General features: G+C 38.6%; 6 protein-coding genes and 1 pseudogene across 11 annotated transcripts; 5 read left to right on the top strand and 2 right to left on the bottom strand.

Annotated features, from left to right (window-relative positions):
* Positions 1–4,351, top strand: part of LOC128534108 (glial fibrillary acidic protein-like) — a 36,483-nt pseudogene extending 32,132 nt beyond the window's left edge.
* Positions 4,352–4,542: 191 nt separating this feature from the next.
* LOC128534015 (phosphoacetylglucosamine mutase-like) lies at positions 4,543–15,158 on the bottom strand. The gene is made up of 13 exons (XM_053508270.1): positions 15,089–15,158; positions 13,048–13,256; positions 12,736–12,920; positions 11,715–11,782; positions 11,368–11,501; positions 11,084–11,279; positions 6,874–7,031; positions 6,649–6,732; positions 6,431–6,529; positions 6,225–6,344; positions 5,990–6,112; positions 4,803–4,976; positions 4,543–4,720 (listed from the first exon to the last, which is right to left on the bottom strand). Exons 2-13 carry the CDS (start codon positions 13,252–13,254, stop codon positions 4,631–4,633), a joined length of 1,638 nt encoding a protein of 545 aa, XP_053364245.1. The 5' UTR covers positions 13,255–13,256; positions 15,089–15,158; the 3' UTR covers positions 4,543–4,630.
* A 5,289-nt stretch (positions 15,159–20,447) lies between these two features.
* On the top strand, positions 20,448–34,842 carry LOC128534282 (cystine/glutamate transporter-like). Its single transcript, XM_053508655.1, has 12 exons — positions 20,448–20,679; positions 25,213–25,339; positions 25,808–25,923; positions 26,291–26,416; positions 26,509–26,608; positions 29,230–29,274; positions 29,362–29,485; positions 29,598–29,701; positions 29,803–29,899; positions 32,173–32,322; positions 32,412–32,589; positions 34,650–34,842. The coding sequence occupies exons 1-12, from the start codon at positions 20,472–20,474 to the stop codon at positions 34,712–34,714; spliced, it is 1,440 nt and encodes a 479-aa protein (XP_053364630.1). The 5' UTR covers positions 20,448–20,471; the 3' UTR covers positions 34,715–34,842.
* A 3,793-nt stretch (positions 34,843–38,635) lies between these two features.
* foxm1 (forkhead box M1) lies at positions 38,636–45,866 on the bottom strand. 2 transcript variants are annotated; one of them, XM_053508197.1, is made up of 9 exons: positions 45,753–45,866; positions 44,151–44,573; positions 43,624–43,766; positions 42,406–42,600; positions 42,143–42,271; positions 41,966–42,025; positions 41,703–41,754; positions 41,009–41,193; positions 38,636–40,930 (listed from the first exon to the last, which is right to left on the bottom strand). In XM_053508197.1, the coding sequence occupies exons 2-9, from the start codon at positions 44,557–44,559 to the stop codon at positions 40,250–40,252; spliced, it is 1,854 nt and encodes a 617-aa protein (XP_053364172.1). In that variant the 5' UTR covers positions 44,560–44,573; positions 45,753–45,866; the 3' UTR covers positions 38,636–40,249. The 2 variants fall into 2 exon arrangements, with proteins under 2 accessions (XP_053364172.1, XP_053364171.1); XM_053508196.1 differs by lacking the exon at positions 45,753–45,866 and adding an exon at positions 45,270–45,308.
* A 93-nt stretch (positions 45,867–45,959) lies between these two features.
* Positions 45,960–49,497, top strand: rhno1 (RAD9-HUS1-RAD1 interacting nuclear orphan 1). The gene is made up of 3 exons (XM_053508731.1): positions 45,960–46,031; positions 46,128–46,337; positions 47,922–49,497. Exons 2-3 carry the CDS (start codon positions 46,161–46,163, stop codon positions 48,630–48,632), a joined length of 888 nt encoding a protein of 295 aa, XP_053364706.1. The 5' UTR covers positions 45,960–46,031; positions 46,128–46,160; the 3' UTR covers positions 48,633–49,497.
* Positions 49,498–49,645: 148 nt separating this feature from the next.
* pex26 (peroxisomal biogenesis factor 26) lies at positions 49,646–57,395 on the top strand. Its single transcript, XM_053509105.1, has 5 exons — positions 49,646–49,894; positions 52,406–52,552; positions 53,034–53,362; positions 55,046–55,192; positions 56,556–57,395. Exons 1-5 carry the CDS (start codon positions 49,695–49,697, stop codon positions 56,651–56,653), a joined length of 921 nt encoding a protein of 306 aa, XP_053365080.1. The 5' UTR covers positions 49,646–49,694; the 3' UTR covers positions 56,654–57,395.
* Positions 57,396–57,948: 553 nt separating this feature from the next.
* On the top strand, positions 57,949–67,625 carry usp18 (ubiquitin specific peptidase 18). 5 transcript variants are annotated; one of them, XM_053508913.1, is made up of 11 exons: positions 57,949–58,063; positions 59,602–59,678; positions 60,155–60,257; positions 61,961–62,097; positions 62,223–62,302; positions 62,539–62,673; positions 64,492–64,587; positions 65,463–65,615; positions 65,723–65,851; positions 66,593–66,642; positions 67,208–67,625. In XM_053508913.1, the coding sequence occupies exons 2-11, from the start codon at positions 59,624–59,626 to the stop codon at positions 67,257–67,259; spliced, it is 990 nt and encodes a 329-aa protein (XP_053364888.1). In that variant the 5' UTR covers positions 57,949–58,063; positions 59,602–59,623; the 3' UTR covers positions 67,260–67,625. The 5 variants fall into 5 exon arrangements, with proteins under 5 accessions (XP_053364888.1, XP_053364890.1, XP_053364889.1 ...); XM_053508915.1 differs by lacking the exon at positions 60,155–60,257; XM_053508914.1 differs by lacking the exon at positions 65,463–65,615.
* Positions 67,626–70,343: the final 2,718 nt, after the last annotated feature.

The raw sequence follows: 70,343 nt of genomic DNA, 5'->3' as shown, positions 1-70,343 counted from the left end.
TGTAAATGTTACCTCTAGGTAAAATAATCCGCCACAACATTAAATAAGTTCCAAAACATCCAGAACTCTGCTGCTAGGGTCCTCACTTATTCAAAGAAATTCTCACACATCACTCCTGAACACATCTGTGATCTTTCTTCATTAAAGGATTTCAAAACCCACCTTAAAACATATCTTTTCTCTTCTTGCTTTTTGGATCTTTGAACATTTAACTGAAAATTTGCTATGGATTTCATGTTTATCTGTATACTGCTTTTGTTGTCTTTAGCTATGTATAAATAGTTTTGTAATTGTAAAGCGACCTTGAGTTTCTAGGAAGGCACTATATAAAATAAACTTTATTGTTATTATTATTATTATTATTATCAACTAAATTAATATATTGCTATATATGTATTTTTTTTATCTGACACCAAAACTTGAGTGGTTGATTAGTTTACTAATGATATAAGTGCTTTGCTCTCTAATCTAATGTAATCTAATCTAATCTAGTTTAATCCAAACTACCATACTTGGGTCTGCTCTAGTCCAGATGACTTCACTCTCAGGCTACTCTACCCTAAATGACTCTACACTCAGAATCCCTTTTTTCTCTCTTATCTTCTTCTTCCTATGTCCCTTCCTTGTTACTCCATTTCAGCAGCGTGAGCATGAGCCCCCTGTGTGCTGGTATGGGTCTCTGAGGTGACCTGGATCTGGAAGCCACTTCCACTGCCAACCAGTACTACCTAACCACACGCACACGCGAGAGACAGGAGATGGTCACCCTCAATGACAGCCTGGCTATGTGTCTGCCAATTGATTTATTTCTTCAGTGGGGTAACCTGGGGTACTTGAACACTCAATCCAGGACAAAATATTCCCTTAAAGGTTTTGAGTAGCATATTCTCACTTGTTCAGGAAATCAATAAACTGATGGCTCAGATTTATCAAACGGTGGCTAAAGTCGACATGGCCTTCTCTCTTCCTGACCACGCATCCGCCCTCAAAGAGCTCCAGTCGCAGTACGCCAGCATCGCCGCATCGAAACTGCAGGTAGGCAACATTTACTACAAACGTTCCTACAAAATTACAGTTTGATAGGTCATTATATCAACATGAATGTGGCGTAAACGTGGTGTGTCTTTTTGCCTTGTGGAAGTGTAAACCTAAAAGGTTACACTTTCAATGTTAACCTCATTCACTCTCATTCACAAGACAACTCTTGTGTCTGTTTTATGCTGATGATTGGTATAAGTCTAAATTCCAGGACTTGGAACACGGCGTCCAGCCGGCACGTAGAATTTGTACAGGGCCAGGGGTAGCTGAGGGCCAGGGGTAGCTCAGTGGTTAAGGCAAGATCCCAGGTTCAAACCCCACAACCACCAAGTTGCTACTGTGGGGCCCTTGAGCAAGGCCCTTAACCCTCAACTGCTAAGATGTGTAATGAGATAAAAATGTAAGTCGCTCTGAATAAGAGCGTCTGCCAAATGCCTAAATGTAAATGTACAGGGAAGAAGTCACAAGCTACAAGAAGGACGTTAATACATTACTAAGTTCGTACTACATTTCCACCCTTTGTAGTAGTACAGTTGCATTTAAATCACAATCTGTGTATGTGTGTGTGTCCATAGATTCAGAATAAGCAACGAGAGCTGGATGTTCTTAACACCAGGTATAAGGTTTACTTTAATCTAGTGACTTTAGTCACGAATCTGTTAGCTCAGATTCGTGACAACCTAGAGAAATACAAGAAAGCAGAATAGGAATTACAGGAACGAATAAAGCACACCACCCCACTTCTCCGCTTTCTGCATGGGCTTCCTGTAGCTGCCCGCATCAAATTCAAAACGCTAATGCTTGTCTACAAAGCTAAAAATGGCCCAGCACCCACTTACCTCTTACGCACTGCACCACGTTCCCTCCGATCCTCCAGCACTGCTCGCCTCATCCCACCATCTCTCAGGGATTGAGGGCGGCATTCATCCAGGCTCTTTTCTGTTCTGGCACCTAGGTGGTGGAATGAACTTCCTCTAGAAGTCCATACAGCAGAGACTTTGACTATCTTTAAACAATGACTCAAGACGCATCTGTTTCTCCAGTACTTGGACTAAGTCATTGTGATGGGTTTTGTAGGCCCACATTGAGGCACTGACGCTGGAAATAAAGACAGTGAAAGAGAAGATCACTCTGCTGCTGAAGGAATATCAGGATCTCCTCAACATGAAGCTGGCTCTCGAGATTGAGATCACCACCTACAGGTAGTGTGAGGCTGTAGAAGGATTTCTTTATATTTGAATATTTAAATCATCTTATATTGCTTTATACGTTGTGCTGTATTTATCCATACTGAAGTCTCCAGATATAATGAAAAAATATTTAATAAGCTTTTTAATAAAATTAAGGCAGCACAATGGCTTAGTAGTTAGCACTGTCACCTTGCACCTCCAGGGACGAGGGTTCGATTCCCACCTCAGGTCTATATGCATGGAGTTTGCATGTTCTCCCAGTGCTTGGTAGGTTCCCTACCACAGTCAAAAGACATAGAGATTAGGCTCATTAGCATTCTCAAATTGGCCATACTGTGTAAATGAGCAACCTATCCAGGGTGTACCCTGCCAGTTGCCCCAAGTCTCTTGTGATAGGCTCCACACCCAAACCCTCCCCCCCACCCCCTGTGACCTTGAATACAGGATAAAGCGGTACAGATGATGAGTAAGTGAGTACAATAAATATAAATGCATTAGCTTAGTCCAAAGGACAACCTTCAAAATTAGTGCCAACATGTGCAGTTCCTTCGAATGACCACTAGCTGGCTCCAAAAGTGAGTCAATCTCCACAGAGCTAATTGTTAAAATGCCCATATTTACCACAGAAATGAACATGTTTAGGAATGTGGTAGGAAAGAATGATGGGTCTTATTAATGTTTATGTAACTCAATATTTAAAAAATATATATAAAACCATAAAATAATATGTAATAATGAGCATGATCGATTTGAGTGACAGTTGAATTGCAGGTGTCAAACTGCGAGCTTTCTGCTATGCACCACTTTAGCTAACCAGCTAACTGCAATCATTGTAGTTTAACTTTACCACAAGAAATGTCAGAGGTGACATGGGACAATGTACTGTATAGGGTATAAATGAAAGTGTTAATCTGAAGCAAATCTAGCTAGCTGAGTAACTGAGGTAAATAGGTGTGTTAGGCTCTGTTCATCCTGACCATTTGCCATTGTTAGGGATTAGGCAGGATCAGCTTCGGTCAAGATGTTGACAATCAGAGCTCTCACATTTGACCTTCAAAACCACTCTTTAAAAAAACCTTATAGTTTCTGGCCTGGTGTTTATTATTCTTATTATTATTATTATTAAGTTTTATCTAATGCTAGCAATCCTTTATTGCCCCCCATATTTACAAAGCTCTCGCCCCAGGAGTGTCTCTATAAAATGATTGATGGGAGGCACATCCAAACAACCTTTCTAGACCGGAAGTTAACTGGTTTTCTCATCTGTGGAATATTTTTATCCCGAGACCATGGCTTAAGACACTTTCTATCATAACTACATATTTTGAATATTATTCAAACACAAATCTGTAAAAATTTTTTTTTTTGCCTCTTCAGGAAGCTGATCGAAGGCGAGGACATCCGATTATCAACAATGGTGCCGGGCATGTCTCTGATGGGCATCAGTGTCTCCGGGAGTTTTAGCACCTCGGTTGCGAAGGTGGGTGGAGCCTTGGCTAAACTGGTCGCTGGAGCAAGCGAGGTAGCCTCGAAGCTGCCTTTCTCTTCTAATGGGCACGAGACAGCCACAGAAGAGGTCTCTCATGAGCAGCATAAGTGGTGAATTTGTCTTTCCTATGAACCAGGCTTATTGTAAATAATCAAATCTATACTGTACATCTTTACTTGATAACGATTATCTAACATGGCATTATATTACTGCAGTAGTATTTCTTGACGCTGTTTACCTTTGTTTAGAACAGTTAAGACAGGCGAGGACATCTTTCAGAGAGAGACGCGGGGGCGCACCATCACCATCCCTGGAGCAGCAGATGAAACAGAGGAGTAGTCTAATATCACACTAAGAAATCTCTCTCTCTCTACAACAGATCATTTCTTCCCCCCTTTAATAGTTATCCAAAGATCATCCTGAATTATTATCCAATCTTTTTTTCTGTATCCTTCTATCTTGTTTGTTGATTTGTAAACAAAGGAGAAAAGAGACGTAATACTCATATCCCATTAAAAAATAAATAAAATCGTATGGTACTCATCTGCTACAACTAAACGTATGCTAATGCACTGTATTCTAGCTTTTAAACTCTGGTTATGTTTAACCACATGCATGAAATAATAAACATGACTGCAAAGCATAATTTTTTGATAAGCAGAAAGTTATTTTTCTCTAATTATAAAGATAAGAAATACTTACTGACTAGAAAGAATGACTTGGAAGATCAATAAGAGGATGTTATGATCACTTGCTTTTATTGCAGTTTTTTTTTTTCAAAAAATAACATTTCTTGTACAATTGTACCAAAAAACAACAAAAAAAATCACTATATTTATTTCATATAAAAATCATATAAAGGCAAGTGCAACCAAGAAGTGCAGCTTGTGCATCACACGGTGTTCTCTCTGCCTCACTTTAAAGGCTTTGGCTCGTCTCCGACTCCTCCGGCAAGTCGATACACAGCCAGGCTTACTTGATGTGCCAAGGCGTCTACACTCTCCTGCACACAGTAACACACATCCACGTTACTAAAACAGTGAAGATGACAAAAACTGTGAGAGAGATTGGGAGCGTGTATGTACCTGCGTGTCAGCTTCAGCATACACTCGAACAACGTCCTCGGTGCCAGAGGGTCGCACAAAGGCCCTGGCCTGTTTGTACTTCTTGACCAGAGCGTCTATAGAGTCTTGTAATCCTGCAGGTGTTACCGCACGACGCTCTGCGTCCGTGGTGTCTATCACACGCCTGTCTGCTACCTGAAGTGTAAAAAAACAAGGGCTGAAAATCTGGATGAACTACTATATTACAGTAGGAACTACCTACAAAAGGTCAGCAGATTAAGAAATAAAATTGTTTTCAAATGGCTCTATACAGTATACAGTACAATGCTGTGCATAAGTATTTACCCCGTTAAACCGCAGGAAATTTGGAAACAGCAACTAATCCAATTCAAATCATTAATTCATTTATCTCCTACACCTTTATCCTGTATAGGGTCGCGGGGGGTGGGGAGAGGTACAGGAGCCTATTTCATAAGACTTTGTGTACAAGGCAGGGTATTACCCTGGACAAGGTGCCAATCCATCTCAGGGCACACACACTGACACGCTCATTCACACACTACGGGCAATTTGGGAATGCTAATTAGCCTAATCTGCATGTCTTTGGACTGTGTGAGTACCTGGAGGAAACCCCTGAAGCACAGGGAGAACACACAAATGCCATGCACACAGACTCGAGGTGGGAATTGAATCCGGAACCTGGAGGTGGAAGTGCTAACCACCTAGCCACCGTGTTGCCTTCATGTATGCTTTTAACAATGATTATTGTTGCAAGGCAGCTTGACAAAATAAAAAAAATATGAAAATAAATAAAATAAGTACAGACTTTATGAGTTTGTCCCTGATTAAGAAAGCTAAAGATGACAGTGGCAAGAAAAAAACTTATTGTGATGACAATAAGACAAAAAACCTTGAGAGAAATCAAACACATTTTAGTGATGTCAGTTAGGATAACCATAAATCAGTCCCTGGCATATTTGTGTGCCATGAGGTTAAAAGTGCAATACAACAGGAAAGGTGTTTAATAAATTAGTTTGTATTAATTAACGTAAATCACACTACAGAAATCAATTTGACCCTGGTGGTATGTGGCCACAGTGCTACCCTGCCACCACACTTGAACCTTGTCCTGTGTGCAAGTTGTTTGCCTATTAACAAAGACCAAAGAGCTACAGTATCAAAGCAAGTCTGGGATAAAGCGTAAAGACCTTGACTTTGAGCTGGCGGTTGGGCAGATCTGTGTAAATGACATCCCAATCCTGAACGCTTATCCCTCGGATAGCCAAGACTGCCTCGATTAGCAGCATATCTGAAATGGCGTCACCTGTAGCCTACAGCAGAAATGTGCAAAGTATATTAATATATATACGAAGATACAGTGATTGGAGTACTGATCCTGAGGCTGTAATAAAATAATGAAACAGTCTGTGTTGGTGGTCGAACCTGGTTGATGAGGTTAACGGTGCTCTCCAGGAGTTTTGCCGCGTGTCTCTTCTCATCACTCGTGTCTGGGTCTTTGGCTAGCTTCCGGATCTGCTCTTCTGCTTTTTTACTGAAAAGAACCTTAAATACACCAAGAAAAAAAAACTAACTGGATCATTACTCCTAAAACAGTCATATTGTGAATGTTATACAAAGATGACGCTTACAGTTCCATGACCGTTGGCTTCGAAGTAAACTCCAATGTCAAATTCCTGAGCTGCGTGATGGAGATGCTTTACTCCTGTCTTTGTACAGCACACTGTAACCTAAAAAACCAAGAGTGAAGATAAAGTAAGTGCAGTCACTGTTATATCAGAGGACAATCTTATACTGTACTCATACTAATAATATTATCTTTATGTTTGGGAATAGCAGGTCAAAACACCTTCATGACGTGTTCTAGGTACTGTGTAGAGCTTCCGTTGGCATACGCCGTTTGGACCACAGCGACCTGCAGATTTAGCCCGGCCTATACAAAAACACACCCATAAAATTAACCCTAGTGGTAGAAACAAGCATTCTGCATGTCATAGTGCCAGTTTAAATTTCTTGCTGCCAACAGAACTGCTTAAAGAAAGAGAGAGAGTATATGAAAGTGTATGTTATCTACCCGTGTCAAAAGCTCCTTGAGGTAGGTGCTGATCAGAGTAGCTATTTTATCTCCGTCCAAAAGATGGAAATGGCCAGCAGAGTCAGTGTAATAGTAAACAATACGATCTGCATCACCGTCAAAAGAGCAGCAGCGCTGACCCGGGTCCATATGCATACCTACAGAGAGTGTAAAAGGTAAAAGAGAGAAACATTCATGCATTGTGCAGTGTATTGTTATGTAATATAGGTATGATGTACAATCCCGATTCCAAAAAAGTTGGAACACGGTACAAATTGTGAATTAAAACAAAATGCAATGATGTGAAAGTTTCAAATTTCGATATTTTTTTAGAATACAACATAGATGACATATCAAATGTTTAAACTGAGAAACTGCCAATCTGAGAGGCTCTTTTTATACCCAATCATGTTGCCAATTGACCTAATAAATTGCAAATTGTTCCTCCAGCTGATTTATATAGGCACATTTAACCTTTCTCTAATACCTGTCCTAACTTTTTTGGAAAGCGTAGCTCTCATGAAATCCAAAATGAGCCAATACTTGGCATGACATTTCAAAATGTCTCACTTTCAACATTTGATATGTTCGTCTATTCTGAATAAAATATTGAAAGTTAAAACTTCTGCTTCATTGCATTCTGTTTTTTTTCCTCACAATTTGTACAGCGTCCCAACTTTTTTGGAATCGGGTTGGTAGTATAGTATTGTGTGGAATAGTATGGTGCATTACAGTATAGTGTGATGATGTGTAGAACAGTATGTAGTAGTGTAGAACGATACAGTGTACGCCGTATACGCCGATCAGCCATAGCATTAACACCACCACCAAGTGAACTGAACAACACTGATCACCGACTATAGACCAGCAAACTAGTGACAGGATTATGGATCACACAGGCCTGCAGAAACCAAAGATCAGCTCCTGCTGATCCCACAGAATATCCAGCAGCACAAATTGCTAAAAAAAAAAGTGCCAGAACCACCCCGATGGCACTAGGGGAACCCAAAGCAAAAGTGTAATGTTATAGCTGATTGATGTAGTGTAGTATACAGTACAGTGGGATATAGTACTTTGGGATAATGTAGTGTGGTGTAGTACAGCATAGTGTACTAAAATACAGCAGCGTGCAGTATGTACTACCACAGTAGAGTACAATGCACTGTAGTATAGTATGACCAGTTGTACTGTAGTACAAAAAAGTACTTTAGTATTGTATAACAGTATGTGATGAAGTGTAGTATAGTGCAGTGTAATGTGTTATAGAGTAGTGTAGTACCTTATACTTCGGGATAGTGTAGGCTAATGTAATATGCTATAGTGTAGTAAAGTAGAATAGTACAATGTAGTATAGAAAGTACAATGTCCTGTAATATAGTACAACACATTGTACTGTAATATAGTGTAATGTAATTTAGCATTGTGTATACAAAGTACTTTAGTATAACAGTATGTGGTGAAGTGTAGAATAGTGCAGTGTATTTATTGTAGTCATTTTTGTAGACAAAGCGTTAATTGCTGTAGATTTTAATATTCATTTTGAGAAGCCAGAAGACCCTCTGAGAATAACATTTATGTCCATACTGGACTCGCTAGGAGTAAATCAGTGTGTTGTAGGACCACTCATAAAGCAGGTCACACTTTAGATTTTATGGTATTTTACGGATTAGGAATAAAAACGCACAGCGCCACGCTACCGCATTAAACATACATTCACATCAACTACCACAAAGAGATTTATCAGTAATCTCCCAGAGTTACCAACTTTGATTGGATCGCCGTCTGCATGCCGTCATAGGACCGCATGCAGCTAGAAGGAAGATTTTAGATCACACTGTAACTTTAAATGGCCTTTCTGTTCCATCAAGTGCAACAGTAAAAGACCTTGGTGTGATTAAAGATTCTAGTCTTTCATTTGAAGCTCATGTAGACAATGTCACCAGGATAGCATTCTTCATGAAGACAATATCATCAGGATAGCATTCTTAACCTCAGAAATATTGCCAAGTTAAGGAACATATTGTCACTAAACGATGCAAAAAAAAATAGTTCATGCTTTTATCACTGCTAGGTTGGACTATTGCAACGCCTTACTGTCTGGTTGTTCAACTAGGTGCATAAAAAAGCTTCAGATAGTTCAGAATGCAGCAGTGAGAGTCCTCACTAGAACCAAAAGATACGAGCACATCGCCCCTATCTTATCTTCACTTTATTGGCTACCTGTGAAATTCCGCATTGATTTTAAAATATTACTTTTGACATTTAAAGCATTAAATGGTCTCATGCCGCAGCATCTGAGTGAACTGCTAGTGTCTTACGATCCGCCACGCCTACTTCGATCAAAGGATGCAGGCTGCTTGTTAGTACCACAAATTATAAAAACTTCAGCTGGGGGCAGAGCTTTTTCTTACAAAGCCCTAAAGTTATGGAATCGATTTCCAAATAGTGTTCGGGACTCGGGAACAGTCTCAGTGTTTAAGTCTAGGCTGAAAACCTATTTATTTAGCCAAGCATTTTTGTAAATAGATTTGCCTTAGGTAAAGGAGCAGATCTGGGGGACTCATGGACGTAGAGTATTATGGTGAACTGGTATGTTTAGATGCCGTCTTCCTTACTCTCATTGATCACTCAGGTTTGTTGACAGTGAGGTGTTTGGTTGCTTTTTATCTCAGGGAGCCCTCATGTCTGTGTTTCCTTCTGACTCTCCCTTTTAGTTACTCTGTTATAGTTAGTCCTGAGAGAGGCCCTGGTTGCACTCTACACTAAATATACATTATCTGACTGTCACCATACCCAACTGTTATCTCTTCTCTTCTGCTCTCCACTCTCCAGTTCTCTCTTCCCCTCTCTCTGTCGAGCTACACATGTCGTTCCTGAGCTGCCAGTGATCCGGACTCCATCTGCCCTCTGGACCTGTCTAACTCATCCTGGTGCACTGCTTCGGCCTAGAGATCACACTACAATGAAGACGGTTCTGGCCTCGACTGATGTTAACAGCTGTTTCTCTGAGGACTTGACTTGGCTGCAGTCGCTCGATAGTTCAGGACTGGAATCTACCTGAGCCTCCAATAACTACCTGGACTGCATATTAACATTAATTAACATCAACTGTCATACTAAACTGCATGCCATCTAACACACAATATGAATGCAGATTAATTCCTGCTTTCTGTTTCACCCGAATGAGGATGGGTTCCCTGTGGAGTCCGGTTCCTCTCAAGGTTTCTTTCTATTGCCATCTCAGGGAGTTTTTCCTTGCCACTGTCACTCTCAGCTTGCTCATCGGGGATGATCAGACCATTTTAATTCATACACATTCACATTCCATACAAACTTAAATAATTTTTTTGATTGTGTAAAGCTGCTTTGTGACAATGACAATTGTTAAAAGCGCTATACAAATAAAAGTGCATTAAAAGAAAAAATTGTGTTGTACGGTGTAATGTGTTATAGAATAGTGTAGTATATTATACTTTGGGATAGTTTAGTGTAGCGTGGTGTACAGCATAGTATAGTATACTATAAAGTGTAATACAGTGGCTCAGAAAAGTACAATGTACCGTAGTATAGTATAACAGTGTACTGTAGTATACTATGGTGTGGTATAGTGTTTTGTATTTAGCACTGTGTAGGATTTGTCACATTTAAAAAAATTTTTACATTAGTGCAGTGTGGTATAGTTTAGTACAGTATCACAGTATGTAGTGTAGTATGGAATAGTGCAGTGTAGTGCAGTATTATATATTGTATTGTATACTATAATACAGTGTAGTGTTGTATATTATATTGCATTATTCTACACTCCACAAGGCTATACATCACTAGACTATACTATACTAACTACACTGTGCTAGGCGTAATTTTACTAACTAGGCGTAAAATTCTAGTGTATTTTATTTATTGTTCATGTCTCTTAGGCCTTAGAGATGTTTAATGCACATAGATACACACATTAATTCTCATGCATCTTTAATAGAGAAGCAAAAAGCATGTAATTATGCAGAGACACATTTGACCTGGGTGTTGTGTGCCACGCTGCAAATTACTGTACAATTTACAGTAGTTTGTCAGTATGCCATTGATAGTGATACTATTTACTATAGTGCCTATAATCACATTTTAATAACTGCATCTCAGTTAAGGTGATTTCTAAATAGCTCGGGCAATTTCCTGAGATGGTGTTGAAGCATTCCTGAACACTGCTACGTACCTTGCGGAGCTTTCTGCTGCACTTTCACATAGTCGGCTCCGCACTGATGGTTAAGTCTGCCGCTGCTCCCGTCGTTAAAGAGCTCCACCTGCAGCTCAGACTTAAGAAATGCATCCATTTCTCTCATCTTCAATGCGCCGATTCCATTGGCACCGTCCACCAGCAGCCTCTTCTGGTCATCGGTGCGTTTCGCGGCCTGGGAGACGAGTGCAGGCATAAGATGGTACTCTGTGTGCTGGTAAAGTAGGCATTGAGTATATGCCAAATCTGAAAACAAGCCTTACATTCTTAGTGAGCTCGATGAAAGCCTTGGAGAGTTTCTCATAATATCCTTGTGTTGTAGCGGTGCCATAGCCACCGTTGGTGTTGCGACATAGGACCATATAATGAAGCTGAGGTGTGGTCACCAAGCCAAAGTCTTTAAAACACACACACACACACACACACACACACACACACAGACAGACAGACAGACAAACAGGCACATACACACAAACAGGCAAACACACACAGGAAGAAAGTTATACATGTTATCTGAAAAATCAAAGTCCCATCAAATTAAAAGGAGTACTTAAACTTGTTTTTAGGATCAGAGAAGTTTGTTTTTAAAATGTATTTCAGATAAACAGACCTTGACTATGACCTTCTAAACTTGAAACCCCATCCAGCACAGCCCGTGACAGGATCTCGCTGCTCGGCCTGGGTGACAGAGTGTACATACAGTCAGTTTGCGCACACACAGTGGAACCTTGGATTACGAGCATAATTCGTTCCGGAAGTAGGCTCGCATTTCAAAACACTCATAAACCAAATTTAATTTTCCCATAATGGGAAATAATGGAAACTCAAATTATTTATTCCAAGGCCCAAAAAAATAAAAACATAAAAATAATTAACACAAAATATAAAGTAAAAATAAATCCCCACAGATAAATATTTCCATTTGTGGGCGCAGGCGCTATGTGTGTGTACGTGTGTGTGTGCATCTAAAAAAAGGTTTCCCCTCCCCCTTCTCATCTTATACAGTTACCCTTCCTCCACTCTTTTCACAAACGCGCGCACACACAATGGAAACTGTTTCATCTGAAAAATAAACAAAAAATCTCTCTAATGACACTTGATTGAGCGACACACTAACAAAGTCACTGCTGTAAAGTAAAAATAAAACAAATTAACCTGCACTTTACCTTTGAAGAAAATCGCAACAGAGCAGTGTTTCTGTGTAGAGCAGAGAGAAAGAGTGTGTGTGTGTATCTGTGAAGGCAAAAGTAGGAGGAGCCTGTGTGTGTGTGTGTGTGTGTGTGTGAGCTGAGCCTTGAGCAGAGAGAGAAAATAGATTTTTAACCTCTCTAATGAGACTTGCTTTTGCTTTACATGCACGTCGTACACACGCATACAGACACAAATGAAAATATGTTTTACACGCACACACACATGGTCACAGCAGGGGAGGCGATTATCCACAATTCCGCAGCGCAAGAGAGAGAAAAAACGTTGGCTCAGTTGTGATCACGTGATGCTCGGCGTCAAAACAAGAAGCGCATGTGTGCTACATGATACTCTGTATTCGTAAAACTCGCAATCTGAGGTTTCACTGTATTACATTTGCACTTAATATCTCCTTAGTAGATTCTGTTTCTGTGCTATGATACCTGGTGTCTCTGCCAATGAGTACACTCGGTGCCTGACTCATGTCGATGGATTCTTTCTTGATGATCTCCTTCAAGACGGTGCATAAAGCATCCTGTTCTGCATTGGCCAGCTGAGTGGCATAGCCTTCCCAAGCTGGAGTCACCATCTCTCCCATCGGGTCAATCAGCTTCACGCCATTGTCCTCCTGAGAGAAAGAAATGGATGGAGAAAGAAAAACAGAAACATACGTGTACAGTCATCGACACATCTACACAACCCTCACATTTTCATTAAAAATGTCAAAAATTTGTAATACAGTAACACCACCTCACCTCCGGATTGTGGGAGGCAGTGACCATGACACCAATAGCGGCCTTGGTTTTTTTGGACCTCAGCGTGGCCAGCAGGCCCATACGGAACATCACGTGGTCCAGAATATTCGCAGTGGTACGAAAACCTGCTGTACCATACTGTAAAGTAAGCCCCTTTGGTTTGGGATGGAGTGCAGATTTCTGGGAGACTTCTTCAAACCGGGTCATGGCTACAGAAATCAGAAAGTATAAAATGTTTAACCATTTTTGTTTTAAAAGCATAACCAGGCTTAGGAGGGACAAACAAACTTGCCGAGGCAGCAATTAAACCCTCAATCCTAGAGGTGCGAGGCCTCAGTGCCAACCACTATGATATCGTGGCACCTGGATTTAGTGGAAGGGAACTTTACACCAACCCTTAATAAAATACATCTTCATGGCATTCCCTTTGTAGTAAATCCTTACACTACAAAGTAAGGATTTACTACAAAGGGAATGCCATGACATCATTTACAAAGGCCATCATACCAAGACATCATTTACAATTATGTGGTTCTAATTTTTGGGAAGAACCAAATGTGTGTGATGCTCTTTTGGCCCTATGGCATATGTTATTTATTTATTTATATTGTCTGTGACACTCGTTGTTTGAAAGCAGGGCACATGGGCAGAGACAAGCAAGTACTTAAAAAATTAGGTTAATGCACTGCAGAGATGAGTTTTACAGAAAGGAGGAAGATGAGTTTTTAAAAAGCTGCTTAACCTGTAAGTCTGCATCACGCCTTTAAGAGGAAAACCATTTAAAAGGTTGTATACCTGCCCTCATTACACACCTCTAACGACAATTATACACAGAATATTAGTCTGCCCTTTAATGTTTTTTCGAGAGAAGTGGCTTCATTGCTGCCCTTCTTGAAATGTAGCAAGGTAAGCGCTACAATCAGTCCTGCGTCATGCCAACAGTAAAGGTGTGCCACGTTGCTTGTCATGTGTGGGGTTTCTTGTCAGCCATGTGGGTGGACTCACTCACAATTTTGCCTAAGAAAACAGCCAGGAATTCTCCAAGAGCAACTTCTCCCAACCATTCAAGAACAGTTTGGTGACGAATGACACCTTTTTTCAGTATAATGGAGCACCTTGACATAAGGCAAAGGTGATAACTACTGTAAGTGGCTCGAGGAACAAAAGATGGAAATTTGGGGTTTATGGCCAGGAAACTCCCCAGTCCATAATCCCATTGAGAACTTGTAATCAATTCTCAAGAGGCGGGTGGAAAAACAAAATCCCACAAATTCTGAATACAAGCATTGATTATGCAAGAACTGGCTGCCATCAGTCAGGATGTGGCCCAGAAGTTGATTGACAGAGTTGCCGAGGTCTTGAAAAAAAAGGATCGGCATTGCAAATATCGACTCTTTGCATGATCTTATGTAACAATGTAATTGGCAATAAAGTACTTTGACACTTAGAAAATGCTTGTAATTATACTTCAGTATACCACAGTAACTGACAAAAAGATCTAAAAACACTGAAGCAACAGAAGATTAACATTAACATTAACATTTGTGTCGTTCTCAAAACTTTTGGCCATTGCTCTACTGAATATTAGACAATGTTAAAATAATATATACAACAGGTACACAAGCATGGATTTTAACATTAATGTTCAGACATGTTCAAGGGGTATTTATTGCTGTATAATCCTATTTCTTCTTAATTTATTAGTATCAAAAACAATGTGATTTTATTTTATTATTTTTTTTACAAGCATCAAATCTGTCGTGTTCAACTCAGCTTACAGGAAGGAATCTTAGTTAATTTAGTTAACAATAGACTTCTTATTGACTTGCAAGTTATCATATTTCAGTGCAAAATCTGAATGATAGATAAAAACAGACCAGGAACAGTACAACCTTCCTTCAATCACTGCAGTTCCAATGAAAACTTGCACCTATTATAATACCACCATGTACACATATACAATTACAAATATATCCACAATTAAAAAATTTCGCGTCCTGAAATAGTATTTTTTTAAATGTTTTTATGCTTTAATACTCACCTGGTCATATGTTGTGACTTCAAGTCCTGAATGAAAGTCTCACTTCCGGGTTGGTGATGTGGCCGTGTGACGCATGCGCAGTGCTGAATCACCGCCCTACTCCCTTCACTAGTTCACTATGTAGGGTGTAACGGAATGACTCTTTCACCCTTTCTATAGTGCAGAATGTGTGTTTTGGGGATTCAGCAAGACTGAAAGAGGAGTATTCATAAAGATCAGAGTCCAGAGCGGGGACTCTTATTACCGCGCATGCGCAAAGAAAAAGTAACGCAACGTACAAATGCAAATCGTTTATTTTCTTTACATTTCTTTGTACCATTCATATTTATATGTTTTTCTAAGACTAAAAGTTTTATTAGTGTACTAAGTTTAAAGTCTGGTGTAAAGGTTAATCAATATTCACACCTTCATTCATGAAAAACACAAGTCCCGATTTGACTTGAACGGCAGTTTTATTATTAAAGTGCTTTTATCTTTTATTTATTTATTTATTTTTTTAGTTAATAAAATATATAGTTAGTTACTAAAAGAACATTAGCTGTGGTGATTTGGGAAGCACAAGATGTCTTAAACACCTAAATCTGACTTAGGGCTGAGGGTATAACTCTGGGTTCAACACTAATGAGTTGAGACCACAAGATCTGTCCGGATATATGAATACACACTGCCTAGCCAAAAAAGTCACCACTTGGATTTAACTAAGTGAATACGAATGGGTATTAAAATGTTTCAAAAATCACATGCCACAGATGAAAGATTCAATGAACTTTATTAATCCCATAGGGAAATTGCTTATACTCGGTTACAGTTGCTTACGGTCATTTACAGGAGAAAAGGAAAAGATTAATAATTTATTTATTTATTTTTTAATCTGGTTGCTTTCGCTGTACATCCTCCCTTAGACGTCTTAAAACCTGCCAGTAGACTTCACTATAGACGCTTTGGCCCCTGGGGACGAATTCTCGATGCACAATGCCACGAATGTCAAAAAAGATGATGAGCATGCACTTGGTCAAGCTGCGCCCCTGCCTCGCCATTTTTTCGAGTGGAAAGATTATGGGCTCTTCCGCTGTAAAGACTGTTGCTTCGTCTCAGGGTCGTACCCATACACCCAGGTTTCGTGACATGAAATGATGGGACTACGCCTAAATTTAGGGCAAATATTTTTTTGGAAGTTCCTCTTTGCTTATGCACACATATATCTATTCATGTATTTATTCTTGTTGCATATCACTAGTGAAAAACCAATGAAAGCAGCATAACTGTCCAGTTCTACTCATTAACTAACATTGTTTTAGTTAGACAAACATTGTGTGCTGACTAAAACCTCCAACAGCGAATGATAACGATAGTAGCTACCAAAAAAATGGCCAAAAATATGTGGACACCTAACCATCACACCCATATATGGTTCTTCCTCATTGATGGAAGACCTGGTTTACCTTTTTTGTTAGTGGAAGAACTTGAGTGTCCTGCACAGAGCCTTAACCTCAACCCCACTGAACACTTCTGAGATGAACTGAAACACCGGTTGCATCTAATTCTGAGCTATTTTCTTTACTTAAAAAAATTTAGCTAAAGTTTAACTGGCACCATGAGTGTCACCAACCTGTTCTTAAAGTGCGCCATAAAACTAAATGATTTCAGTGTTTTTGCTGAACACACAAGCATCTCAGACAATAAACAGCACCCCGTCCACATGATTTATATCTCTCTATCTGTTACACACTGATATTTAAGAGCCATTTTTGTTATGCTTAGCTGATTTGGGTTGTTAAAGATTCACGTTCAGCTGTTCAAACAGAGGAGCTAAACAAGCATTAGGAGGTGTCCTTAAGCATATTACTGAAAAGTTTAATGTGAAATGGGTAAAACCCTTTCCCAGCAATCACAAGGATTTGCATTCAAGCATAGTCATATTTATGGTCTCATAATGCATAATTATGGCAATTTGAATGTAACTGTGCATTGAATATAATTAGCTATTTTTCTTATAGTGAAAAAAAATTGGGTTTGAAGTGTAGCAAACAGAACAGATATTACAGTTTTTAATCATGCCAAAAACAGCATTACACACTACACTATAAAAAAAAAAAAAAAAAAAGGGTTTCTCTAAATTTGCTCTTTTGCCTAAATTATTCGGCGACATGAAAAATGTTCCTGTGAATGTATTGTCTAATTTTTTTCTGGACAAACACAGGCTTTTATGGACAAACACAAGCTTTGCAGCTGCTCCAGCAGGACACAAGGTTTGGGGGCTTTATGCTGTTGTCTTGTCTCATGCTGTGCTCACATTTCAACCAAGTTCATACAGAGAGAAAAAGAGAGGGGGAGAGAGAGAGAGAGAGAGAGAGAGCAGATTGTCTTTTTACCTCTGTTTGTTTTAACTTCTAAAGGCTCTTTGTTGCTTCGGATTTGGACATTCTCTTCTTGTAAAAGTAGGACTTACAAAAGACCAAATTAAAAAGTTGACGAAAACATATTAGTGCCTGTGACACGAATGACAGGTTTTAAAAACTCAACAACTAAAAATCTGTTGTTGGTCTTTCGGTCGCTCATCAAGGGGTTGCCACAGCAGACCATTTGATCCACACACAACTTGGCACAGGTTTTATGCCAGATGGCCTTCCTGACACAATCCTCTCATTTTATCCAGGCTTGGGACTAAATGGCATTGGGCATTAACTGGAAATTGAACTTATATCAGGCATGAAACCATTCACTGACCCAACAATACCCTCACAGGTGGGGGTTGTGTATTATATTCTGTCGTTTTTAATGTAGGAGGAGAGGAGCATTTTAGAGAGACTTTACTTTCCATAATCAATGTAAGATGATTGCTTTATCACTTCTTATGATATAATAATCGCTCACTCATCATCTATACGCTTTATCCTGTAATATACCCTGGATGGCCAATTAGCCTAATCTGCACGTCTTTGGACTGTATGAGGAAACCAGAGCACCCAGAGGAAACCCACCAAGCACAAGTAGAACATGCAAACTCCATGCGCACAGACGCCAAGGCAGGAATCGTACCTGGACCTGGAGATGGGAGGCCACAGTGCAACCACTATGTCACTGTCCTGCTCACAATAATAATAATAATAATAATAATAATAATTATATACATGTATGTTATTTTTTAAAGTAAATTGCATAGAAATCCAAAACTGATTTACAGATATTTATGTCACAAAATAAATCCACATACAATTATTATAAGCCTTTTCCCATGAAACTGATTTATTTATTTATTTATTTTTTTTGTAAGAGGCTTAAAGACATGGTATTTCTTATGCTTCCAGTTTTGCCAGATGTCATCAGCCTGAGGTGGCAGGATTTGCAATTTCGTTATAAACCTGGGAAAGGTAGTCATGTTATTACTCAACACACATTTCATTTTAAATTCAAATAAGGTAAAATACAAATATATGACTGTGCTGAACGAGCCACAGCAACGTGGCTAAAGTTGTGTGTTAAGGCAACTTGTGTAGACCATCTTTCTCTAAATGGTGTGGTGTTTGCATGTTCTCAGCATGAAAACCTGAGTTTTTTAAGGTACTCCGGTTTCCATACACAGACATGCAGATTAGGCTACTTGGCTTTTTTTTTTTTTATTAAAAAAAAAAAGATGCATATCCCATCATCAAATTTCAGCATTCTGAGATCAGTCAAAATTTTAAGATAACAGACCCATGTGTTAGAATTTTGAGACAATTCATCTGAATTTGGAGATAATCAGGTAAATAAATAAGTGCAAATATCTACATTCAATTTCAGAATTTTTAAATAAGTCAGAATTTGAATTCGCTAAGTAAAGAATTTACATACACCAATCAGCCATAAAATTAGAATGCAAAACAGATGGCACCGACTTGTTGAGGTGTAACTCCATAAGACCTCTGGGGGGAGGGGGCTGGGTGCTATGATGTCTGGCACCAGGAAGTTGGCAGCGGATCCTTTGGGTGCTGTGGGTTTTGGGGATTGGATCTGCATCCAATGGATGCTCAATCAAATTGGGATCTGGGGGGTTTGGAGGGAAGGTTGGTGTCCTTGGGCTCTTTGCCCACTGGGCCCCGTGTGCCACAGGCTATGGTGCACTGGGTTTTCTGGTGCCTTTCTAGTGTCCAGCATTGACTTTTTCATTGATTTGTGCTACGTTGTTTTTTCTAGGAGATTAGACTGGATAGCCTGGCCTTTGGTCCCAACGGGCATAAATGGATCCATGGTGCTCATGGGCCAGATAACTGATAATCAACATTAATGTGTTAATGTTCTGTGGTGTTAATGTTATGGCTGATTGGAGTCAGAATTTTAAGAGAGTATTTAAAAATATTTACAAAAGGCAGAATTTTAAAATAAGAACTGAAACATTTTTGAAGCTAAAATCTGAATAAGTAAAACTTGAGATAAAAAATTTAAGCCAACAAAAAAAAATAAGGTAAAAAAGCAAATAAGTGACAATTTGGAGTCAACCACCAAAATAAGTTCAAGGTTTAGAGAGACTTTGAGATCAGTTTAAATTCTGAGATAATAAATATAATTTTATATAAAAAAAAAACAGAACTCTAAGAAAGTAAATATTTTTACATAAGTCATAATAGTATATTAAGTAATTTTAAAAACAAATTAGGTAATAAGTGACAATTTTAAATCAAACACTGAATTAAGTCCTAGATTTCCGAGAGACTTTGAGATTAGTCTGACCTAATAATAAATAAAATGAATAATAAATACAATTTTGAGATAAATTAGAATTTAAAGTAAGTAATATATATTTTTTTTGAGATTCAAAAGTAAAACATTTTAAACGTATTGAAACTAATAATGAAACAAGTGAATTTTTTTAGGTTTATAGGTCATATTTTATATGTATATATATATATATATATATATATAATTCAATAATTTCTGTTTTATTTAATACACCTGTATAAAAAATAGTATAATAAAAAAACAGTGATTCTGAGGTTTTAAAAGTCATGTACCGTACACTAGGAATACGAATTACTGTGACACTTCACACTCCCTCTGGCTTTAGAAACAAAAGTGCCTTGTTTTACTCCATTAATTAACAGCAAAGCAGAGACACAAAGATTACCAGATGAAAAACAACTGTGCACATAGAAAAAATCTTTTCAAATTGTGCCAAAAACAGGATTAAAAATGTTGGTAAAATCACTAAAATCACTCAAATAAATAAATATTTGTGTGCACACAGAACCCCTACCCCTATTCCCAGCCCTCCTTTTATCCCCCAATCACAAGTTCACCTCCAGTGTGAGGAATGCTGTTGGCATGTTACTCTGCCCTCCCCCACGAGTATTTTATTCTCTCTTTGACGAGCACAATTTTAGTAGTGTGGGAAACTGAAGCAGAGATGGCGAACCAAAAAGCTGAGGATGAAATAAAGGAAGATGGGGTTCACCTGAGACGCAGAATTAGTCTGGTGTCCGCGGTCTCCTTTATCATGGGCACCATGGTGGGCAGTGGGATCTTCATCGCACCCAAAGGAGTGCACATGAATACGGGCAGTGTGGGACTCTCTCTGATCGTCTGGCTGCTCTGTGGACTCCTTTCTACATTGGGTATGCTTTAAAATCTTGAACCAGTTTGGTGTTTGGTAGTACATTACTGTATATATAAATGTACAACATGAAGAGCTAGATGTTTCAAATTATTAAATAATTAGGTGTATCACCATTTTTGTTCCTTACATTCTCACTGATCTAGTTTCTTATCTATCTATCTATCTATCTATCTATCTATCTATCTATCTATCTATCATCTAATTATGAGAAACTATGATAGTTATAATTGTTTTATTGAAACATTATTGAAACTTTATGCATGTTTAAGATTATGCACACATTTTTACTCTGATTAATGCCTATAAAGTCCACTTTGTTCAAACTACATTAACATATATGCATATTGTAAAAAAAAAATATATAAAGAAATACATATATTTAATTTAGCATTTATTACATATATTGAATTTAGCATATTATAAAGTATCTTGTTAATTATTAAAATTGCATACATTAAGATATACATTTAAATATATTTCTCAATATATGAAATATGAATTAACAATATAAATATATGGATATGGATGTACAATTCCTCATGTATTTTTTTATATATTGTTATATATTCATATATTATTAATATATACAGTATAATACAATATATTATTCTGTATATTGTGAATATATTTTTGAATTTCTGTTAATTATTAGTTAGTATCAGTTAGTGTTTCAACGAGAAATATTACTTTTATAAAATCTTTTCAATTTACCAGTAGATCAGAACAATAAATAATTGAATATATTGACAGTTAATATATAGAGATATGCGTAAAGGTACCTAGTAGCACCCCCTTTGGCTTGTATCACACCTTGTAACGGTCATTCAGTTCTTGTTTGAGGCATTTTTCGTCCATTCTTCCTTATAACAGTTTTCCAGTTCTATGAGATTCCTGGGCCATCCTGCATGCACTGCTCTTTTGAGGTCTATCCACAGCTTTTAGGTCAGAAGACTGTAAGGGTCATGGCAAACCCTTTAGCTTGTGCTTCATGAGGTAGAGAGGTGGATTTTGAGGATTTTTTTTTTGTTGGAATTTAATTGAATCCATTTTTCCGTCTACCCGTGAAATGTTCCTCATGCCCCTGGCTGCAATACAGCACAAAAACATGATCTATTCAGCTCCATGCTTAACAGTTTGACTCATTTTCTCAGTTCTGTGCCCTTTGTTCTCCAAACATAGGCTGACCAAAATCTTGTCGCCTATCCAAGTTGTAGGAACAACAAATAATAACTTGACTTCTAGTTGATCATTTGAAATCAGATGTGGCTTATATGAAAGGCAAAGGCCTCTAGATTATGCCTATTTTTATGCCGTAATTTTTAATTATTTAATTCGGACAGAAAGGTCAGACTTTGCTTAGACAAATGTCTTGTCACATTTTTAAAGGATTCAACCAATCACAGATTAAAGCGTCACCTTTGAAAAATACTGTAATTAAGAGCCTGAAGACCAAGTCTCCTGCTGAGGTGGCAAACATCTAATTAATGTACATTAATGTATCTAAACGTCAAGTGGAGAGGATAAAAAAATATTTGAAGAAACTGGTGGAGTTCATGATAGGCGCAGGTCAGGCAGACCCAGTCATTAACTGTTCAAGAGGACTGTTTGTTGGTTCGACAGTCCAGGGCAAGCCTTTTTTCAACTGCAGCAGAGCTACATAACAACTGGTCACCAAATTCAAATTAAAATTTTATTTGTCAGTCATACACAGTACGATATGCAGTGAAATGCTTAGAAGACTGCCCGTGACCTTAAAATAAAAGACTATTACTAGAAATAAATATGAAAAATAAAATAGAAAGTGAATGTTACTAAGAAAAAATAAAATATCTGCACAAATATATAATATATGAATAATATAAGAAAAAAAAAACCTGTGAGGAGTTTAAGGTGTGAGGTGCTGGCACTACGTCCTCGGAGCCGGGCTGAGAAGCAGGCACCACGTCCTCGGAGTCGGGCTGAGGAGCGGGCACGACGTCCTCAAGGCCAGGCAGCGGAGGTAGCACAATGTTCTCACTGTCGAGTGGAGGAGGAGATAGAGGAAACGCGTCGTCAACCTCTTGCTGTAGCTCGAGTGCAGGTCAGGGAGCTCGGTGCGGATGATGCGCTCAGCTGATCACACCACCCTCTGTAGAGCTCGTCTGTCCTGCATGATGCTGTTTCCGAACCAGGTCGTGATGTTTTCCATCAGGATGCTCTCTATGGAGTAATTCCTGAGCACCCTGGAGGGCAGTCTGAAGTCTCTCAAGCGTCTGAGGTGGAAGAGACGCTGTGGGCCTTTTTCATCATGATGTTGATGTGACAGGTTCATGACAGGTCCTGTGTGATGTGGACACTGAGGTATCTGTCCACACTCTCTACTGGGCTCTTGTTGATGACGGGGGTCTGGTGGTTCCCCTCCTGCTTTGTACTAAAGTTCAGTATCAACTCCTTTGTCTTTCTGACATTAAGAAGGAAATTGTTCCTCTGGCACCAGTTCTCCAGATTTCCAATCTCCTCCAGGTAGGCCGTCTCATCATTGTCAGTAATCAGGCCCACCACGACAGTGTCGTCAGCAAACGTGCTAATGGTGGTGGAGTTGGTAGAGGCTAAACAGTCGTGCGTATACAGCAGGGGGATCAGAACACAACCATGGGGGGCTCCAGTGCTGAAAGAGAGTCATCTGTAGAGCGGTTTGAACGGTAAGGAAACTGTAGTGGATCCAGTGTGTCAGGTAGTGAGGAGATGATGAAGGCTCTGACCAGCCATTCAAAGCACTTCATCACTACTGAGGTGAGGGCTACAGGGAAATTTTATAACTGAGGGAAGCAGGATAGGGTTTGTGCACCAGTTCTTAAGCCACTTCTGATTCAAAATGATCAACTAGATGTCAAGTTAATATTTGTTGTTTAAACTAAACTTGGATAGACAACAAGACTTTTGTCCGGGTGCATACCTTTGCTTATTGCAGACAAAAAGTTCTATTTAACCACAGGATTTGCATCAGGAAATGCATCAGGCTTGTGTAAATGTTCTTTTGCAAAATTCAGATGCCGAATTTTGTGAAGAGGACGCAGGAGAGGTTTCCTTCTCAGGACTCTTGGATGAATTCCAAAGTAGGAAGGCCAATGAAGTCTTCCTATAGGGGTTCTGACTAGCTTTTCTAGCAATCCTATGAGCAGTTATCTGATATTTTTCATGGTCTTCCAGTCCTTATCTTGACCTTCACTGTTCTTCTTAAGTGCCATTTCTTAATTACAATTTAAACTGAGGAAAATCGGTACCTGAAAGACCTCCTGCTCTGCTTTGTGGGCGTCAATGATTTTCATTTCCAGAGAGCTAGGCAACTGCTTAGAGGAACCTATGGTTTCTGATTGATGGGACAAGGTTAGAGGAGTCCGGACATTCAGAAAGCTTTGAAATTTACATCACCTGGCCTTTCCTCACAATGACTGAACAAGTCATAACAGGCTAAGGTCTAATTCAGGTCTAATACCTTGGTCAAAGTTTTCTGAGAGCTCAAGTCTCTTTTGGTTCCCATTCGTTTGCAGAGTGGTCCTTTTCCTTTTTAACTCTAAAATTGTAGGAAACCAAAAACACAACATTGATATTGCTTAAAATATTGCAAAAGATTGTTTTATGTTTAATAAAATCATTTCATCTTCCACTTGCTCAACTGTTCACTTTAACAGGAATTTTGACCAGAGGTGCCCAAACTTTCGCATGCCACTGTATATACCGTACAGTGAGGTCAATAAGTATTTGATCACCCTGTGATTCTGCAAGTTCTCTTAAAAAAAAATGAAAAATCCGGAAATCACATTGTATGATTTTTTAGCAATTTATTTGTGAATTACTGCGTCTAATAAGTATTTGATTCCTTGCTTATCAGCCAGATTTCTGACCCTCAAAGACCTGTTATTTTGCATTTAAATAGTCCAGCTACGCTCTGCTTATGATTCTAAATTAGTAGCACCTGTTTGAGGTCGTTAGCTGTCATAAAGACGGCTGTCCCCGGCAAGGTCGCCACAGTGGACTATCCGATCCACGCACAAGCTTGGCACTGGTTTTACACTCAGTGCCCTTCCTGACGTAACCCTCCCGTTTTATTAGGGCTTGGACTTATTATATATATATATATATATATATATTTTTTTTTTTTTTATGCTGGGGTTTTTTTCAGGTACTTCGGTTTCCTCCCAAAGTCCAAAGACATTGTGATTGGGCTAATTGGTGTTTCCAAATAGCTTGTAATATGTGTGCTTGTGTGCCCTGAGATGAATTGGTACCCCATCCATGGTGTCGCCCACCACGTATTCAGGCTCCCTGCAACCCTGTATAGAATATACGGTATAAAGAATGAGTGAGTAAATGAATTACAGCAAAGACTTAATCAGGGAAGAGCTGCATAATTTTAAGGGTAGGTGCATCATTCCCTTATTATGTCCAGAAAATGCAAACATGATGATTGACAAGCAGTTTGAAGACTTCCCTAGGCTGATGATGTGTTTATGTGTGTAATCTCTTTTGTCTTGTGTCTCATTGAATTCAGGTGCTTTGTGTTATGCTGAGTTGGGTACGAGTTTCAAAAAGTCTGGCGGCCATTACACATATTTACTTGAGACCCTTGGGCCACTTCCTGCATTCCTGAGGCTTTGGTCCGAGTACGTTTTCATCAGGTCAGCTTGAGTCTACATCACACTTTTTTAGAAATTATAATAATTATATATTTGTATGTACACACATACACCCACACGCACACAGACATACATAGTGTGTATATACTGTATATACTGTTAGAATAATTTTATATAAAAAGGAGTTATTTCTACTCTCTTGCTCTCTTCCTCATAGATCTGGTATTAATGTGTTAAATCTTCCCTGCTGCTACTGTATCTTCCTTCCACGCTCACCTTCTCATTCTCTCTCTCTCTCTCTCTCTCTCCTTCCCCCTCTCCCGCTAACTCAACCCAACATCTTGTGATTCGTCTCTGGACGGACACTTCTCTGTCTTCCTCTCCTGAACTAAAAGTTTTTAAAGTTGTGTAGTAGAAGAGGTGAGTTGCTCGGTCTGTCTGCTCTGCTTTGGTAAGCTTTTCTGTTGGTAGTAAGGGCTAAGCGTGGTTGTGTTGCTCATCTCTTTGCAGACCTGCAGTCACCGCGTACATTTCACTGGCTTTTGGACATTATGTCATAAAACCCTTTTTCACGCCATGCCCAGCTCCTATACCACTAATTAAACTGACTAGTTTTCTGGGACTGAGTAAGTATCCTTTTTTTTAATTAACTTCGGCAATGTCTAAATGAATAGCACGGTGGTCCAATGTGTCATTTTGCTGCTGCACGGTTCCTCCTATCTGTGTTCACTCCTTCAGTTTCCTCTGCTTCCCTCTAACCTCCCAATAACATGCTGGCAGGCAGATTGGCTAAACTCAATTGCCCCTTAGTAGGTAATGTATGATGGACAAGGGTCCCACCCATGGTGCATCCTCACAATGTCAGATTGTGTTCTTAAGACATCTCACTCCTGAACAAAATAAAACCCATCTTACCCATAATAACCAGTACAATAATTGCATGTATGGTTTATATCTTGAACCTTTTTTGAAAATACCTTTCTGCTGTTTCAGCATTTCTGGTGGCGGTGAACTGCTGGAGTGTATCGCTGTCCTCTCGTACACAGATTCTTCTCTTGATCATTAAACTCTTTGCTCTGGTTCTGATCATCGTCCCAGGAATTACAGCCCTGGCCAAAGGTAGATTAGGATTTATTATTATTAGAATTGTGTGATCCGCCTGTAGCGAGCAAAAGGTTTACTTTCAAACTTGCCTTTAACTCTCTCTGCAGGGCGAACTGAAAATTTTGAGAATGCATTTAATTCTGAGACGCTCACATTGTCCAAGCTGCCTTTAGCTTTCTACTCAGGCCTTTATGCCTTCTCTGGATGGTGAGAGATAACTTTTCTTTCGAAACATACTGTAAAAATATACATATATATACATACAGTATACACACACACACACACTGGGACAAAAAAATATTTAGTCAGCCACCAATTGTGCAAGTTCTCCCTTTTAAAAAGATGAGAGAGGCCTGTAATTTTCATCATAGGTATACTTAAACTATAAGAGACAAAATAAGAAAAAAAAATCCAGAAAATCACAGTGTAGTATTTTTAAAGAAGTTATTTGCAAATTATGCTGGAAAATAAGTATTTGGTCAATAAAAAAATTCATCTCAATACTTTGTTATATACCCTTAGTTACCAATGAAAGAGGTCAAATGTTTTTTGTAAGTCTTTACAAGGTTTTCACACACTTTTCTAGAGGAGATCTGCATGGAGGAATGGGCCAAAATACCAGCAACAGTGATGTTTTGGGGCTGTCGCTGGGCAACACAGACTTTCAACTCCCTCCAAAAATTTTCTATGGGGTTGAGATCTGGGGACTGGCTAGGCCACTCCAGGACCTTACGAAGCCACTCCTTCATTGCCCAGGCGGTGTCTTTGGGATCATTGTCATGCTGAAAGACCCAGCCACTTTTCATCTTCAATGCCCTTGCTGATGAAAGGAGGTTTTCACTCAAAATCTTATGATACATGGCCCCATTTATTCTCACCTTTACACGGATCAGTCATCCTGGTCCTTTTGCAGAAAAAACAGCCTAAAGCATGATGTTTCCACCCCCATGCTTCACAGTAGGTATGCTGTTCTTTGGAAGCAACTTAGCATTCTTTCTCCTCCAAACACGAAGTCCTATTTTGGTTTCATCTAACCATATGACATTCTCCCAATCCTCTTCTGAATCATCCAAATGCTCTCTAGCAAACTTCAGATAGGCCTGGACATGTACTGGCTTAAGCAGGGGGGCACGTCTGGCACTGCAGGATTTGAGTCCCTGGATGGTAGCCTTTGTTACTTTGCTCCCAGCTCTCTGCAGGTCATTCACTAGGTCCCCCCGTGTGGTTCTCGGATTTTTGCTCACAGATCTTGTGAATCATTTTGACCCCACGGCGTGAGATCTTGCATGGAGCCCCAGATCGAGGGAGATTATCAGTGTTCTTGTATGTCTTCCATTTTCTAATAATTTCTCCCACAGTTAATTTTTTTCACACCAAGCTGTTTACCTATTGCAGATTCAGTCTTCCCATCCTGGTGCAGATCTACAATTTTGTTTCTGGTGTCCTTTGACAGCTCTTTGGTCTTGGCGATAGTGGAGTTTGGAGTGTGACTGTTTGAGGTTGTGGACAGGTGTCTTTTATACTGATAACGAGTTCAAACTGATGCCATTAATACAGGTAACGAGCAGAGGACAGAGGAGTCTCTTAAAGAAGTTGTTACAGGTCTGTGAGAGCCAGAAATCTTAATTGTTTGTAGGTGACCAAATACTTATTTTCCACCATAATTTGAAAATAAATTTTTAAAATCCTGCAGACATCCTATACATCCACTATATGTGTGTGTGTGTGTGTGTGTGTGTGTATATATATATATATATATATATATATATAAAATTAGTGTGTATATTCTGTAATTTTTGTTTCTACCTTGCTGCTTAATGCTTAGTTTTTACAGCATATACAGCTTATACAGCACTGTGCAAAAGTTTTAGGCACCATATATGTATATAAATATTTGCATGCCTATAAAGAAGCAGCGTATTACATGACAAACTGGTTTTTACATGAAAACAAAAAAAAAAGGATTTTGCATGAAAATAAAAAGGAGCAAGTGTGACAAAGTTACCAGAAGAACTCATATTCTCCAGCACACTCAGTAAAACTAACAGCTACACAAATCAGTATCCAAAACTACTAATAATTTTAATGCAAACTGTTTTAACGCCAACTACTGACTGTATTCTCACCTTTTCTTACTCATCAGTGCTCTTTATGTTATCACTGTCGCTTTGCACCTTCAGGGTCCGGGATTGATTCCTGCCTCGGGTCATATACAGTAGTTTGCATGTTCTTCCATGTTCTCTTCACTGACAGTGCAAAATTGCCCGTAGTCTGTGATGTTGACAGGGGGTCATACCAAGGTCGTAAAAATGGGAATGGATACAATGGTCAACACTGGCCTCCACAGTCCCTTGTTGAACCTCAGAGGTTTCTAGATTGATGGATGGATGTAGTGCTCTTTATAGAAGTTTCTTTAATGTAGAAATGTTTTCAAAGGCATTTTTGCTTAAGGCATTTTTTTTGTATGTACCCAAGATTTTTGCACAGTACTGTAAGTTACTGAGTGCTCTGGAGAATTTGGGATTTTCTGATAACTTTGTTACACTTGCTTCTTTTTAATGCAAAACACAGGAGCCTATATTATTTTATTTATTTATTAGGTTTTTTTTTTATCTGCTATCTGGTCTGTCGTGTAATATGTTGCTTTCTTTACAGGCATGCAAATAATCCTCTGTAATGTTATTTATTTATTATTTTTTAAGGTATGTTTGGAAATAATTAATGATTTTATACATAATAATGATATACAGTACAAGCATATTTGTAATAAAAATCTAGTGCCTATGACTTTTGCACAATACCGTACACATTGCTGTTTTTGCTTTCAGGTTTGTATTAAACTTTGTGACAGAGGAGGTTATCAATCCAAAAAGGTATGTATATAGAATTGGGAGAATCTGACTACATTGCCATGTTGATTTGTACATTTTGTAATTACACTTCTTCCTTGTATTTGTCAGAAACATTCCACTGGCCATCATTTTGTCCATGATTACAGTTAGTATATTATACCTGGTGGTGAACGTGGCATATTATACCGTAATGACTGGAGACGAGCTGCTGATATCCGATGCCGTAGCAGTGGTCAGTGTTATGAAATTTCCATATTAAAAATGTCAAGAAGTGCATAAATAAAATAGTCAAATTAATCTGTATTGTTTTTTTCTGTTTTTTTCCCCCCCTTTGGCTGTCACAGACTTTCGCCAGCAAAGTCCTGCCCAGAATGGCATCAATGGTGCCCTTACTGGTGGCCATGTCCTGTTTTGGAACCATGAATAGTGGCATCTTTTCAACACCTAGGTATAAAATTTGGTAGACATCCACATGAATATTACACCCTATATATATATAGTTAAAGTTGTATAGTATAAGTTGTAATTACACAATGTATTTGTGTGTAGGATGTTGTTTGTGGCAGCCCGGGAGGGACAATGGCCAGCTCTGTTTTCTATGATACACATCCGAAGAAATACACCAATGCCTGCTGTATTATTTATGGTAATGTACTGTAAGGTATTATTGGCTGTAATTCTAATGCATTATCACTTTCATAGTAGCAACTTGTTTTCTGATTGCTGACATAATGTAGGTTTTTTTTGACATTTTTAAAAGACCTTGCCAGTTCATTGTTTGTACCAGTCAGATAGGTTGTTGGCTGCTCCCGGCAAGGGGTCGCCACAGCGGAATACTCAGTCCGCACTACAACTTGGCACAGGTTTTACACCGGATGCCCTTCCTAACGCAGCCCTCCTATTTTATCTGGGCTTGAGACCGGCACTGCATCCAGTGGCTGGGGTTTGGGCACTGGCTGGGAATCGAACCCGGGCCTTCCACATGGCAGGCGAAACACCTACCATTAAGCCACCAGCGCCCTTGTACCAATCAGATATAATGTTTTACATTTTCCAACATGGGAAAAGATATATGTCTTATAATCTTAACGAGAGAAAACAAAAAGAGAGGCCGGTGAGCGAACAAACTTTTAAAGTAATTCAAATTTCAAATTCAAATTTGATTTGTCACATACACAGTCATACACAGTACGATATGCATTAAAATGCTTAGACAACTGCTCGTAGCCTTAAAATAAAAGACTATGATAAGGAATTAAATATGAAAAATGAAATAAAAGGTAAATTTAACTAAGAAAAAATAAAATAAAATATGAAATTAAAATAAAATAACTCTACAACAAAAATACACAATATAGAAAATATATGAGGAAATATATACCAGTAAAAAAACAGCTGTACAAAGTAGATATAGATTTATGGCATTTTTGTGTGGAATGAAGTTAGATATGAATGGTAATAAAAAAACCTCGTCTGATCTGCATGGTGCTGTTCCTGAACCAGGTTGTGAGGTTTCCCATCAGGACGCTCTCTATGGTGCAGGAGTAAAAGTTCCTAAGCACCTTGTAGGGCAGTCTGAAGTCTCTCTGGCATCTGAGGTGGTAGAGATGCTGCCGGGCCTTTTTCACCACGGTGTTGATGTGACAGGACCATGACAGGTCCTGTGTGATGTAAACACCGAGGTATTTGAAGCTGTCCACTCTCTCCACTGGACTCTTCTCAGTGATGATGGAGGGTCTGGTAGTTTCTCTCCCGCTTAGTGCTGAAGTCCACTATCAGCTCCTTTGTCTTACTGACGTTTTGCAGGAGGTTGTTCCTCTGGCACCAGTTCTCCAGATTCCTAATTTCCTTCAGGTAGGCCGTCTCGTTGTTATCGGAGATCAGGCCCACCACGACGGTGTCGTCAGCAAACTTAATGATGGTGGTGGAGCTGGTAGTGGCCACACAGTCATATGTGTACAAAGAGTACAGCAGGGGGCTCAGAACACAACCCTGGGGGGCTCCAGTGCTGAGAGTGATGAAGGCTGAGACATGTCCGCCCATCTTCTCTGCCTGTGGTCTGCCAGTTAGGAATTTACAGATCCACTGGCACAGAGATGAGCTGAGTCCCAGGTGCTCCAGCTTGGTGGTGAGTGTGGAGGGAATTATCGTATTAAATGCTGAGCTGTAGTTGTCGAAGAGCATTTTAACATAATTCCCCCTTCTAGTGTCCAAGTGAGTAAGTGATGTGTGAAGGGGATGAGAGATAACGTGAGAAAGAATATCACACATGGCTTAGTGGCACTGTGGCTTAGTGATTATAGCACCTTTTGGGTTGGGGGTTTGAATCTTACCTCCAGTCTGTGTGTATAGTTTGCATGTTCTCCCTGTGCATGATGGATCTCCTCCGGGTACTCCAGTCTCCTCGCACAGTCCAAAGACGTGTGTTGAGGGCCGATGGTTCTCTCTGACATCCCTGCATATTAATGTGCTTCCTCAACTCCCAGCACACCTGATTTCATTAATTAAGGAATTAGCAGGCTTTTCTTAATTGAAAAAACACTTTTCTTAAAAAAATACTTAACAATGCAGTGGTCATCCAGGAATAAATTTGAGAACCATTGGTGTGGGCTAATTGGTGTTTTAAAATTGCCCCGTAGAGTATGACTGAATGTGTGTGTGATTTAACCCTACCTTGCACCCTAAATTACCCGAGATAGGGATAGTGCCCCTGCAATGAAGGATAAATGCTTGGAAACAAGTTAGTTCCTGTTCTCACTTTAATTTTATATTTTCATTATTAATCTAAGAGTAAAAGGATTATCTGCCATAAAGGTCCTTTTCTCTGAGCTGTTCCCGAAAGAAACCACAAAAAATATTGTTAAATTTGTTTCAATTGCTCTTATTTATAAGTGACTATCTCAGTTGTTATGGTTCCAGGCTCCTCCCATGGTTATCATGTTGGCAGGAGGGGAAATATATCAATTGATCAACTTCGCCTCCTTCTCGCGCTGGCTTTTCATCGCCCTTGTAACACTGGGGCTCCTCATCCATCGCTACCGATTTCCAGATCATCCAAGAACTTTTAAGGTTTGCAAAAGAGGAAAAACGCTACCAAACAAGACAAAAGGGAAATCTTTTAATTTATTACTTATCTTCCTTTTTTTATTTGAGCCTAGGTTCATCTGGCTGTTCCTGTGACCTTCACCGTGGTGTGTTTCTTTATCGTGGGCCTGTCTCTGTATTCAGACCCATGGAACACTGGCTGCAGTTTAGCTGTTACGTTCACTGGGATCCCAGTTTACTACCTGACTGTAAAGCACTCTTATGTACCAACGCGTTTGAGAAAAGTCTTTGGTGAGTTACACTTTCCCTTTCTCAGGTCCAAATGTCAATACATTGTTGCTGGTAATGACTCCTGTCCAAACACACACATTCATTCATTTCGAGTAAGCATGCATGTCATGGTAGGCAGATATGGAAGTTGATGTGTTGAAAGCAGGAAAAATGGTAAAGTATAATGAGCTGAATGACAACCAGGGAACTGGCAAAAGGGTCACCCAAACAGCCAGGTGTGTGCATGGCTTAGCTTGGAAAGAGCTGGCACCAGGATGCACTGTGAGAAAAAGACAAGCCAATAAAGAAAGGGTGATGTTCTGATTAATGTTCTTGGAAACCATGGATCCTAACATTAATGTGGATATTACTTTGACAAATACCAACCAGCTAAACACTGCAGGTGACCAAAGTACACGTCTTCATGGAAACAAGGTTTCCCCATTGGCAATGGCCACTGTAAGCAAGATAACACAGCAGACTGCAACCACTGTTAAGGAAGGGATTAAGGTTAAGGGGCATGACAAAAAGTTGATGTGTTGATTTGGCCCCCAATTTCTCCAGTTCACAATCTGATGAAGAATATGTTGGATGTGATGGACAGACAGGTTTGATGTGTGGCATCTTCACTTCATCTTACAGGACTTGAAGGATCTGTTATTAATGGCACGGTGCCAGATTTCACAGCACACCTTTAAACGTCTCGTAGAGTCTACTTGATGTCTCAGAGCTGTTTTGGCAGCACAAGGGGAACTACACACTATTAGGCAGGTGGTTTCAATGTTATGGCTGATTGGTGTATATCTGTGGGCAGGTTGTTTCAGGAGACTTAGGGCACAAGGTGGGATACACCCTGATAGGGTGCCATTCTATCCCAGAGCACACACACATACACACACTCATTCACACACTACAGGCAATTTGGGAACACAGATTAGCCCAATGTGCATGCCTTTGGGATGTGGGAGGAAACCGGAGTACCCAGAGGAAACCCACCAAGCACGGGGAAAACATGCAAATTCCATGCACTCAGACCTGAAGCAGGAATCGAACCATGCTTACATATTGGGAATTTGTGTCCATTTTTAAAAACATTGACTTTTTCTCTTATACTGTTGATAATATTTTACTATTATTTTTGCCTTTTAAATTAGTATTTGGTAGGGATGTAACGGTATTGTAAACAACGTCGTACCGCAATAACAAATTTTTTCGATAATACCGTGGTCGCATGACTCAATAAAACTCGATAGGTCTTCTGAGAAAAGTTTGCTCAGGTGAATGCAGCGAACGGGGAGGTAGCGGGAACTACAATTTCCATCAGCCCAGGCGTGGCCATCATTCTTTGCGGTCTGTTGTCGCTACAGATCCAGTAATGCGCACATCCGATTTAAAACTCTGTACTTCGTAATGATTAATTACTCTTTCCATCTCTTTTCCTTCACCGCTAATAGCAGCACCCGCTATTTCCGCTTTGCTGGATCTGTAGCAAAGGATGATAGCCACACTTGGGCTGATGGGAATTGTAGTTCCCGCTACTTCCCGGTCACTCCATTTGCCCGAGCAAACTTTTCTCAGAAGACCTATCGTTTTATCGAGTCATTTCGGTTTTTCTCTGAAAAGAATGAAAAAAGGAAAAAAAAAAACCCTGTCTCTGTCTGAATAGTGAGTGAATGAGGTGTTCTTAAATACTCATTCAGCACATGGGCCAGCTGCAATAAGTAGGCTGCTATTTAAATTTTTTTCTGAGTTTTCAAGAATACTAATATGAAACTTTATTTTTTTACATGGTTCAATATTTTTTTGTTATTCAAATTGAAAAATTGAAGTTCCCGTTTCAAAGTTTAGATGACTAATTTGTATGCCATTGATATGTTCAGTGGTCATGTATACTGTTTAATAAACACTTTTCGCACTTTTTCTCGAGTCTCTTCCTTAGTTTTGTTTTTCCTGTAAATGATTCAATAAATACCGTACCGTGCCATTCATACCGAGGTATTACCGTACCGTGAAGTTTTGACACCGTTACATCCCTAGTATTTGGTGATGTGTGTTTCTTCTTTTGCTCTGTTTACTTTCAGATTACTGCACTACGCAACTTCAGATCTTGTTGGAGGTGGTACAGCAGGAAGTTCAGACCTACTGAATGAGCACAGCCATTAGACTGATTGGCAGTGCACACTTTGGCTAATGATCTCCATTAACAGCACCACACTAATGGATTTTTAACAAAATGTGAACGAATGTTAAGACTAATAATAGAGAAACAGTAAACAGGGCTTTATGTGTATGAAATGTTATATTATTTGTAATATATATTATAAATATAGATGTATTATATATATATATATATATATATATATATATACAGTATAGAGATATATACACTACCGTTCAAAAGTTTGGCGTCACTTTCTAACTCCATTATGTTTCTTGATTTATCTTTCTTTCTATATTGTAAAGGAATGCTGAAGGCGTGCAAAAAATGCATTAATCTGCTTTGAACAGTTAATGGTGAGATGTATCTGCTACTTATGCTCTGTAAAGACATAACGCCTCTAATCTGAGGTGCTGTTAATTGGTCATTTTCCAGGCTGATAACTCTAAATGAACTTCTTGTCTGTGGCACAGGTAGGTTTTGGTCTCGCCCTCCTGGGATGGACTACATGAGATTCAGTTTCATTATGTTGCTTGACGGATTTTGCAAATGCACATGACAATTCTTTTCTTGCAAGAACCATTACAGAAAGGCTGACGTCTGTGTCTTAAAGTAACAAATAACTGAATTACCTAATTCCATACAGTATGTTATTTAATAGTTTTGAAATCCCCAGTATTGTTGTAGAATGTAGAACATAAATCACTAAACCAAAACAAAGAAATTTGCAAGTGACCCCAAACTTTTGAACGTTAGTGTATATAAAGTGTGTATATATATATATATATATATATATATATATATATATACACGTCAACGTGGCTATGTATGTATGTTCCTCACAGGCTGTTGTATGCTTTGAGGTTTCTAAGCCAAACGTGGTTCATATATTTGTTAGAACACTGGTCAAAATACTGCTATGGTTTCATCCCCTAATACTCATTAGAAGAGCGAGTAACCTGACCTTCAACAAAGTACCTGTAGAGCCTGTCTGAACTGTGGTCTGCATATCAGTAGCAGCAATCACTAGGCATTTATCTGTGACAGTAGTGTGAATTTAATTGGCATTAAGTGAAGAGGAATTCCATCACAAACCGACTGAGACTCAAAAACGTAGCAGTGGTGCATATAGTCTTTGGAGTTTTTCTTTTATTTTTGTGATAGGAAATGCTATTTCATCTATAACAAACTGATAGTGACAGCTGTATGCTTAAAAAAGGAGGAAAAAGGCTTGTCAAAATGGTATCACCGTTACACACGTACATTATGGGCTTTCAGTTTATGTAAAGTTTACATTACTTATTTCCTTAATTATTTCTTAAGTAGTTCTGTAAACTTAAATATTTACTTTTTGAATATCGATATATTTTCAAAAAAATAAATAACTGAATTAAATTTATATTGTACATCTGTATTTTAACTTTACACTATTAAAAAATAGATTAGCAATAAAAAAAATACATTGCATAATATCTCTTAAACTGTGTATATCTGTACAGGTTGTGTGTCTCTGAATGTGTGGGCCTGTATAAAAGCGATTTTTTTTTTTTTTTTTTACCTTAATATCCATTTACTGTATCTGTGTGATTTATATTGATGTGACATTTATGTTATCAAGCTGGATATGAGCAAAGTCTTACACAAATCACAAATAAAAAAAATTAATTGGTGAGAGCTTTTGAATTTGTGTATATGTCTATATGAAGAAATAAGTTAATTGTAGAGCCATGGCCAAATGTTTAGAGAATAACAAAAATATCAATGTGCACAAAGTTTGCTGCTGCTTCAGTGTTTTTAGATCTGTGGTAGAAAATGTATTCAACAGTGTGTGTGTTACTATGAGGTGCCCTATAGGGCTTAAAACACTTGTGTATACATATGTATATGAAACAGTCACACATACATATATACCACTAACTGCTCAAACAACTACATATGAAATGCGTGCAGACACACACAGACTCTGTGCACAGTGCGCACACATCAACACATAGTACATGATTCTCAGTGTAAACGGAAGTTTGCAGTGTAGACGGACCTGTCACTTCATTTTCCCTGAATGGTATAGTAGCAGCGGTTTGTAAACAGCCTGCTGTTGGACAGTTTAGAAGACGGAGTAGGACAGTATAATGATCATCACCGTTCAACATCACTTCCTCCATGCGTTACCATAGTAACATAAGCACCTCGGATACCTGTCGCTGCTGCTGTGGAAATTTCACGCTACAGACATTAATTATAAAATATTTATTGAAACAAAAACTGATACCATTATAAAATATATAAAGTATTAAAACGTTTATAACTTATGAATAAATGATTCGATTAATTTACAAGATGTACAGAGATGTATTTTTTTTTATTAATTTATTTAAATGTTTAAATTCATTATTTTATGTATTTATAATTACAAGCATGTCATATGTGTCAAAGGCTTTTACTGACAATTACATTACGTTTATGCAAGGAGTCAATATTTGCAGTGTCGAGTTTTTTTCCTGTGTGCATTTTTTAAAATTTTTATCCTTCACTACGAATGGAGGCTGCGTTGGAGTAAAAGTAGAGTGAAACCTCAGATTGTGAGTAACGCAGTTTGTGAGTGTTCCGCAAGAAGAGCAAAGATTTTGAATAAATTTTGACTTGGAAAACGAACAAGTCTTGGTTTACGAGTACCGAGTATCATGCATCACGCATGAGATTTTTGTTTTGACGCCAAGCGTCACGTGATCACAACTAAGCCTGAACATAGTTTATTTTGTGTCTGTATGCGTGTGTGTACAGCGCACTCAGCCTGCTCTTTGTGTCTGTGTGCGCATGCGTCATTGAACACACAGATCACTCTTACTTTCGCCTTTACAGATACACACTCTTTCTCTCTGCTCTACACATAAACACTGCTCTGTCTTTCCAAAGGTAAAGTGGTTAAAAGATGATACAGTAATAGTACAGTATAGTATGATACAGTATAGTAATTCCTTTAGTGTGTTGCTCAATCGAGTGTCATTAGAGAGATTTTTTGTTTATTTTTCAGATAAAACTTTCAGTTTCTGTTGTGTGCGCGCGTGTGTGAAAAGAGTGGAGGAAGGGTAACTGTGTAAGAAGAGAAGGGGGAGAGAGAAGCTACTTTAGATTCACACACACACACACACATTTACTCTTTACTTTTTTTAAAGGTAAAGTGCAGGTTAGTTTATTTAATTTTTACTTTATATTTTGTGTTAATTTGTTTATGTATTTATTTTTTGGGCTGTGAAACAAATAATTCGAGTTTACATTATTTCTAATGAGAAATTTGATTTACGAGTGTTTTGGAATATGAGCCCGCCGCCGGAACGAATTATGCTCGTAATCCAAGGTTCCACTGTATTTTGATATCGCTGTACACCGTAGAGCAGAAAGAGAAAAATCGCATATAGGGCTTTATTTGCATAAAATTTAATATTATTTGTAATCTAAATATTAATTTATTATCTATATATATAAAAGTCAACGTGGCTATGTATTGTATGTATGTATATATGTTCTCCATAGGCTGTTCCATGCTTTGAGGGATCTAGGCCAAACGTGGCACATATATTTGTCATTCAACTGGTCAAAATACTATGGGTTTATTCCCTAATACTCACTCATTTAAAAAAATAATAAAATACTAATTTCATTTCATACTACACACGTATTTTCAAAATGGGGGACGAGGAATCTTTTACTGCATGATTGATAGATTGCGTTTCCAAGGCCGAGCACAAGATTTACCACAACATATTACTGCGTGCATGTTGAATATCACCATTCATTTTCAAGATGGCGGACGAGGAAACGTGACAGTACTTCGGCAAGTATAATATATAATACATAATAGAAAATAAATTTAATATTTATTTGTACTGTATGTAAACATGATATCCGGAGGATTAGTCAATAAGTTAGAGTAAAAATGCAGGCTTCTCTTATTGTGTGCGAATGCGTCTCACGAAACTTGTTCAGCAGTTATCACTTTTGCTTTATAGCAAGGTGCTCCATCATGCTGGAAAAGGCTTTGTTCATCACCAAACTGTTCTTGGATGGTTGGGAGACGTTGCTCCAGCATTATGTTTTTGTACCAGTCTTTATTCATGGCTGTGTTCTTAGGCAAAATTTTAAGGGAAAAAAAAAACAACAAAAAACAGGCTTTTTTTTTTTATATGCATTTTTTTAAAAACAATATACACAGACTGTGATTACAACAATCAGACAAAAAATTTCAATAGAAAGCCAATGCATGCGAGAGACCAGGGCTGGATAATGAGTAGAAGCGTGTTATTATTATTTATTATTATTTATTATTACTATAGGAATGTCAAAGATGATCCTTGACACCATATCCTAATATGAATTCTATGAAAGGCTGGATAATCATAAAAAAAATGCAAAAGCTGTTTTTAAACTATCCAACAGAATCGCTATAATTCGATAATATCAATAATAATAATAATGACTGTTCATTCAAGCTTTAACATGAATCCATAGTCTAGGTTTGACCATGTGTCCAGATTTCTTGGTGCACATTAGAAGAAAATTCAACATGCCCCATATCAGTCTTCTACGGCAGTGTGTCTTAGTGTGAACCGATTTTACTTCGCATCATCCAGCCCTAAGGAAGATCACTCCTGCATTATGAATACAGTAGTAAGCTGCTGGCAATACAAAATTGTTAAAGTTATATGATTATAAATAGAAATCTCAGGTCTCTGCTACTTACTATTAATTAATAGGATTTGCATTGTTTGTGGTTTTTTCCCCCACAAATAAATTGAACCATTAGCTTGAATTGCAGGTCTTGTCTTGCCGTCAATGCGTTGCATTAAAGCATGTTGCGTGCAGCAGCAGTAGTAGTGTCTAAGTTGGGAGTCCATTAAATCTATGTACTCATTTACACATTTAAAAAAAAAAAAGAAAATACCTAAATACACATACATATACACACATTTATATATATATAGATATATATTACAAATTGTGCAAAATCGGTCAATTCCTAAATACATTCCTTCAACAGTTTCTCAATCGTCACTCCTGTCATCTTTCAGAACCGGAGTGATAAATACACTCTAACTTGACACATACAGTAAACAAACAGGAAGTTACACACACACAGAAAAAAAAATAAAGCAGTAAGAGGAAAAAAAAAGGATACGTACACATGTGGAAGAAGCAAAGGCAGTGAAAATCATTGCGAGCAGCTTATGAAGGAGTGTGTACGTGTATTTTTAATGTTAGGAACCGAGATGTGGTTCTCGCATCCGAGTCAGCGCGGATCAGGTGGGAGGGTCGTGATGATCGTACTGAAGCATGGCTCTTTAATCCTAAAAGGTTTCAATAAAGAGCTTACAAATAGACAATGTGCATAAGGATTAACAAAACCAAAGTAGGATAAAACAGTTACATGTATTAGCAAACAAGCAAGCTAAAGAAATACTGAGGCAGTGAAGAAGCGTGCAAGCAGCTTGGATTGTTGAGGAAAAAAAAAAGAATTAAAAAAATATATTATTTCAGGTCAGGAATAAACTGCGACCAGCTGAGGTTGGCCATGCCCAGGTCGTCATCGTCCAGACAGGAGAAGCTGATGTCTACTAAGATTTTACTTAGGCTGTCGTTCATGGTGTCCAGCACGAGGCCCTCGGTGAGCGAGCGGTTCGCGGAGCCCGTCTGCAGCTCGCGGGAACAGGAGGTGAGGAGCTCACGGGGGGAACTGAAAAGCTGCAGCTCTTTGAAAGGTGTGCTGGTGAGACTAAGAGCGCTGCTCTCGTTCCGCTGCGGCGTACGGATCGGGCTGAAATCCAGCACGCTGCGGCTCCCTTTACCCAGTGGCGTGATCCTCCACGGCTCCAGAGCCTTGCTGGGGGTCGAGGACGCCGGGTGGCTCCCTTTGATCGGTGTTTTAAAGGTTTCGTTCTCCAGCTGAGGGTCACGCAGAGGTTCTAGTTCCATTTCCTGCAAGGCGGTGAGGTCCAGGGCGACGCCGGAGTCGGAGAAAGAGCTCTCTGGGAAGACCAGGACGGGCTCCTCGGTGGACGGCGTGACGAGACGCTGCTTACGACGCGAGCTGCTCAGCTCCTTGCGTTTGCTGCTGCGGGGTTCGGCGCTGACGGGTACGCACACGCGCTCTTCCTTCACCTCAGGGACCTGGGGAGACATCAGGACGGAGCTGGAGTCGCTCTTCGGGATCTTAAAAAAAATTGTAGAAATGCGGATAAGTTACGGTTTGTTTTGGGTTTATGAATACAGTATATGAGCAGAATTTACCTTGGGAGCTATGCAAGGCCTCTTGCTTGGTACCTTGGGGACTGGATTAGAGAGAGTGGGTGTCTGCTGAGGGGTAGACAGAGGGAGCGCTGCCGAGGAGGACAAAAAGAGCGAGGAAGTCAAGGGAAGCTGAATGGGCACCAGGTACGAGTCTGTGCGGGGCAGCAGAGGCTTCATTTTCCTTTCTGAGGACAAAAAAAAAAAAAAAGAAGTAAATGAGTCTCTCCGGAATTGCGATCTGAATAGCCTGAATAATAAATGATACATTTAATAGTTTAATATTGCAGTTAACTCTCACTCACTCATCGTCTATACTACCACCACTAGAGCCTATCCAAGAAAACTTAGGTACTCACGAGGCGGAGTACACCCCGGGGACAAGGCGTTAATCCATCACACACACACACACTCACACACGACAGACAATTTGGGAACCCCAATTAGCCTTATTTGCATGTCTTTGGACTGTGGAAGGAAACCAGAGTACCCTGAGGAAACCCAGCAAGCATGGGGAGAACATGCAAACTCCATACACACAGAGACGGGAATCGAACCTGGACCCGGGAGGTGCGAGGCGACATTGTTAACCACTAAGCCACTGTGCCATTTCCAGAATGACTTTTCTTTTATTTTTACCATCAAACCCGTATTGTACGAGAGCCGTTGTTGTTATCCGTGCTGTACGTTTACCTACCTGTAGTGCAAGGTGTAGCTTTCTTAGGTTCAGGAACAACTCGCTTCTGCTGCTACAGAGATAAAAAATAAAATAAATAAATAAAATGTCAGTTTCCCAATCAAATAGACACAATCATGCGCTCTTCCTGCCTTAATCCTTCAACCACTGGAATAAAGTGGGATTTTGGTGAACTGTGTGTCATTTCCTGTCTGACTGCAGTGTGAGATGGAGGAATATCGACAAAGGGAGAGATTTTTTTATTTTTAAGAAAAATGTCTTACTTGTTGGTAACAGACTTGCACGGTTTGTGGGCAAGAAGGAGCCGCTGGATCGATCGCAGGCTGTAGCAGGGTGGGGAAACAAAAAGTGTCGCCACATCGGTGAGAAAATGAAGATAATCCCTAAGAGTAGTTTGAAACATGGAGAAGATTGGATTGCGTTGGATATACAGTACTTACCTTATACACCTGGTCTAAAGTGAGGCAGCGGTTTGCCTCAGGTTTAATGGTCCAGAAGGAGATCTTTCCGTCCGGGGTGCTTTCTCGGACGAACATGTCGTGCAAGGAGAGATTGTGCCGAATGGAATTCTAATAAAAGAAAAGAAAAAAAGAAAATGCATGTAATGCGTACGTTAATCAAAGGCATGAACACACTGCGTGATTTTTGCCTTGATAAACATGCTGGGTGGAAAACACCGTAAAAGACACAATCAGTTCATTACCTTCCAACCTGGTTTAGCTACATCTCGGAAGTAGGGGAAATGATCCTCTATCCAGTTATAGATTTCCTTCAGGGTCATCATCTTGTTTTTCTTGCTGTTAATGGCGAACTGGATCATCGCCATATAGGAGTAAGGAGGTCTTTCTGACAAAGGACCTTTACCTGCTGCACTCACGTCTTCCTCTGGCTGCTGCGCCTAAAGGAGACAAACAGAGACTTAATATACAGTGCTGTGCAAAAGTCTTTTGCACTGTTCATGTTGTTATGTATGCCTATCATGTCTGTACTGGTATCTCAAAACCATTCACAATTTCTAAACATCTCTGAAAAATGTATAAACAACATTACAGAAAAATATCTCAGTCTAATGTAGGATCCTGGGTTTTGCAAGAAAAAAAGAAAGCAGCAAATGTGACACCAGAAGTTACCAGAACAAATATTCTCCAGCACACTCAGTAAAACCCACTAGCTGTTTTCCTCTTCTACAATACTGGGCAAAAGTACGAGGAGCAAAGATGTTTTGAAAACATTTCTACATAAAAGAAACGTCTACAAAGAACATCAAAGAGTCGTAAAATAAACATGGTCTCTTTTTGCTGAAAATAATCAGTAGTGTTTTATTTTGAATAAAAAAGCTAGTAGGTTTTACTGAGCGTGCTAAGAAACATGCCAGAGTTCTTCGCATAACTGAGTCACACTCGCTCCTTTCTTCTTTCATGCAATATCCAGAAGCCTATTTTTTTGCGCTTACATGTGCAAACTGGTCCGTCATGTAATATGTTGCTTTCTTTACAGGCATGTAAATATTCTTCTGTAACATTACTTAGTTATTTATTCATTTATACTTAAGGTATAGTGAACGGTTTTGTACATAATAATGCAGACATGATGAACAAACAGTCCTGCATATAACAACTTTCGTACTACATAAAATATGGTGCCAAGACTATATAATTTTTCTTTATGTAGAAAATTTAAGTCAAATGTGCTTGGAGGCATCTAAAAAGCTTTGATGTTGCTGATGCAAAATTACTCGTAGCAAAAAGCGATTAAATGGCAGTTATTTAAAGTGTATGTAAAGGAAGTGCACTGTATTCCAATTCTAGACCTCTGGTGGAATGATAAAAAGATTCATGAGCAGCATTTGCAGCAGGTGCAGGAAAAAAAATGCAATGACCTATAAAGACTGTGCAGAGCAAAAACAATACATGCACTATACCTCCTGTACATCGCAAGGTAAGTTCTCTTTATTGGATTCTTTCATTTCTTTCTCAGTACTAGCGACTTCTGCGTCCATCTTCCCCAGCCACTGGATGTTCGTCAGGCTGTCGTCTAGTAGACTGCAGTCTGATTCATTCTTCACTGCCAATTACAGAAAGAAAAGTGATATTATAAATCATCCATCCTTCCAGGAACATCTGTAGTCCAACTTGAGGCCGTGGAAGCTAATGATCATCATTGTATTTATTCCTATTTTTATGACCGTGTTAGAACCTCAGGTTAACATTCACACGCTACAGGCAATTTAGGAACACCAGTTAGCCTAGTGTGCATGTCCATGAGCTGTGGGAAGAAACCTGAGTAGTTGGAGGAAACCCACCAAGCATGGGGAGAACATGCAAACTACTCGCACACAGACCCCGAGGTGGGAATCGAAGCCGGACCCTGGAGGGGCAGTTCGACAGGGCTAACACACCCTGCTGCCATTATAATCATACAGTATATGATTTATAACCAAATACATACGTCTGCTTATCAGGAGAGGTTTGGCATCTCCAGTTGCACACGCTTCAGGTGCGAGGTTGTTGTTGCTCTTTGACGTGGCATCACCGAGGGCTTTGACCCCAGCCTCGGATCCATTGCTTCCGCTCAGCAAGATGAACTTAGTCGGTCCCTGCGCGCCGTGTTCCTTCCCCTTGACGGTCAAGACGTCGATGACGCTCTGAAGATCAGCGCTTTTTGGTATGACCACCACCTGCGTGTCCGGCATCGTCGGGTGATCCATAAGGCAAATGCCATCAGGGAAGGACCGTGCTCCGGAGGGCGTCGTGCTCCGTGCTTTGCTCTGTGGCCCTTCAGATTCGTTTCTCTGAAACGGGAGTTTCCTCCTCTTGAGGATGATCGGTCTCCGGGGACTCTCCATCGTCCTGTTCATAGCAGATCGGATTTCTGGAAAACATAAAAATAAAAATATAAACTAATCCCAGTAAAAATATCCAATTTAGCTTTTCTAAATAATATCTATAGGCACAGATGTTTGTTTACATTCAGCAAGTAGCTTATGTTAAAGTTGATTATTAAATCCGGCAGATGACGGTTCATATCACTTTTATTTATTTATTTATTTTTCACTTTTACTGCAGGGTGATCGTCAAGCAGATATCCAAGTACTTTAAAAAAAAAAAGAAAAAAAAAAAAAGGTTAAATTAAATTCTGTCCAGCGGTTGACTTAAGAGTTGACGCGCCCACAGTCTGGTGCATGAGCAGTTTATAATCTGACACATAACTACTTACAAATTCACTTCCACTCAACATCCTGATTTTAATTATGGTGCAGGTTTAACTTCAGGTGAATATCTAAGGACTACCAAAGTCTCATTAAATTCTGTCCAGACAGTTTTATGCCAGACAATACAGACATTTTTTCTTTCTGACACTGGTTTGGGTTCCTCCAACGTATGAAACGTAAAGATATTACTGAAAAAGCGAGTTCTGACCAATGTACAGACAAAACCTTTTCTTATTGGCTGTTTGGTCCAACTGTTGTGCTTTTGATGTTAACTAACCCCAGTGTCAGATGAAATATAAGTAAAAAGTTCTCATACATAAATATATCATTAATATTTCCTTTTATTTATCACATACCTTGTGGATTTTGACCTCGATTGAGAGTTATGTCTATTATTCCTCTTAACGTACAGATGTTTTGAATGAAAACAGTTTTAATAACGTTTTACATCTGGAACCTAATACCGTTACAACTGATCATATGAGCTAATGTGCGAATTAAAAAAAAACTGAAATGTATATCAATAAACTGACATGACGTCATGGATTATCCAAGCAGCCAGCATCGCGGCAGTGCGCCTTCTTACCATAAACTGTACATCATTCATCCACATTAGATCAGACGATAATTTCGCATGTAATTAACTACTGGTTAATCTATAAGACATATCTGCGTTGAAGAGTTTCATTTCATCATGCCACACTGCGCCCTAGCTATCCCTGTGCATGCAATGCTAACACAAAGGACCCGAGCTCATTGATAATACAAATGCCGACTGGAGTCAAAAAAAAACATTTATTCCTAACCAAGCAAAGTCGTTAAAATGAATGCAAGCAAACCTTCATATTACATCCGTTCTCATCAGTTTATCACGCGTCCTTTTTTTTTAATGATGTTATGAAATCGTAACTTCGTAAAACCGAGAAGGTGAAACTCGCCACTTCCGTCTTCTTCACCCAGGCAAGTTTGAATTTTGGCGCAGACCTATCAATTTCTGTCACGTGACTAGGTCTGACCAATGGGCGCGGGGTACGGTGTGTGTGACGCACCAATCAGGAGGAACAAGGAAGTACGGCTGTACACAGCGGAGCCGAGTAAAACCGACAAAAAGAAGAAATGTATTAAATAACTTTGTACTTATTTAACAATTGTTTGTTTGTGCAAAAAGCCTAAACAGTATGTTTACCGTTGAATATGTGTATGTTTTTACACAGGACATTAACTGCAAACTTTTATGATGAAGTCTGATGCCTCGCGCTACACAGAGAAGGAGGCTCCTGAACCCGCACAGATCTCAGCTGCTGTTTGTAGAGCAGCCCAGGAATGGATCCAGCCACCAGTACGGACCCCAGCCACGAAGCGCCATTAACCCGAGGGCGCTGGTATCAGAGCGAGCACGACAATGCGTCCCTGATCGCTCCTGGGTAATTTGATCAACCCCCCTTTTTTCATGGGAAAGTTGTTAAAAGCACGCTGGAAAAAGTCACCCGATTACGTCACATACGATTCTTTGTATTTTAATTATTCACCATGATATTAAATTAGAAATTAGGGTCCATGAAGAAGGAAGATTTACACTTAAAATACACACACAGAGGGTCTCAAAAACATGTATACACATTTCTATAGTTATTATCTTTGCATTTCCTTTTTGTAAAACTGTACAGAGTTTGTCACACTGAATGTCACATGCATTCTTCAGTGATCTGTATACATTGTGTATACCTAATATAGCCTAACATCCCTGGATGTACAAACTAATAAGGTATATTAAGGAGTTTGTTCAAACCCCACAACCACCAAGTTGCCACTGTTGGGCCCTTGAGCAAGGCCCTTAACCCTCAACTGCTCAGATGTGTAATGAGATAAAAAAAATGTAAGTCGCTCTGGATAAGAGCGTCTGCCAAATGCCTAAATGTTTATATTCGACATTATTTGTAAAAAAAAATTCTAAACAAAATCGTATTAGGCATTCTGTTCTGGAAAAGTATGAGGGGTGTTCAAGTTAAAGTGGGACTTTTGATTGTGCAGGCCTCACGGTGGTTTAGTGGTTAGCACTATCACCTCCAGGTTCAGGGCTCAATTAACACCTTTTGTCTGTGTGCATAGAGATTGCACGTTCTCCCCATGTGATCCGGTTTCCTCCCGCAGTTCAAAGGCATGCAGATTAGGCTAACTGGCATTCCCAAATTGCCCTTAGTGTGTTAAAGTGTGTGGTGTGTGTGCACTGCAATGGATTGGCACCCCGCCTAGGGTGTCATGCCTTAAGTCTGCTGGGATAGACTAAGCCCCCCAGGACCCCGTATAAAGCAGTATAGACAATGAGTGAGTGATAATCCCCTGCTACACTGATGGATTTATGCCAGCGTTTGACTAGTGCTTGGATATAGTAGCTTCAAGGTAGAAAGTTTTCTCAGTACACTGGAGCAATGATCAGGCTGCCCGCTTTTATATCTGAAATGCTTTTTTATTTATTTACTTATTTCTTTTTGCATTTACTGAATGTTCCTGGGAATGACTGCAGCGCTGAGCCACCTCGACTGGGAACATAATTCATGCATGCAAATCCTTTTTTAAAACGATTGCACGATTCAGATCTTATACTGCGGCAAAGAGTCTTTTCACCATACTGTGCTTAAGGTCTTCTGTGAAAGTCAATCAGTTTTATGCCTTATTATGAAGAAATTATTAATTATTGTTAATCATAAGTCCCAGTTTGATTTGTATATATTCTGTAATGAGAGGAACATTCATGTATAATCGTTGCATGAGGTTTCTTAGTCGTTGAATAACAACTTATAATACAATTGTTAAAATATCTAAATTTTGCAGCAAAAGCAAAGATGTAAATGCAGTTCCTAGACATTTCTACAAAAAACTTTCCTAGATGAACTAACAAGGGACGTTAAGGAGTTTGTCTATATGTACATTATCTGTAAAGATCATTATATTTTGCATTGGGTTCCGGGAATGAAAATAACATAAGCAGTATGTTTTATCTGATGTAGGTGTCTCCTCAGTTTACCACGCTGGAAGATACAGCAGTAGGATACGGTGGTCAAAGGAGGAAGAAGAAAAAGAATCGGCTTCCCACAAGCACTTTAAATGGAACATCACACTCAACACAAGTTAGAAGACCAGCTCTTTGCAAATACCCTGCTTTGCTGTTTGACACAAGTAACTCGGTTCCACTGAGATGTCGCCAAGGTCTCGGTCGAAAGAGTGCTGTCTCGCGTGACGGGGATTCTCCAGAAGTACAACCTCCTCAAAGTCACAGGGACGGAATCGTTTCTCCAGTCAGCCGCAACGATACGCCATTGCTGGCGTCTCTAAACAATCGGAGAAATAACGCTAGTACGTCAAGAGCTAAAGTAACCCCTAAAAACACTGGTTCTGCAGCAGGGAAACTGACAGCCCCGAACTGCGTTACAGCACGTACGTCTACACCTGACATTAACGGCGTTCTCACGCCTCCTCACATACAGACTCCAGAAATGCCACACTGCGAACGCTTTTTTCTCAGTCTCGTCTTATCCTCAAATGCTCCAAGAACCCCTCCGAGAACTGAAAACTTGTTGGTGAAAGACACACCAGAGAGGGACTATGGGTTGAAAGTGACCTGGAGAAGAAGGAAAAAACTGATGCGCTTGCTCACAGAGCGAGGTCAGCTCATGGACACAGAGGCCTTGGTCAGCAATCAGTGGCCAGGGGTTGTGTAAATAATCATTGAAAACTGAAATTGTTTTTGACATACTGTATGATTGACCATGTATATGAATGTAAAAGGAGAGAATGTTTAATTTATTTGTGTTAACGTTTGAAAATAACTTCTTGAATGAAATTTTTTTTTTATTGTTTATTTTTTTTATCAGCACTGTACTCGACCATGACCATTACTTACAAAGCCGATAAAGAATTGTTTCTTTCACGTGGTTCCTTTGGGATTTTTGTGTGCTAAATTTAATTCTTCATCATCTATTATATACACTGCAGACACTTCCTTAAAGTTGCTTCAGTTAGAAAGTGAGTTAGTTTAGCTGTTAAATTAAGTACTGCAAACAAAGGAGAGAATATAGGGTCAAATATATGATTACCATGTGCTCTCATGAAATAGACTCAGTCCTTATATTTAAGTAGACCTGTAGTAGTCTGTTTGTGTTTATAGTCTGCAGTTCGATAATATTTCTATTGTATTTGTTTCTTTTTTTATCTAGTAGTATACTCAACCACTGTCCACTTCATTAGGAACAGCTACACACCCATGCAGTTATCTAATTAACTAACTAACACTAATAATTTTTATCTGTTCGGTTTTGGGTCCGTTTATGCTTATTAGAGACTTGGATTCCTGTTATGATGGACAGGATTGCAACCTAATGCTGTCAAAGCCCATCCACCAAGGGTCAATGTTTTGGGTGTGCTGAGATGCCCTTCTGACTACCACAGTTGTGAATAGTGATTAAAGTTCAGCCATTATTCATCACATATACAGCACTGTAATTATATTTTATGTATTATATTTATAAACATATAAGTGTATGTATCATATATAATATACACCTATTTTTTATTGTTAATAATTATATTTTTGTCAAAGCAATGAGGCTATTTTCATTTGTCTGGTAGTTTTCCACAGTTCCTGCAACCCGGAAGCGGTTGAAAGCAAGGCGGAAGTCCAAATAGCGCTTCGTCATTCTATGTAGTTCACTAGGTAGTGTATAGAAAGCAGTGCAGTGAAGCTGTATTAAACACTGCATGTGTTGGTTCGGGATTAATCCGCCATGCAGAGCTGCTCGTTAGCTCCAGCTCGCCTCTCCAGTCCGCCCCTGTGTCTCTCTCAGACACACGGCTCAGGGCTGCTGCTCGACTCCGCCATAGAGCACTTCATCCTCCGGACTGACTTCCACTCCGCGTTCGCCGCCTGTCAGGAGGGACTGGAGACTTTAGCTAATGCTAATGCTAATGAGGAAGAACTGAGCTGGTGGGTGGACCTGGAGGCGTACATTTGGTCACAGGGGGCAAATAATTCTTCTGCATCAAGCAAAGACAGCGACTAAGGAGATCTGAAATACCTGGAGCTGGGTTAGGAATGCTTCAACCTGAGAAGACAGTGCTGTTAACTAGGGCTGTAGCTATCGGATATTTTTGTAATTGAGTATTTTACCAAAAAATGTAATCGAGTAATCAAATAAAATGTCATTTTGCCTAATTAAACGGCTGTCATGCTCTAAAATGCCTCCCTGCCGTGAATTGCCCCCCCCCTCACATAATCTCTCTCAAATATTATATTAAAACATAAATTCATAGGTTTATGATTTACATATTGCACCAAACGAATTTGATTATAAAATAAGCAATATAAAAAAAGACATGTTGTATAGGGAAATATATATAAATTATATATATTTTTATATACAACATGTATATTTTTATATTGCTTATTTTATAATAAAAAACATTTCGTGTAATTTTTCAACATAAACAATATTTATTTAGTGTTAACATTTTGTATTACATGACAAACCCCTGTAAAATAAATGTGCCACAAAATGAACATTATATTTTGCGTGTATTAATTTTCATATATCAATTTGTTACAGGCCTAGGGCTAATTATAGTAGTAATAATATATTTGATAATAATAATATTATGTATTTGATAATAATAATATGAATTTTTGACTGTTATGTCCTAATATATTTGTTAGAGATCATGTAGGGGGGGGCAATCTGTGGCAGGGGGGCATTTTAGCGCATAACACACATTAAAATAAATAATTATACAAAAACACTAAGATGTGCAACTTAACTTTCAGAACTTAAAGTTTCAAAATCTGCAGCTCAGACATAACATAAGCCTTTACTGACAATTTCTGTTGTTTTCTCTTGCTGGTTTCTTCTTCTCTTGGCTCGCTGATATTTCTATCGCTCTCTTTCATTTTGCAGCCCGCAACAGAACGCTCTATCAAATCAATACACAGCTAACTGTTTGCCTCTCCTTCCGTTTTTTGGGTGACGTAAGCGCTTTTTCTTCATCTGTGTTTAGTGGCGGCTTGCATTCAGAAGCGCGCTGTGTCACCACAAACAAATAATTGCGCAAAAACATAACGCAAGCTTATAAAATTAATTAAAAAAAGCTACGAGTCTGAAGATTTTGCCTCGATTATTTTTTGTAATCCAATTACTCAAGTTATTCGAGGAATCGTTTCAGCCCTACTGGCAACATTGTGGAAGAAATGGACATCACTTAAACACTTGCAGTTGCATGGTAACAAAAAAAAAGATCAACAGTAAAAAAATGATAGCTATGTTTAATAGGGCCGGGAATCACCAGTCACCTTGCGATACAGCTGCACATATTTCTGTCATCCACCATAATTATTATTTCCAAACAAAAATAGCCAATAATGCACTCCTACCCCACAGCATGACAATTTGTGAATAGTTCAGAGTGCACCACCTGTCGTACCTGTAGGATAATAAAGAAACGGTGAGGTTTTAACACCTTAAACACTTTTAAAATCTCAAAAATCAACTTGACAGTGAACGCGCGGGGTCGAGTGTCTGCAAGCATGCAGGAATTCGAACACTGATTTTTTCGACTATGTAGCGTCTGCAGTGTTTTAAGACTGGTGTAAGTGTGTATAATGAGTGGGTCTAAAACAAACGTCTGGAGCGCCTACCAGAAGCTTCTGCACTCGGTATAGAATCCTTTATATCTGAAGCTGATCACCGATCACTGGCAAACAAACCAAGTAATGGTCACTGGCCGGTCGACCGCTTAATCTCTACATAAATGAAAAGACTGTTTTGAAAAAATCTATTTTGGAGTCAATGTGGCGTTACATGAATAACCACACAAAAGACTCATGATTTGCAAATGAATCTCCTTTTCCTCTCATCTGTATTGTTTAATAGTGGAAGTAAGCGCATTTCCACACACACACAATGTGATTGGGACTAAACAGCTGCATATTCATAAGAAAACCGCTTGTTAGTGAGACTAATCAAATATTTAAAAAAAAAAGCTTGATTTTGCTAGAGAGCATAAAGATTGGACTTTAATCAAAGCTAAAGGTGATTTAATGAAATCTTAGTGTGCGCGCACCCTTTTTTTGTCCAGTCAGTGTATGTTTCATTATGTCTAAAGCTAAAAATGCTTAATTCTAATTGGTCAGGAGGTTATTTCTTTTTTTTTGTGAGAACATCATTGACAAGGTTTATATTCCTGCACTTCTTTTAATCCGTTTCCGTGGTAACAGCTCATTATGGCAGGCACCCTACTGTCTACTGTTGTCTTTGCTTAGCTCATTGGCTTCATTCTTTACAAGCTGTTTGTTGGAATGTTGGAGCACAGAAACGCACCAAAAACGGCTTTATTCATTTAAGTGAGCTTAATACCTTACCGTTGTACATGCGCTAGATTTATAACAGCTCCTAATATCTTTCGGGGAAATGTACTGGAATTTCTAATTTGTGTTTTATTTTCATAGTTCCAAGCTCGGAGAGTTGAAAACAGCTCTCTGCATCGTCGGAATTCAAGCTCTCGCCGAGTTAAACCGGTGGCACGATGTCCTGACCTGGGTCTTACAGCATTATGGCGAAACGGAGCAAATTCCAGCAAAGATCATGCAGATGTGGTAAAAAAAAAAAAAAGTCTCCCTGACTCATTATGCATGAGGAATATGTGTTTTTTTTGAGTATGTGAGTTGGTATGTACTAATCAGGATAACTTTTAGGCAGCATGAGCAATTAAAGGCACCAAAGAAAGAAAGAAATCAAACCATAATCACATAAAAGCATAATTTTCTGTCATGTTTTGAGTGAATTAAGCAAGAAATATCTGAAATTTTAATCTATTAAATCATGCGATTTATTTATTTATTTTCAGTTGATGTGCATTTACTCACGTCTGTTTACTTATGAGCTAGTGTTATTCACGAAGTGATGTGTGTGCAAGCAGGACAGTGTAAGGATAATAAATTCCTTGTGTGTTGCACTACAAAGATGTGCAGTCTATCCTGTTCTGTCCAATTAGGTTCATAATCCAGAAATAATATGATATAGTTCTATTTCATGGCATGTTTAACTTTTTTCACTTTTCCTTTTCTACATTCACAGCATTCTTCTCTACGCCAAGGTGGAAGAGCAGGCGGCGGTGCAGGAGGCAGTGCGAACGTGGCTGCACCGCTCCTCGAACTCGAGCCTGTCGGGTTACAGCAGCGTGGCCGAGCTCTACATCCTGCACGTTCTCCTGCCACTGGGACAAACCGCAGAGGCCAAGCAGCTGCTGACAGATGAAGTGGGACGACTTGCGTTTACCGAGGATCAGAGACAAGCCGCACTTACGATACTGGAGCATCACGACGCTAAAAAGACGTCTCCAAACGTTTCCTCTCCAAACCCTGAACCTGTCCCTGTAGAGACAGAGGGAACGCCTATACCTCAAGGTCTGTTTGTTAGTTAACATATCAATCAATCAACATTTATTTATATAGCACTTTACAGCAACCCAAGTTGAACCAAAGTGCTTCACAGCACTAAAAATGACAATAAAGTGGCAATAAAAATAGAAATAAAAAATACAAAAACAAAATAAAACATAATTATAAATAAATAAATAAGAAAAATATAATAATAATAATAATAATAATAATAATAATAACTAAAACAAATGATAAATAAACATAAAATTATAATATATTAAAAGCCATTCTAAATAAGTAAGTCTTTAGCACACGCACAAAATACCCTCAAGCTGAGAGCTGAATAAGAGCTACTGAGTAATTGTGAAAGCTGTAATCCGATTAAGCAATTGATTATTTCAGTAATTGATGGATTGACCAATTATCGAAATAATTGTTGGTTGCAGGCATTATTTAAATAATTTTCTGTAAAGTAGGTAATTCTACATAAATACGGTTTAGATAGATTAGGCCTCGGCAACCCGCGGCTCCGTAGCCCCATGTGGCTCTTACGTACCTCTGCCCTGGCTTCCTGTGGCTTTGGAAAATAAATAATAAGTATCTAATTTAAATTTATTTTATTTTAGTTCCTTAGTTTTTTAATGTAATTTTAAATGTTAATATTATGGTGATTTGTTAAGCTTTTCGAGCCCCGGTTTTATTCAGGTTAACAGCTGACTGCAGCTCCAGTGCACGTGATAAAATCTGCAAGTGGATAATTTAAGTTTGGCTTTTTATTTCATAAATACGTGGAGGAGTCAAGTAGACATTGAGTATTTTGTTTGAAAGTAACCTTCAACCCAGCATCTTTTTCAAAATGTTTTTGTTGCATGGAGAGATTTTTTTTTTCTCTGTAGCAGTTCATTGATTTCATAAATGCAACACACTATATTTTTTCATACGTAGTATAGAGGTAAAAAAAAAAAAAAAACAATTTATGCAGTGTTGTCTTTATTGTAAATGTCAAAAGGGTTTTTGGCTTCCGCTGTTTTTCTTTTTGTCTTGGTAAACAGGTCCAAATGTTTTTTTGAGTGTTTAAGGTTGCAGCCCCGGAGATTTAATGATTAACAAGCATTGTGATAAATGTAGCTTAAAACACAAGGTTTAAAGTCCCATTTTTGTGCTCAAGGTTTCAGACCAATCATAGACAAGACTGAAGTTCTCGAACCAATCAGAAGGTGGAAAGCTTGAGAGTTGCAAACTTGCGATGAGTTTATAAATTTGTTAGGGATTATCAAAAACATCTACACCTCTCGACGCATGACCGCATTTACCTGTATGAAATGTTTTCCACATGATAAAGATGTATGCAGCGTCTGTATTTCCTTAAGATCCAAGAAAAAATTAGAATTACACTCTCTCATTCCTTTTTCCAATTGTTAACCGTACAGACCTGCTGGTCAACTATAATTTATGTATTTGTTAAAAAATACTGAAAAAGCCTTTGGCTTACACATAAAATGAAGCTATTGAGAAGGCCTTGTAAAAAAGAAAAAAAGGGAGACAGGTTAAGACCCTCATAGATTGATAGATTTAGTGTCTAAAACCTGTTCTTTGGAGTTTCATCTTAGCTCATAATATATAATTACTAATATAAGGAAGTCCATCGGTACAGTTTTAACACCTGATTCCAGATGATTTTGTTGAACTTGCTTGGTTTCGTCTCAGGGTCGATGGTCCGGAAGTTGAATGCAGTGATGAGGTTAGTGTACAGAGCGCTCTCTCTGGCCGGTGCCTCTGCCTGCTCACGCTTTATTCACAGAGCCGCTGTCCTGTTCCTCCTGCTCTACCTGCTGCTCATACGAATGGACCCAGGTGAGGAGATTATCTTAAAAGACCAACACACACACACACACACACACACACACACACACTCTGGTGTCAAAATGATAGAAACCAGGAAAATGACAGAAAGAAAGAGAGTGCATAAAAATGTAAGTAAATAAAAGAGAAATATATATTAAGAGTGAAGATAATGAGACAAAGAAAGTGATAGAAAGAAAATGACAAAGAAAGTAAAAAAGAAAAAAGAAGGAAAGAAAATACATGAAAGAAAGAAAGGAAATAATACAAAAAGAAATAATTAAAGGAAACAATAGAAAGGAAATAAAAAACAGAAATGCAATTTTCGAAAGAAAAAAAGATGGAAAATGATAGAAATAGAGCGACGGTGTGGCCAGGTCTTTCATATTCATCCAGGTGAGTGACACACCAGCCATGAAGACTATTGTAATTAAATAAAAATACAATACATACTGTATACAATATTCAACAGTTAAAGTGTGTAATAATGTAATTTTATTCTGGTTTATTTTATAGAATTATTTACAGGGTGTCTCAAAACATTTGACAACATTTAAACTATGAATATCTGAGTAACTACATAAGAATAAATAAGCTTCATGTTGAAAGGTAAAAATAATATTTATCAAAATTCCAACACCATATTAAAACGAATATAAATTTTATAACCAATTTCACAAAGCGTCACAAATGTTCAATATGTGCATCGCACACGTCAAGCCGGTAGTCCAGCTTATAAACACATTCACTTTCGGAGAGTCCCTCATGTGCTTAACTGTAGCGTGGGGATTTCTTTACCCCCAAATGCAAACATTTATGCTTCTTAATAAATAAAATTCTGCCATTCGCATGAAATGTAGCTTCATCACTGAAAACAAGACGCTTTTTGAACTCCTCATCTTCAAGTTTCTGTTGCATAGCAACACGGAATTAAATGTTAAACATTGAACTTAGTTTTTACGCATCTTTTTCAAATGTGAGATCATTTAAGCGAGAATTGGCTATGTTGTTGTTTGGAACACCCTGTATTTCTTACCAAATGAGACTTAATCGCAAAATCGTCACTGATTCGCATTAAATCATGCCTGAGGTACGATCTAAAGCTGATTCTTGTGTAAATGTTCCTGCGCATGATTCAAACGATTGTTTTTTCAATAAGTATAACGTATTTGTTGTGTGCTGGTGTTTCCAAAGGTCAAGCTCATTTTGGGTTTTCACTGTTAATAGCTCTCTGTGTTTTGATGCTCAGTTTAAGCTGATCTTGTGTTTAACTGCCACAAAAACGAATCTTCCTGATTAACTTGTATTTTCTTTGAAACCTTGATGTGTTTTGGTGTAAAAGTCATATTTTAAAGCGTGTATCCTAAATCCACAGCTTTGCCCTCAGCTTACCCGTGGATCCTGCGGCTGTATGGACTCTGGCAGCAGATGTGGAATGCCATGTTTGGACCATACTACAGGGCATCTTCCTAAAAAAAAAAAAAAAAAAAAAACATTTCTGGAAAATGAATCTGTTGAAAAAAAACAACAACAAAATGATGATGATCAGAAACCCTGTGAACATTCAAGTTGATGAAGCACAGCTGTGATGAGCGTGTTTGCACGGAAAGGCTCTTGAAATGTTATCACTCTCTTAGCTGTTCTCACAAGTGCATGTAATACATATGCAAACACTCTCAGAAAACAAAAAGCTAGTCCTCTTTTTCCTGGACGTGTTCACTGCAAGTGTAATTTGTTGCTCAGCACATCGTTCCTGAGATTTAGCTCAGTTCTTGTTATTTAATACGAACAGAGTTATCGAGAGTTTACGGATCCTGTATGTGTGCAGAAGTTAAACGGGGATGTGGATGGTGGGGAAGTCATACTTCTTTGATCAGTACTACCAATGAAGGAACAGTACAATATGTACTCACACAAACTTACTGAACCTCTCACTACTGTATGCGAGAGAAGTGTTTGAAATTACAGTGGCTACAGTGCTTGTTTACTCACATCTGTTTACTGCAGGTTTTAATAATGTAATAAATAAAATAATTAATCATGCCAGACCTTTTTTCCCCACATTTAATTTGATACGGTAATGAAAATCCTGGAAAAATCAAAGAAGACTTGAAAAAGTCATGAGATTATACATGAGTCTTCCCATGACCCTGTACAGGATAAATGGTATAGAGAATGGATAACCAAATAAATTTATTCAATTCAATTCAAACCCATGTTACCTTGTTTTTGTATGGTAACTATAAAAGTATTTTAATATAGAATTTCAAATTCATTGATTTTTCAAGTTCACTGAATCTGTCAGTATAATTAAACTGAAAGGGCGTTTTGATGCATTAAAAAAAATTTAGTCTATTGGTCTATTTAGTGATGGAAACTTCAAAGCAAGTCCCTTTGGATGAGAATTCCTAAATGTAAATCTAAACCTACTTTTCGCTCACAATGAAAATGAACAAATTCAAGTTCACTTTTCCTTATTGGGTAGAACAAAAAACTTTTTTTAATCAACTGTTGAAAAATCTGTTATGAAAAAGTCATGGATTTTTTTTTTTTTTTCAAAAAATGTATGAACCCTGTACAGCAACTAACAAAATTTCAGTACAAAAAGCATTTTTATTGACGTTGGAATAGACAAACTCTAAATGCTAGTAAAAACCTGTGGAATATAAGCAGTATAATGCTAAACATATTCTATATTTTGTATATATCATTAAAAAAAATGTTGGTCAAATTGCTGCTCCACACAGAATAGAAAGTTATGGAAGAAAGGAAAGTGAAAGTAAAACTCTTCAACTTCTGGTACAGATCAGTTTTGAGTATTGTTTACACCATCAGCTCAGTGTATCACCGGTTTGCCTGACGAGTGTTAAAGCTGCACTCCAGGTAAGTGATTCATTTTACACCGTTTTGTTAAATAAGGTTCCAAATAACAAATGTGTTAATTGGTAAGTTGAGTGAGTTGAGTTGTGTGTGTTTATGCTAAAGTTTTTGCTAAGTCTGTTGCTAAATACTGTATGTTAGAGTGTAGACATTGTCAGGATACATTCAAATACATTACAAAAAGTGTGCAGAAAGTTTCAGAACTAAAATACTGTATATAACTGGATGTTTAGGTGTGTCAGTCTGAGTTTATGGAACAACACGCAACCTAGTTCACTGCTGTAAATCGTTTTATAGTTCTAACTATGGAAAGAATAAAGCTAAATGAAAAGGTTTTCCTTTATAGTGATTTTTTTATTAATAGTTTTCTAAAACTATGAAAACTACCCTACACCTCCATTTTGTATGCAGAGACGGGCAAAAAACAAAATCCTCACTCATCGTCTATACCGCTTTATCCTGTATAAAGGGTCACAGGGGGCCTGGAGCTTATCCCTGGAGACTTAGGGCTTTAGGCAGGATACACCCTGGACGGGGTGCCAATCCGTCACACACACACATTACGGCAATTTGGGAATGCCAGTTATCATAATCATAGGGCAGTGGTGGCTCAGTTGGTTAGGGCTGCAGGTTACTGGGTTACTGATCGGAAGTTCGGGGGTTCGAGCCCCAGCATCGCCAAGCTGCCACTGTTGAGCCCTTGAGCAAGGCCCTTAACCCTATCTGCTCCTGGGGCGCTGCAAGCTGGCTGACCCTGCGCTCTGACCCCAGTTTCCTAATTGGGATATGCGAAAATTTAAGCAATTTCCCACTGAAATTAATAAAGTTATTTAAATCTAAATCTAAATCTTAAATCTAATCTTCCTTTGAGAGGAAATCCACCAAACATGGGTAGAACATGCAAACTTAGGCCTGAAGTGGGAATCGAAACCAGACTCTGGAGGTACAAAGCAACAGTGCTAACCACTTAGTCACCATGCCTGCACAAATCCTGTACTTAAGTAAAAGTAAAAATTTCCCTTTTACTAGTGTACTTAAGTAAAAGTACAGAAGTGCTGATTAAAAGTTTTAAAAGTACAGGGCTTGTACAGTATTAGATCACAGACGCTTTTTCTATAGTGCACCCTTCTCTCTCTCTCGTTTGATCAATTGTGAAAGTACCGTTTTCTTCGCTGTTTGTTCGCTTTAAAACACCAATTCCGCTATTAGGAAAGGCCAGGCATGCAATTACGCATAAGAGTCAGCAGGTGGCGAAACGTCCACTTCAAATACTACACCACACTGTGTTTAGGTTACACAATGCTATACAGAAATTAATTCAATAATACTTAATATGTGCCACAAAGTAAAAAGTATCCTCTAATAAAATTAGTCCAAACACAGATATGTGAAAAATGTAATTAAATACAGCAACAAATTACTCAGTAATCAGTACAATGTTCTCAGTTACCCCCCACTTCTGGTGTAATGTTATTGTAATAACAATACTGTTGCGAGGTATAATCGTGTAAACTCTCCTCAATACTGCCTGTGTCTTCCAGCTACAGCCTACATTTTTACCAGATGGGAATGGCTTGGTCTTCTGCACCTATTCCTTGCACTTACACTAAAACCTTTGGTGAGTTGTCTCGTTTTTTCACAGCAAAAGTCTGCACAGCACTGTAAACAACAAACCATGATCAATCAAATCAGGTCTTTTCCAGCGTGATACAGTAACCAATGAAATTTGAAAAAAAGTGTTTAATATTCTACATTCATATACACCAGCCATTTTTTTTATTATTAGGAAAGAAAGTGTACACATGAATGAAATGTGTTAAAACCTATATGCAATGCTTATATCACAGTGGTGGCACAGAGGGCTAAGGCACTGAGTTACTAATCGAAAGATCAGTGGTTCGATCCCCAGCTCCACCAGGTTGCCACTGTTGGGCCCTTGAGCAAGGCCCTTAACCCTAACTGCTCCAGGGGCGCTGTATCATGGCTGACCCTGCGCTCTGACCCCAGTTACGCTGGGATATGCAAAGAAGAAATTTCACTGTGCTGTAATGTATATGTAACAAATAAAGGCTTAACTTAACTTAACACACACAGGTGTGGGTGTGAGAGGACTTGAGAACTGCGGTCTCTCCTGCTGTATAAATGCTTTACTGCAGTCTTTTGCAGCCACGACAGAATTACAGGAGTTGCTCAACAGGTGAGCCAGGTTGCCATTTGACTTAAAAAATTCTTACTACAATAAAACAAATTTGATAAATGTCAATAATACATGTGGGTTTTAAATACTGTAAATATATATAATAAAATATTTTATCCGAGGCGCGGTACACCCTGGCCAGGGTGCCAATCCATCGCAGGGCACACACACATTTATACACTCACTATGCACAATTTAGGAATGTCAATTAGCCTAATCCGCATGTCTTTGGGATGTGGAAGGAAACCCACCAAGCACAGAGAGAACATGCAACTCCATGCACTCGGAGACAGGAATCAAACCCGGACCCTGAAGGTGCACAGCGACGGTGCTAACCACTACACCACTGTGCAGCCGAGATCACGTTAATGCTTGTCAAAGTTTATTTATTCGTTCATCTTCTTTTCCGCTTATCCTGTCCAGGGCCTTGGAGGGGCCTGGAGCCTTTCCCAGTAGACTTTGAACACAAGGCCAATGCACCATATGGCGCACACAGGGTAATTTGGGAACACCAATTAGCCTAATCTGCATGTCTTTGGACTGTGAAAGGAAACCAGAGTACCCTAAGGAAACCAACCAAGCATGGGGAGAACATGCTAACTCCATACAGAGACCCTGAGGTGAGAATCAAACCCTCGACCATGGAGGTGCCAGGCCACAGTGTTAACCACTATGCCACCATGCTGCCCACTTTGTAAAGTTGCATGGTAAAAAAAATCTATTGTAAAAACCAAAGCTATGTTTAACAGTGAAATTAAGAGCATTTCTATACACACACACAATGTGATGAGAAATCACAGAATTGGTATTAAACAGCTATGTGACCACCAAGAAAAGCAACTGTTACCCAGACTAATCAGAAAAAAAAGGCTTTAGTTTGTGGTCTGATGAGTCCAGACTGACCCTATAACAGAGTGATGGGTGAATCAGGGTGCACACATCATGCATAATGGCCGCTGTACAAGCCTCTGGAGGCAGTGTTATGATCTGGGGTTGCGTCAGTTGGTCAGGTCTAGACTTAAAGCTAAAGATGGCTGAATGAAATCTTGGTGGCCAACACTTTTTTTTTGGCCAGGCAATGTATTTTAAATAAAGATATTACATTTCTAGGTACATTTATAGTTGGGGCCAAAAGTTACATACTACATTCTAAGGACATACTAAATGGCTTTTTTTTCTTGCCATCCTGCCATACTTCCTAACAATAAATCCAGCAGCACTTATTGGGATGTCCAACCACTTAGATATCATTTTACACCCTATTCCTAAGTTAGGAAATTATATAACTTTTTTACTCTTGACTTTATGTCTTCATGCTTTTTTGTCTTTTTTTTTCCTTTAATTCAGACTGGCTTTTTTATTTAATAATAATTCAACTGAAGGTTTTTTTTTCTTTAGAAAACGTAGCTGTATTACTGTTCCACAGGTGAATAAGGCCATTTAGGCTGTATCTCTCTAACCTGGGAGGTTTGAAATCCTTGTAATCATTAATTTTGAGTAAAAATTCATAATAAAAAGAAAATAAGTTTGTCTTGAAAATCCGTCCGTGTTTACTCATTACATTTTTATTCCAACAAATCTGATAAACTCAAGGGGGGTTGAATACTTTTGCAAGCCACTATATGTAAACTTCTAGGCTCAACTGTTTATGGAAGGATAGAAGCACAAATGGTTTTTAAAGTGGCTGATATTTTTGCGTTTAGATGGCAGCCATCTGAGGAATCCCATGATCACAATGTTCCACTGGAGCTGAAAAGAGCATTAGAAGCCATGAAGGATAATAAGCAGGACCGTCCTCATCAAGATTTTCTGGAATGCCTTCACTATAATAAAGTCTGCCGTATGTGATCTGTCATATTTCCATTACATGATATACCACTGTAGCTGAACAATAATTGCTTAAATATGAACATTTAGGCTTATGATTTTTTATTAGCAGTTTCTGATTAAAGTGTTTTGCTTTAGGGTTAATGCAACACGATGCTGATGAAGTGTTCCACACCATCCTAAACCTCATTCAGAAGCAGATGTCTGACCAGCAAACCGTGGGTTCATAATTTACCTCTTTACTCAATGTTTTAAAAATTATAGGCATAAACACATATAAGTGGCATGGACAAAAAAAAAGCAAAATGTCCTTCTTACTTAAACATACGATTATATCATGCAGACCATAATGTATTTAGAGGTGTTATTATGCTGTAGATGGATTTGAAAGATCTTCATGATGTCATCGACACAATGATGTTCTGCGATGTCACATGATTGCATTTTGTTGCAGGCAACAGCCATAACAAATCTTTACAAGATCGAAGTGGAAGGATGCTGTCGCTGTTCAGAATGTAAGAATGAGCACTGTGTCCCCAACTTCTTCCTCAGCTTTCCACTACATCTGCCTGAGAGGACGAGCACCTTGGTGAGGACAAATACTTTATTCATTAAAATGACTGTGGTTCTGTGGATATATCGCCGAAATATTTATCTTCTTCATACTGTTACTCATCATCAAGCTCTAACTTATTTGCATTTCTCAGTATAATATCAAAATTGATTATTTAGATTTTATACTGTTAAAGCACAATTGTTAGACTTAATATTTCTTTTCCTGGGCCCATTCTACCGTTATTTACGAAAGCAAGTAAGCTGGTCTTCCTGATGTTCAAAATGAGCTAAAATTGCGTTAGAAGCTGTCCACTTTTGAGTTGAGTTTTGATCGGAGGCGGTAAAACGTCACCGTTTCTTTATAATCCTACAGGTGGCACACTCTGAACTATTTACACATTTTTATCCCATGTGCTAGGAGTGAATTATTTGCTACATTTGTTTAGAATTGATAATTATAGCGGAAAACAGAGATACATGCTACTCCACTCTTGTATTTGAAGTTAGTTTGTGTTGTTTAAATGCTGCACTTGGTTTTTTAAATAGGAAAACTGATGTTATAAGTAATTGGCTACATTTAATTACACAAAAAACTAATATTTTTATTTGTTACAATTAATATTGTAACAAATCGGGGGGGAAATATAATATCGAATTAGGATATTTATAATATCATGATACTTATAAAATCACAATTTTAATCGTATATTAAAATCGTATATACAGTATATCGTATCTGGAGGTATACAGTAAATCCACTATTTAAAAGATAATCCAACTATAATGACTCTCATATTAATCTTTACAATCAACTTGATATTATGATTTATTTTATCTTTGGTTCACAGTTTTCTACATTACCCATAATGCTCCTCGACTTTCCGCTAATAGCGGCTACATTGAAATTAGCTTACTTGATTTCTACCTAAAGAGCGATGTATCCTTAAGTCTATTCAGCTCTTTAACCTTTTTATCTGAACACACTGTGTAGGTGCACAAGTATTTGAACGATGATTGTGCACTATAATTGTGCCTCTATACAACAACCGCCACCGCAATGGATTTTTCACAAAATAATAAGGAAACAGGCCACGACTGGGCATGAAACTGCCTATCAGTCAAATGTCCGATTACTTTTGAGGCTGTGACAGTCGAGGGATGTCATATGTTTTTGTTAAACCCAATTTGAGTTAAAGCTAAAAGTCTACTAACAATCAAATCCTTTTCAAATAACAAAAGGCGAAAAAATACAAAAATGATCACTGTCCAAAACTTCAGCATTAAGTTTAAGTATTTAGTGATTATTATAGCTAGATGCGTATCCGAGTGTAGTTGTACTGTACTGTTCTGTACTGTATGCCGCCCAGCATTTAGGAACGTTGTGTCCAGTGTCTGCTGTCTCCACTGTGTCTGTCTGGATTTCTCATTGACATGATACTGAACATCACTGCGAGAGAAACAGAAACTCCTGTTGTTAGGAGATGATGGCATAAAGCTGCGTTTGACATCACTATAGTACATCTGTTCCTGTTGTTACACCATTGCTACTACTCTCTTCAAACGTTCACTGTCTTGTCACAGAAATAATGAAAATACACCAGCACCAGGCAACAAATTATTGCCAGAATCGCTAAACACACATCACAAATATTTCAACATTTTAAACATATTTTTTAGGGTGGAGGTTTCCTTTAAATATGAAAATGTTTAGATTTCCACATCAGAATTCCCACATTGGGAAAGAAAAACATCTGCACTCCATATTCATGCTGCTTCTCTTGCAAGATTTAGCTGACTCATTATCATGCAAGCTCCTCACCACCGATTAAGCTAATGTTGTTTTCTTTTCCAGGAGGACTGTATGAAAATGTTTTTCGAGTGCCAGAAGTTGGAAGGCAGCGAAGCTTTTTATTGTGGCAGATGTGAAAAGAAGACGCCATCTGTTCAGGTCTTACAATTTGATCATAATGATGTTGATGATGATGGTGATGATGATGGTGGTGATGATGATGGTGTTGGTGGGCATAATAATGAAGGTGGTAGTGTTTGTGGTGATGATTATGGTGGTGATGATGATGATGATGGTGTTGGTGATAATGATGGTGGTGATAATGATGGTGGTGATGGTGGTGGTGGTGATGAAGGTGGTAGTGTTTGTGGTGATGGTGATGGTGGTGGTGTTGGCAGTGATGATATTGGTGGTTATGGTGGTGGTGATGATGATAATAGTAGTCTTTGTGGTGATTGTGCTGGTGGTGATGGTGATGGTGTTAATGATGTTGGTGGTGACGATGATGATGGTGTTGGTGGTGATGATGATAGTTATGGTGTTGGTGGTTTTGATGATGGCGCTGGAAATGGTGATGATGGTGGTGGTGGTGGGGTTGGTGATGGTGTTGATAATGATAATGTTTGTTGTGGTGGGGATGATGATGATGATGGTGGTGCTTTTGGTGGTGATGATGGTTATGGTGTTGGTGGTGTTGGTGATGGTGATGATGGTGGTGGTGGTGGGGTTGGTGATGGTGGTGGTGGTGTTGGTTGTGGTGGTGGTGATGATGATGATGTTTGTTGTGGTGGTGATGATGATGATGGTGGTGTTGTTGGTGGTGATGATGATGGTGTTGGTGATGGTGGTGGTGATGGGGTTGGTGATGATGATGGTGGTGTTGGTTGTGGTGGTGGTGCTGATGATGATGGTGGTGGTGTTGAATGTGGTGGTGGTGGTGATGATGATGATAATGTTTGTTGTGGCGGGCATGATGATGATGGTGGTGTTGTTGGTGGTGATGAGGATGTTTATGGTTGTTGTTTGTTTAATAGGGCTACAGACTTGTTTCACTGCCGTCGATCCTATGCTTCAATCTGAAAAGGGTCAGGAAAACCAGCAGCTATCCAAAAAAACTGAATCTCAAAGTCAGTTTCCCTGAAACTATAAACCTGTCTGAAATATTACCTGAGGAACACCCCCAATTGGTAAAGTTTCCTATTGTAACTTACTTTGTTTATTAAAAGCTGGAAATACTGTACTGTATGTTTAGTGTTGTATTATAAGGTTATAAACTTGGCATATCTTTTCACAGTCTCAGAGCAGGTACAGACTGTACGCAGTCATAGTTCACGTTGGGACGGCCATGTGTGGGCACTACACGGCGTACATCTACTCCACGGACCGCCAGTGGTATTATATTGATGACAGCCACACGTCTCGAGTAAGATGAGTTCCGTTTGAATAACCTGTCAGCAATTAATTTAAAACTGCTATTGATACCCAATTAGCCAATCATTTTGTAGTAGGTCAATTCATACAAGCATGAAGTTGCAAGTTGGAGTTTTATATCACACATCAGAATGAGGGGAAAAGTGACCTCAGTGAATGAATCTTGAAATTACAAAGTGATCTCAGTGACCATGGCGTGGCTGTTCTTGGGGCCAGGAGTATTTCAGAAACTGCTGAATCTCCAGGGGATTTCACCCACATTTATTTCTCTCTAGAGTTTAAACAAAAAAAAGTAAGAGAAGCAGTTTTGTTGATGAGAGAGATCAGAAGTCAGAAGGGGATAGGAAATCAACAGTTACATACGTAAGCAAAAGTTGGCCATGTTCGCAGGCGTAATCTCTCTAGCGACACCAGTCAATCGCTGACGTCTATAAGCTCACATTTGCAGATAACAATGCTGTCAGTCGATAGCCTTTTCCCTTACTTGGTGGGCGGCTGTCATGTGTAGAGAGTTTAAACCAGTGTAGAAAGCTGCCTGATGGGTAAAGACTTCCAGAGATTAAATATTCTAACACTCAATACAACCATGATGAGCAGAAAAGCACCTCATAACCTGTTGCATGAATGACCAAGGGTACAAACGTTCTCATTAAAGCTGCCAGTGAGTGTAGAGCACTTTACCTTAAACTTAAGCGTTAACATCTGTAACAAAATTTGTTTATGTTGATTGTAGGTCAGCTGGGAGGCGGTTCAGGAAACATATGGTGGAAGAGAACTGTTCAGGTAAAGTTGCAAAAAAACATTCTATTAGCATTGACATGGTATTTGTACTAAAAGGTGGCTCATCTAACCCAGATAAAAAGTGCATTTTTAGATCATATAACATTTTTGTTTTTAATACTTAATGCTTCTTATCTCCTGATCCAATACTAATTTATATTTTATCAGGTAAAAAGAAATAAGCAACATTTTTTACAGGTCATATGTCTCTAGATGCTTACACAACTTTTAATATACTCACTCCTAAAATACTCATTAAGAAATATGAATAATTAGCATTTATTATTATTTTATAAAAAAATTATTATTATTATTATTATTTGAATATAATTATATATTACAAATTATTATTGTTTAAAGCTAAAAAAAAGGCTTTTTTTGCGAAAAAAAAAAATTCAGAAGTAGCTACTTTGGCACACACATTTTCTGTATTATATGTAGAACATAAAAAGCAATAAAAATAAAATTACCACCAATACTGTGTTTTGGCCATTAAGAATGGGCAGGGTTATGTATTTTACAACTGTTATGTCATATTTGTAATAATTTTTTTTATGTGATGTTTCAGTCATACTGCATACATGCTGCTGTACAGGACACTGAACACAGAGGCGGCCTAGAAATCCCTAAACATGATGTTTAATCTCCTGTGAATTTAATTAAGTAACTCCTGATTAGTATTTAGAAATCTTTAGATTACAAATATTCTTATATTCTTATATAATTTTAATATTCTTATAAAGTTATGTTATTCTTGTATAAATGATATACAGAAATAGTTTTATGGAATATAATACTTTTAGAGCACATAGCATTAATCATTATAGGAATTAATTTTTTGGGAGTATTTTCTGATTTAGACTCACATTAATGATTCAGATTATTTGTCAAAATTGCACACAAATAAGGAAACTATTTTTATTATTTATGCACCTAATTTATTTCAAACAAACTTATGTGTACAAAATAAAACTTGACTTCTTCAATCGACTACCTTGGCATCCTTTGACCACAAGGTGTCAGTCTAGAGTGAAATGTTTTATCATGCATGCTGCATTCAGCCCATACACTACCTGACAACATAAGGTGCTTAGAAGTAAGCAAGGAAGCACTTAGAAAAAAAAATTACAAGCATTTCTTATTAACACAATTTGATGTGATGCGGTTTAAGCGCCCGAATGTATACTTTGCAGAAGGGCCAAGGAATAAATATTCCAAAACTAAACTGAGCAGATATGATAGCAAGAGATGGGCCGACACACTCCTTCATCCATCTTCAGTAACTGTTTAATTATCCTGGTCAGGGTCACTGTGTATCCGGAGCCATTCCCAGAAACAATGTACATCCTGGAATGGAAGTACATCACAAGGTAGCCAAAAAACATCAAGGCACAAAACTTAAAGGGATAGTTCTTGAAAAGAAAATTGAGGTACATCGATAATTTTAATATCTTTTAAAATTATGATGTGTTTAATACAAATTTTAATGAAACTCTTTCTTTTTACCCGAACTAGCAAAGAACTAACGAAGAGTTAAATTTGAGTCTCAGCAGAACTTTGGAATGCATTGTTGCACGGAACGAGAGTTGCAAAATTTGGCCCCAGTTAAATACATTGTCATTGTGTTCCAAGTAACAAACCTTACAGTCGGCATGCAGAGCAGAAAAATTTCTAATGACCAAGCCCTTTTGGTGAGGTACTTACAGTACAGTACATGCACCTTCATTTAGATTTAAGACAGACTTGAAAGAATCAGAACTATCCCTTTAAGTTTAGAATGCTAATGTTGTTCTTACTGTACATCTCATAAATTTCACGAAAGGAGTTCAAACAGTTTCCTGTTTTTTTGTTTAAGCAGCGCTGTTTAACTGTTTACTGGGCTGTGCCCACTTCACCTTGCAGTTCACTCAGCGAAGTGCATATATTTTCTTTTTGATCTATAGATAGACCTTTAATCTGCCAGTCGCTATGAAAACAAGTCATTTATCTCTGAACGCATCTGTGTTGAAAGTTTTTCTCTGTACTAACTTAATACTTATGGAAATCGTCAAGAGCAACACGCCCATATGCGCTTGATGAACATCCCATTCTGGATTTATTTCCCCCTTGTGTTTGCTCTTACAAACACAAGCTTCCCTCTCCTTGGAGAGCTTTCCAATAGATTTTGAAGTGTGGCTATGATGGCGCCGACTATGGCATGTCGTAGAGGCTCCGGTTCCACTTCATCCTGAAGGTGTTCAGTGGGGTTCAGGTCAATTAGGGTTCTGTGCAGGACACTCAAGTTCTTCCACCCACCCTAACATGACATGTCTTCACGGAGCTCAAATTGTGTACAGAGGCATTGTCATGCTGGAACAGGTTTAAGCAAATTAGTTCCAGCGAAGTGAGACCGCAAAGCTACAGCAAACAATTGTTCAACCGTGTGCTTGTTCTCTAACTCCGAGGAAGGTTCAAATATGAATGTGATGACCAGGTTTTCGCAAACTTTTGGCCATATTGTGTGTATTAGAGTATATGGACTAATTATTATTATATTTTATTATCATTATGACTAATAATGAGATGAGGAAAATCTTCTTGCATTCATTCTTTACTAAAGTGCTTTTATGAAGACACGTCCTGTATGATTATTACTGAGAAGATATCTTGCATACTCTGGTACTGTAGATCTGATCTTTACTATGGTCTGGCTTGATTTTTCTCATGAGCTACATGAGTCTTTTTTTTTTTTCCCTAAAAGCCCTATTTTAGCACAAACATGTGTCAGGCTTGGCTTGACAGCTGCTGAGCTAAGCTTTCCCCACCTCTGCAGTTATGTAATGCTGGTGAACAGGAAACCGTTCTCTTTCTGCATGCATGCATCTGGGCCATGTGCGAAACTGTCACCTAGCAAAACCTAAGGCTACTCTTGTGCAAGCTGTGAAGACTGTCTATCTACAGTACATCTCATACAGAAATGTGATATATATATATATATATATATATATATATATCAACTGGTTTGTTACATACCATATACTACATACCTATGTATTCCATAATCATATCAAAAAGGACAATAAGTTGAGGTATGCGACACATATGTCGAATTCCTACAAAAAACATCAACAACGCTTCACTCATTCAGTCACCTTTAGCTTTGATTGTGTGTCAATGTGTGAAAATGATTCCTCCTGCTCCCAGAACCACTCTTTCAGCGTTTTGTGTCCTGGAATATCCTCGTGCCATCAGGGAAGAAAAATTCTATAGATGTTATAACCTGGTCATTCAGTACATTTAGGTCGTCAGCTGACTTCATTTTATTGTCTAGACCTGAGCAACTGAAGCAAGCGCAGATCAAAACACTGCCTCCAGAGGCTTGTACAGTGGACACTATGCATAATGATATGATATACATCACTTCATGTGTTTACATTCTTACCCTGACACGCCCATCGCTCTGGACTAAACAGATCAAAGTCCATTTTATCATGCTCCTTAGAAAATTCAAGATTTTTTTTAAATAGTCTCACGAAGAAGTGGTTTTCTTATGGTCACACAGCTGTTTAGTCCCAATCCTTTGAGTTCCCATCACACTATATGTGTATGTATGAAAGTGCTCCTACTTTCACTATTACACATAGCTCTGTTTTTTTTACTGCTGACTTTTTTCTTCTATGCAACTTCACCAGGGGTTTAAGTGATCTCTGTTCATGTGTTTTTTT

Source organism: Clarias gariepinus, chromosome 12 (genome assembly GCF_024256425.1).
Source record: "Clarias gariepinus isolate MV-2021 ecotype Netherlands chromosome 12, CGAR_prim_01v2, whole genome shotgun sequence".
Classification (NCBI taxonomy): Eukaryota; Metazoa; Chordata; class Actinopteri; order Siluriformes; family Clariidae; genus Clarias; species Clarias gariepinus.
This window is presented reverse-complemented; position numbering and strand designations above follow the sequence as displayed.

Bases quoted from the DNA above. Each gene is read 5' to 3' on its own strand.
- pex26 (XM_053509105.1), top strand. From the start codon at position 49,695: ATGCAGAGCTGCTCGTTAGCTCCAGCTCGCCTCTCCAGTCCGCCCCTG. The intron at 49,895-52,405 runs GTGGGTGGACCT...TTATTTTCATAG, and splicing joins AATGAGGAAGAACTGAGCTG to TTCCAAGCTCGGAGAGTTGA. The intron at 52,553-53,033 runs GTAAAAAAAAAA...CTACATTCACAG, and splicing joins GCAAAGATCATGCAGATGTG to CATTCTTCTCTACGCCAAGG.
- usp18 (XM_053508913.1), top strand. From the start codon at position 59,624: ATGGGAATGGCTTGGTCTTCTGCACCTATTCCTTGCACTTACACTAAA. The intron at 65,616-65,722 runs GTAAAGTTTCCT...ATCTTTTCACAG, and splicing joins CTGAGGAACACCCCCAATTG to TCTCAGAGCAGGTACAGACT. The intron at 65,852-66,592 runs GTAAGATGAGTT...TGTTGATTGTAG, and splicing joins ATGACAGCCACACGTCTCGA to GTCAGCTGGGAGGCGGTTCA.
- rhno1 (XM_053508731.1), top strand. From the start codon at position 46,161: ATGCCTCGCGCTACACAGAGAAGGAGGCTCCTGAACCCGCACAGATCT. The intron at 46,338-47,921 runs GTAATTTGATCA...TATCTGATGTAG, and splicing joins GCGTCCCTGATCGCTCCTGG to GTGTCTCCTCAGTTTACCAC.
- foxm1 (XM_053508197.1), bottom strand. From the start codon at position 44,559: ATGAACAGGACGATGGAGAGTCCCCGGAGACCGATCATCCTCAAGAGG. The intron at 43,767-44,150 runs GTATGTATTTGG...TGTAATTGGCAG, and splicing joins ACCTCTCCTGATAAGCAGAC to TGAAGAATGAATCAGACTGC. The intron at 41,755-41,965 runs GTAAGACATTTT...TTATCTCTGTAG, and splicing joins TGCAAGTCTGTTACCAACAA to CAGCAGAAGCGAGTTGTTCC.
- LOC128534282 (XM_053508655.1), top strand. From the start codon at position 20,472: ATGGCGAACCAAAAAGCTGAGGATGAAATAAAGGAAGATGGGGTTCAC. The intron at 29,486-29,597 runs GTCAGTGTTATG...TGGCTGTCACAG, and splicing joins TATCCGATGCCGTAGCAGTG to ACTTTCGCCAGCAAAGTCCT. The intron at 29,702-29,802 runs GTATAAAATTTG...ATTTGTGTGTAG, and splicing joins GGCATCTTTTCAACACCTAG to GATGTTGTTTGTGGCAGCCC.
- LOC128534015 (XM_053508270.1), bottom strand. From the start codon at position 13,254: ATGACCCGGTTTGAAGAAGTCTCCCAGAAATCTGCACTCCATCCCAAA. The intron at 6,345-6,430 runs GTAAGCGTCATC...GGTGTATTTAAG, and splicing joins AAGCCAACGGTCATGGAACT to GTTCTTTTCAGTAAAAAAGC. The intron at 6,113-6,224 runs GTTCGACCACCA...TTTCTGCTGTAG, and splicing joins CCGTTAACCTCATCAACCAG to GCTACAGGTGACGCCATTTC.